The sequence below is a fragment of the Pinus tabuliformis genome, chromosome 7 (assembly GCF_031772625.1).
Source record: "Pinus tabuliformis cultivar Carrire ecotype Pingquan chromosome 7, CPIR1, whole genome shotgun sequence".
Classification (NCBI taxonomy): Eukaryota; Viridiplantae; Streptophyta; class Pinopsida; order Pinales; family Pinaceae; genus Pinus; species Pinus tabuliformis.
In genome coordinates, this window is record NC_142293.1 from 529,808,831 (window position 1) to 529,880,919 (window position 72,089).

General features: G+C 33.1%; 1 protein-coding gene and 1 long non-coding RNA gene across 4 annotated transcripts in view; one reads left to right on the forward strand and one right to left on the reverse strand.

The window, feature by feature from the left end:
* Window positions 1-31,599: 31,599 nt before the first annotated feature.
* Window positions 31,600-32,809, reverse strand: LOC149248381 (uncharacterized). 3 transcript variants are annotated; one of them, XR_016266664.1, is made up of 3 exons: window positions 32,505-32,809; window positions 32,129-32,286; window positions 31,600-31,993 (listed from the first exon to the last, which is right to left on the reverse strand). It is a non-coding gene; the product is annotated as an uncharacterized LOC149248381 (long non-coding RNA). The 3 variants fall into 3 exon arrangements; XR_016266666.1 differs by having other exon boundaries at window positions 31,600-31,932; window positions 32,076-32,286; XR_016266665.1 differs by having other exon boundaries at window positions 31,600-31,932; window positions 32,505-32,806.
* A 38,807-nt stretch (window positions 32,810-71,616) lies between these two features.
* Window positions 71,617-72,089, forward strand: part of LOC149248382 (uncharacterized) — a 783-nt gene continuing 310 nt past the window's right edge. Inside the window, exon 1 of the mRNA XM_089449530.1 lies at window positions 71,617-72,089. This exon is cut by the window's right edge and continues 310 nt beyond it. Coding sequence (XP_089305656.1) covers window positions 71,617-72,089 — 473 coding nt within the window.

Sequence of the window (72,089 nt, forward strand, 5' to 3'; positions counted from 1 at the left end):
TATTTTCCAAAATTAATTAACAGAAAAATATCGACAATCTCCACCTTGAAAACAATTAGCCTGATACCCTGTTTCTTTATTATTTTATCTTTTCTGCAAGCCAAGAGAAGCCAGACACCAACATAGCTTCTCTAACAAAACTGGTTTCGTGAACATGTCTGCACAGTTTTACTTTGTATGCACTTTTTCAAGAGAGACTCCCCTTTCAGTGATAACCTGTCTTACGAAATGGTACTTGAAAGGTATATGCTTTGATTTACTATGATAGGCCAGATTCTTAGCCAAATGAATTGCACATTGACTATCAAAAAATAACTTGATGTTGTCCTATAACCTACCAAACTCACGAAACAAACCTTTCAACCAAATCGCTTCTTTGCAAGCATGTGAAGCAGCTACGTATTCTGCTTCAGTAGTCTATAAAGCAACAATATTTTGTATCTTTGACATCTAGCTAATAGCTCCACTTGCAAGAGTAAAGACATACCCTGATGTTGACCTTCTCTTATCCAAATCACCTGCAAAATCAGAATCAACATATCCACAAACAAATTCACTACTCCTGTTATAAGTGATACAATAATCACTTGTGCCTCTCAAATACTGAAGCACCCATTTCACTGTTGACCAGTGTTCTTTTCCTGGATTTTCCATATACCTACTGACAACCCCAACTGCATGTGAAATATCTGCTCGAGTACAAATCATCGCATACATCAAACAACCTACTACATTGGCATATGGAATTAGAGACATATATTCTTTTTCTTCATTTGTATTAGGACATAAACTAGAAGAAATCTTAAAATGGGAAGCTAAAGGGACTGAAACAAGCTTCACATTGTTCACACCAAACCTCAAGAGTATTTTCTCAATATACTTCTGTTGTGATAGCCACAGCTTACCATTGTTCCTGTCTCTGAAAATTTCCATGCCCAAAATCTGTCTTGCTGCTCCTAGATCTTTCATATCAAATGTCCTAGCCATCTGAGCCTTTAACCTGTTGATCTCTATTATGCTTTTGCTTGCTAAAAGCATATCTTCAACATACAACACTAAGATAATGAACATGCCATTACTTAATTTCTTAAAGTAAAGAGAATGATCATATTCACTTCTTATATAATTTGGACTCATCATGAAAGAATCAAATTTCTTGTACCATTGTCGAGGCGACTGCTTGAGACCATACAATGATTTCTTGAGCCTACAGACAAATTTCTTGTTGCGATTTTGAAGAAACCCTTCCAGTTGTTCCATGTAAATCTCCTCATCTAAATATCCATGTAAAAATGTAGTTTTAACATCTATTTGCTGTAATTCTAAATCAAGTAAAGCAACTAATGCTAATACAATTCAAATTGAAACAATTTTTACAACTGGTGAAAATATCTCATGAAAATCAATGCCTGCTTTCTGAGAAAAACCTTTTCCAGCTAGCCTTGCTTTGTACCTATACTCTGTATCATCAACACCCCTTTTCAATTTGTAAACCCATTTACATCCCACAATTTTTCTATCTTTAGGAAGTTCTACCAAATCCCATGTTCCATTCTTGACTAATGCCATCATCTCGTCCTTCATAGCTTCTTTCCACTCTTCAGTTTTAGAACCTTCTACAGCTTCCTGATAGCATAAAGGTTCATCATCATTAGCAGTTAAAGCAATTGAAGTAACATAATCATCATACCTTTTAGGAAGACGTTTGATTCTTGTGGACCTCCTTAAAGATGTTTCTGGTACTTCCACAATTTGTTGATTATTACTTGTAGGAACTTCTTCATTATCTGCATCTGAAACACGTCCATGATCTGCATCTGAAACTTGTTCATAATCTTCATCTGAAACTTGTTCATCTTGACTATCATCAGTATTTGAACTGGTTTCAAAGTGAATGTGTTGAAGCTTAGATACATTATCCTGTTTCAATTTATCATCTACATCTGGATTTTCAAGTGAAGATTCATTAAATTTAATATCTTTGTTAATGATGATCTTGTGAGTAGTAGGATCCCACAACCGGTACCCCTTAGTCCCATCACCATATCCAACAAAGATATATCTTTTTGATTTAGGATCTAATTTAGAACGTTGATGTTTCAGAACTAGAGCATATGCATCACAACCAAAAACTTTAAGTTTAGAATAATCACAAGGATGACCTTTCCATACCTCTTGAAGAATTTTGCATCCTATTGCAGTTGATAGTGATCGATTTATCAAATAACAAGCTATAGAAACCACTTCTGTCCACAATTCCTTCTGCAAATTGGAGTTACTAAGCATACTTCTTGCTCTCTCTAAAAGAGTCCTATTCATGCGCTCATCAACTCCATTTTGCTGCAGAGTATATATTGTGGTTTTATGTCTTTCGATCCCAGCGTCCTTGCAATAATTATCAAATTCCTTTGAAGTAAACTCACCACCATTGTCAGTTCTTAAACATTTAATGGTTCTTCCATAGATGTTTTCAACTAATGCTCTAAACAATTTGAAAACTGTGAATACATCAGACTTCTTCCTTAACATGTAGACCCACACTTTTCTTGAGAAATCATCAATAAAAGATACAAAATATGATGATCCTCCATATGAGGTTGTAGGAGATGGACCCCAAACATCAGAATGGATATAATCAAGGATTCCCTTATTAGTATGTTTTCCAGTTTTAAACTTCTGCTTGCTCTGTTTCCAAAATAGACAATGTTTGCAGAAATCTAACTTAACAGACTTTAAATTAGGAAGTAACTTATGATCAGATAAAATCTTTAAACCTCTTTCAATCATATGGCCCAACCTTTGATGCCATAAACGAACCGTCATTTTCAGACACTGTAGAAACATGATCTAACTTTGTTCTTCCTTCTAACTGAAAAATATTTCCAACTTTCTTTGCTTTCATTACTAGTAAAATTCCTTTATAAACTTTCATTACTCCACCTTGAATAAAAGTTTTATATCCATTAGTGTCTAGTACTCCTAGTGAAATGAGGTTTTTTCTTAGTTTAGGTACATGTCTTACATCAGTTAGAATTTTATTTGTCCCATCAAACATTTTAAGTTGGATGCTTCCAATTCCCACAATGTTACATGTGACATCATTTCCCATGTAAACTACTCCATCATTGATTGATTTATAAGTTTTAAACCATTCTCTATGAATGCACATGTGATTTGATGCACCAGAATCTAACAACCAATGTTGATCATGATTAGAAAAACTAAATGACAACACTTCATCACTCATACCTGAAATGGATGCCGAACCTGTATCTGTCGTGTTTGCTTCTTTCTTCTCTGTCGAAGAGTCTTCTTTGGATGTTTGTTGTCTCTTCCAACAGTCCTTCTTCAAATGTCCCGATTTGCCACAAAACCAACACTTTACTTTACTCTTCTTCCCTTTCGATTTTGAACACGAGTTGTTGTGTTTACTGAAGCGTCTTTCTTTAGAATGACCTCTGACCATCATTGCTTTTGATGTAGAGGTTTCTGAATTTGACCTCTTCCTTGTTTCTTCGGACAACAAAGCTCCAAAAGCATCATCAAACTCAAGGGTTTCTGATGAGCTAAGACTTATAGAAGTAACAAAATGATCCCATGACTCAGGCAACGAGCATAATAAAGTTATAGCTTTATCTTCTGATTCAAATTTTACTTCTATACTTTCTAACTGCACCAGGAGAGTATTAAAGGTATTCAAATGATCAGTAATAGATGTACCTTCCTTCAAGCGCAAACTGTATAACTGTCGCTTCAAAAGAATCCTATTAGTTAAGGATTTTGTCATGTACAACTTTTCAAGCTTTGTCCACAAACCAGCAGCAGTTTTCTCTGACACGATGTTAAAAAAAACATCATCCGCCAAACACAGCCGAATGCCACTCAGTGCTCTTTCATCCAAGTCACTCCATTCACCATCTGTCATGGTGTAAGGCTGTTTTGCTTTTCCCAACAATGCCTTCGCCAAGCCTTGTTGCACGAGTAGATCATACATCTTCACTTTCCAGCTCTCGAAGTTCCTTTTGCCATTGAACTTCTCGATCTCAAATCGAGCACTTTGAGTTATTTCCATGTTGTCTCACACAAAATCTCCAGTTGAAACTTTTAATAAATGAGGTTTTTATTTAAAAAAGCCTTTGTCTTATACTAAAATGCCTCTGCCGTATCATGTAATGGCATATTACAATTTCAAAAAACCGTAAAATATGATATAAATATAATATCATATATAACACAAATCTTACAAGTTGTTTCTTTTGTTTTGTAAAACAAAAAGCATTTCATAACACTTTTATAACAACTGCAAATCGACCTGTTGATTTAATTGTTGATTTAATGTACAACGACGCCCGTTTGAAAACGTTTGTGTTTTGAAATATTGCAATTGTGAATAACTCAACCACAAGGAATGCAAAAACTTATCATGCCTACGACAATCTACTCGGATAGTTGTAATTTAAGCAATATTGCTTCCTTTCAAACGATAACTGTGGGATTTTTGTGAAGACTCGTGGCATCACAAACTAAAACAACAACATTTAAAGCGAAACATTCCAAAAACATTTCAGTGTTTTCGCAGCGGTAATTTAATTGGTGTCTAAAGAATGACATTTTAAACAGTTCAACGGTACCTTTCACCGCTTCAAATTTGTTGAAGTTAATAGCGCTTTGCATAGCTTCATTTTGGTATTTGCAGAACCTCCAGCAATTGACAACCTGGCCACACAGTTCAATGCCTATTCAATGTTGCCTGATCTCTGTCACACGCAGCAGTTCAACGCCTATTCAATGTTGCCTAGTCTCTGTCACACGTAACAGTTCAACACATGTTCAATGCTGCCTGATCTCTGTCAGACGCAGCAGACTTGGTTTCTGTCACACGTACCAGCTCAACAACATGCTCTAATACCAATTGTTGGAGCAAACAACGCACAGCTTAAATTAAATAAGCATACACACAAAATCATAAAATAACACAAAGATTTTAACGTGGTTCACCCAACTAATCTGGGCTACATCCACCATACAGAGGCATCGACAATATTATTATTCAACAGGAGATTACAACACATAATTCCTCACACCCTCTTAGCTCAAACATCCTCTACGGGTTTACATTTTATAGCTGGCAGTAGAAAACTGAATCATAAATTCTCTCACAATAAATATAGGAAGCAACAACTCCTCCTCAGGAATAACTGGAGCTAACTTAGCAACAAATCCTATTGTTGTCACATTCATGATATGTTTTCCAAAATTAATTAACAGAAAAATCTCAACATAATATACCTAACACTAGCCCCTAGGTCAACTAAGACAGAGACAAAATGGTTCAAAATAGTAAATTCAATCTCAACCATAGTAGATTGGTGTTCCACTTGTCTACCCTCATACGATGCACTTATCTTTGTGATAGTCCTTGCAATATCATCTATTTTTGTTTATCCATGTATTGCTTGTATGTTTGGAAGATACCTAGGGTTATGTAGACAATCCCTCAAGAAGTGAGGTTCTCTACAACACCATCATTTCAAAGGTTCTCTTTCTTTGACCGCACCTATCTTTTTATTATTTAGATCCATAGGGTTAGACTCAATTTTAGATTATGCAGGCTGGGTTGAATTACCTCTATTTAATTTCTTCCGCTAGTGGTTCCTTCCAAGACTTTTAAGATATGTAGTTTTTTTTTCTTCTTATCCCTAATCCAGATTTTTTACTATCCTTACCTTACCAAGATTTTGAGCCTTCTCCTCTATTTTTAAAATTATGATACCACATTCTTTCTTTCCTCATTGTTTAATCCACTATCTTAGAATTGTCGACCTCAATCCTTTCTTTAAAATAAATTAATAAGAAATTTAAAAACCTTTTCACTTTGGCTTTATGTTCCTTGATCTATGAAACATAATGCATCAGACTGGTGAATTTAGCCACAAACTCATCCATAGTTAGTTGTCCTAGTATTAGCTTATGGAATTACTTTTTCTGATCATCATAGTATCGTTCATTTAATATCAAGACATGAATTGTTTCTTGAAATCTTGCCAAGAAATTGTCTTTTCTTCTAGTGTGTCCACTATTTTGACCTCCTCCCTCTAGAGGGCAGATTTCCCCTGTAACTGATAATTGGCCAATCTGATCTTCAAATTGCTCTCATACTCATAAAATTAAAAATACTTTGTTATATTGATAAGCCCTGCTTCCACATCCTCCTATTTTTCACCATCAAATGTACGGGGTTTTATTTTTTTGAACTCCCTTTGTAACCCCACATTATTCTTCCTTTTTGGGTCTTTGGATACATTTTGTTTGATTCATCCCCACTTTCAGAATTTTTTGTTTATGTCTCAATTTTTTTTTATTTTTAGTGGTTCTATTTTTTCTGGATCTCCCACTGTCTCTATTGGTCTTTGACTAGATTTTTCAGAATGATCTTTTATCATCCTTTCTCATTCTTCACTATTCTTTAACAATCGTTCATGAATAGTTTTGAGGTCAACCAACTCTTGTTACAAAATTCTCACGATCTCCATAAATTGACTTTTTGGTGGGGTATTTCCTCCACCTAAATCCACATAGATTCCTTCTCCTTCTACCGTAGGTAGATTAGAATCATCTGTCATTCTGTCATGTAACATTACTTCACTTCACTACCTTATAGTCAACACAACCCATCATTAGTTTAACATTTTAAACTACATACACAATTCTATTCATATGTATTAAATGTTGAGGTTCTTTGTAGGCCTATTTTTGAAACGGGTGCTCTAATACCATATGTGATGTACCGGATTTGCAACCACGATTATTTTTTTAGAGTCAATTTTCTTATAATGAATATGGTTTGTCAATACATGTTGTGATAAAGGTTTAGGTTTGTAATTCCCCCAGTTCTATGATTTATACATCGAAATGTTGTTATTTCATCTAAATAAGGGGTTATCACACCACCTCAATTTATTAGCAATTGCTCCTATGCTAGTACATCCATACCAAGGAAACACTAATGCATAATCCACTAAGGTGAATATAAGAAAATATATGGTCCCAACAAGGTAACATAGATCAAACTTAGTCTTTCGATTGTTGGCTTGACCCAACTCTTAATATAAAGTGTTGGCTCTTTTCCTTATATATTGCACATTTTTCCACCATGGAGGTTCATGTGGGATTAAAAGAGTGACTATGGGTGAACAACCATTTGAAGGCATGTGGAAATATAGGAATGGTCACACATTCCTCACCCATGTGAAAATCACATGCATATTAGTACCTTATGGATTTCAACAGCGAGGATCTAATTGTCTAATCCATGGGTTATGGATCCTTTCCCCCAAACCTAACTTTCAGCATTGGGGTTAACATTGATTCACTTTTGGTTTTCCTTATATCTAAGTTGTGTCAGATTCACATAACACCACTATGAGAGGGAAATTGTATGTTAGCATTTATGGTTTATTACAGTGGTTCAATGGCATCTGTATCATCTTGCTTGTTCCACGAGGACTTACAAAAGGACAATTGGTAAGTTTTTTTTTTCTTCGCATAGGTAGTTGTTGAAGAATTTATGTTTTAGATAGGAATTAAATAAATTACTTTAGATGTCGCTTTGTAGGTCTTGCCTAAAGCACACCATCATAGGGTCAATTCAACTGATGGTTATGGATTTCATTATAATTTTTTTGGGAAACCCTCCACAATGATTTCCACAGGTAACATATTCCACTTATTCTTAATGTTTTGTTTCCTTCAATTTTTCATTCCATAAAAAAGTTTCCCTGTTGGGATTCTTTCCCCTCGCATTATGGTTCATGCCACTAACTTATAGTGCATATTCTACTAAGGTTTTGGATAAACCTTCACACCTGCAATTGCACAGGTAACCTTTGGGGTTTCAACCTTGTTTGGATTCTACCCATTGTATTCCCCTTCATTTTTTTTATTTGTTGGGTTACAAAATTCTTATGGAATATATAAATCAATATATTATCTCACGAGAATAAGTGTTTACATGTTGGAATGTATAGCAATGGAGTACTCAGTATCTCCCTTGTTAATAGGTATACTTCCAATCCTTTTTGTTGTTATGTCGTTCTCTTTTATTTGTATTTAGCCTAGTATGTGATAGATCTCACCTATTTCCATGAATTTTGTTGTAGGTAATTCTACGCTATTATTGGAATGAGCTCAAGTGATAGAAGATCTATTTCCCAACCCCTAATTCCCACTCACTATGCTACATCTCAATTACCATCATGTTTCCCCTTGGGGATTATTACTGTTAAGTCACGAGGTAGTGAAATTTGGCTTCCAATCCCCTCCTAGATTTTGGCACAAAGTTATTTTCACAAACCCCATTTTATGAGGGTATTTTGATCAAGGGGATCATTATGCTACTTGTGTGAAATTCAGTATTGTGGCCTATGGCCTTATTTGTATATAAATTACTTAGAGAAAATTTTCACTAAATATTTGTGTGGTTTTTGTATTGAAGCACCTTGCCACTTATGCCCTAAACTAGAATCCCTTGGGGTTTTGTGAAATTTGAAATGCAATACTCTTCTATGTGTGGAATGGGGTTATTGACCTAATGGTTGAAAATTATGTTTTTTTTTTTATATTATTAGACTTCTATTTCATTGTATGTGCCATTCTTTTAGTGACTCTACATAGTAATATTTGTAATATACTTATTTCTAAACAAATCAAAGTGTGCCTCAATTGGTAAACTCCCAATAAATGGATTTTCACTTCCACTGATAAGGTATTCCTTTCATTTAAGCTCATAGTCATGTATGAGTATGATTTTATGCTTTTTATTTCCTTTCTCTCGACTATAAAATTTCAATTAAGTTTTTATAAATTTTTCCTATGGTTCATGTATTCTCCCTGCAACTAACCATGCTCAAAATTTCCTAGAGGTTTTCTTCTCAAAATTTAGAGTTACTACTCTGTATATATATACAAAAAAATTTGTCCAATTTTTCCTTCTTTGCTCTTGTGTGTGTGATATGTCCATGTTCATATTTTTTTCTTCTATTTTTTTTGGTCACTTTTCATATACATAAGGCCTGTGGTGAAGTTGTATCTTTTTGGTTACACAAAAATTGATAAGGGTTGTTATATATACATTGCACTACTATTACTTATTCTATATTCATATTTTTTTAATTACTTAGCATTAGGCTACCTTTCTTTCTCATCTTATTTCTAAACTACTTTTATGAACCATCTAAAATTCGTCATTTTATCTTCTACTTGTCCACACTCATTCCTAGGTTAGAGGAACTTCACTACGGCTACAAGATTGGAAAGAGGAAACTTAGTATTTTATTGGTGATATATTCAATGCTCCTCATTCATCACAACAATATTTCTTAAATTGTTTACTTCCTACGCTAGGGAAACTGGTTAATTTCCTTAGAATTATATATATATATATATATATATATATATATATATATATATATATATATATATATATATATATATATATCTCCGAAGATATTGATAGTTACAAGGAGACGAGAGATACACACTCTCACTCTGGGAGTTCATGCCACAAGAGATATACACTTGTGCTATACGAGTTCTAGTCTTCCTCGGTACTATATCATGCATGAAGAATAATATTTTATGTTTTCATTTTTTACCACTACCAATACTCGTTTATTCCTTTCAAAACAAATTCCTATCTGTATTTGATTGTAGGCATGGATAAAATCTCATATACAATACCTCGGTGATAAATTTAAATTCCTTTCTTTTTCTTCTCATGAATACCAGTATGTCCTAATTTATCAGAATAACTATAAGCTATAAAGACATTGTTGGGAATCACGATTTCTGTTAGACCAAAACATGTAGGTGTTAGTCAACGATTGCATCGCCAGAGATAAGGATTCATGAGATGCAGTTATTTCATGTTGTGAAACACACAGGGAGCATTGGTTTGTCCAATGTCCAACAATCTACCCCTAAACGGGATCTAGGTGTGTATCAAACTCGTGACCTACGCTCTGATACCAATTGACATTTAAGATGGGAAATTACTGAGAGGGGGGCTGAATCAATAATTTTAATTCTTTATTTCTACTCCATTTAATATTTTTCTTAAGCAGTCAATGATTTATGTTTGTGCTCACTAGTTATTATATTCATTTTTTCAAATTACAAGGAGAGTGATTTGCTGATATGTTTATCAAGAATTCAAAGCATTCAAATAACATGAAAGAATCAAACACATGAAGACACCATATATAAGTGGAAACCCAGAAGGGAGAAAACCATGAACTTTAGGCTAAAGATGATGTGAAGGCAAGCTGCTACTCCCTTTTACATCAAATTTTTGCAGGCTCCAACCTATAAGAGGCTCCTACGTCAAAGGAAGCTACAAATCCCACTAGTTTTTTGTAGGCTACAACGCACAGGAGGGTCCTACCTCAACGTGCTACAACATGTTCTTTTTCAAGCTACAACATAGAAAAGAACAAAAAATTCTGAAGACACAAATGATGGTGACCTTATATGCAATTCTGTTATCAAGTTTTCTATTGAACTGCTCCTTCTCTTCACTCTTCTTCTCTTCTGCTACTGCGTATTCTCTCTCAAATGCGGACCACTTCCATACATTGAAAGGAACATAGTTTCATTCGATATTTTCTATTTTATAAGCAAGAACTCTTGGCTGTTTGTATTCTTTGGACGAATATGAAATGAAACATAGTCTCTTGGACTTCCAAAACTGCTCACAAGCATATCCCTTCATTTTAACTTCAGAATTCTATTTGTAAAAAAGAATAGAGCTGAATTAACACCTCATTCAGAAATAATTACAAGAGGCAAATCAGATTTGGATTATCTACATTTTCTGTTCAAACAATTATATGTATTCCATCTTTTGTCTCAATGTTTAGCATTCACATTGAGTAGCATAGCCTTTTCACTTCACATCACTTTTAACGTTTTACATTCAACATAAATTATCGTCAATGACCTTAGTAACATAAATAACATTTATCGAAATTAATCAAACAACTTAACTTGACATCAATGCCAATATTTCCAACAATCTCCCCCTTTGGCATTGATGGAAACTCATTTTTCATCCACCTTTTGTTCGGAAAGATGTTTCTCCTTGTTTGCCATAACCTGTACTAGTTTCTCATTGTTGCCCATAAATTCTGCTTACCTCCCCCTTTGACATCAATTGCAAGGGGTTATAGATGTCTTGTAGCATGTAAATTGTAATGTATTTTTCTGTGTAAACAATGTTGACACCATCATTGATTGAATGCTACTCCATAAACATTGCTCCAAATAAGCTTCAGAAATGGTTGAATATAGTAAGGTATTGTTGTGAGAACATTTTGAAAAATGTTACACATATTCTCTTGAGAGAACATTTTGTAAGCCATGGCATACTTTGTCACATATTGATAAATAATAAGTGCATTGCATCATTAAATACATGAGACATTGAATATGTGAGGAAAGTATTTTAGGATGTAACTCTTTAACCTGGTATATAATAGGTAATAAATCTGTAAAAATAAACATTGAACCATTGTAGCAACCTTGAATATCCATTTCATCTGCATCATGTATTTTGAAGCTTCCATAGGGTTTTTTCATTCGAAGCATATATGATTGAACCTAGAGAAGATTGTCTTTTAACAGTTACAAGAGGATTAACATTTTTCTCCAATTTAGAAGGAAGAAATAGTCCCAAAAAAAACTAATCTTTTTTTAAATCTATAGTGCTTCATTAAATCTAAGAAGTTCCCTAGCATGGATAGCCAAAGAACTTGTAATTGGATTCCTCCATAATGTTTTATCCCTTCACTCCCAATAGCATTCAAACTTTCTAAAATAAACCATGGAACCTCTTCCATGTTGTCAGCCTTACACTCCCACATTTATCTGATTACATTATTTTGGAGTAGATTTGTTGCTCAACTTTGTTTTCAGATCTGATGTATGAAATCCTTTTTTTTCTAATATTATGCATAATTTTCTAATTAATTGCATCTTTCATTTATATATGTATTTTGTTTTTGAAAATGATTCATTTTTTGATAAAATTAATGCCATGTGCATGTCAAAAACAACATATCTAGATGCCACAACAGTCTTGCACCAGATTCCCTTTGGGAAATGTTGTGTAACAACCTGATCACATCCCACATGTTTATGCTAAACTGCTGGATTATCCACTTGTTCGTAATCATAATCCCTATCCAATGTAGTGGAGCAACAAAGAGAAGATGTATGCTGCAATAACCCAGTCCCAAAGCATCCTAAGAACATTACAGTTCAAATTGATGTGCTTAACTATTTCTCACTTGTAGAAAACTACATTACATCTATCTGTAAACCTTGTATGATGAAGTTGATCTTTGAATGATGCATGGGCATGAAGATCAAGACAACTATATACTTTCACCCTTGTTCCATAGACCATCTGACATATTAAAACCTTTCTAAGCCAACATTTTTCTTGCAAAGGCGAGAAGTAACCTGAATCGTGCTCTATGAAGTGGAAAATTCTAGATTGAATGAGTATTGAAATTCCAGCCTTGGAAAATAGTCCAATAAATCCTAATGAAACACTTTGGAGGAAAATTATGTGCTTGCCATATCCTCTTAAAAACACAACCAGAAATCTTAAGAGCATTAACAACATCAACCATATCATAGAAACTAAAAGGGCCAGGAGTACAAATTACGTGTATATCATGCTTGATTCGTTGATGCACACAAATTCTCAAAGGTACTTTATCTCTCATTTCCCTAACAACCCATTTAGTAGTTTTCGCAACCCCCTAAGCATGAATGCCTGTCACACCACGTTGTCCATCCTCACTGTGGGAAGTGCATAGATCGTAGGAAATAAATTGTAGGCCCTTGCTCCCTCCATGCTTTTAATCATTTTTATTTGTTGGAACCTTGCAAACCCAATGTAGGAAACCAACAATGAATAAGGGACTCGGTAACATCTTTATGTACTTAGAACAATAGATTGATTAATTGAACTTTGGGATTGTGGCATGATTTCACAAGCCATCCCATCATTTCCTCTCTACAAAACATTTGATCTCTTTTGTGATGCCATCATCGTATTATTTTTATGGGCATAATCTATCACCAGAAACAAAAGCGATGTCACCAAAAACAAAACCGAGTTATGATGTGAATATGAAGGTAGACTCCAAGAAGAAGATTCAAATAAAAAAAATTAACTCATCTGTCAACAATCCTTCAAAGAGAGCTACACGAGGAAAATATATGTAGAGCCTTTCTTATTCGACCGGAGGAAAATAACCTTCAGAGCGTGTTGCATGAGGAACATAACATTCATAACCTTCAGAGCGAGTTGCGCGAGGAACATATACACAAATCCTTTCGTATTTGACTAGAGGAACATATGTATGAAAGATATAAACTAAGCAATATGTTTTCTGGCCGAGAGCACCATATGTTTTGAGCATAGGTTTCTCGTTCTTCACCAGGACCACTATGTATTTCTAGCACCATAGGTTTCAACATTATATGTTAGGGATCTATGCCCACGAAGATGTATCACCAAACACCTTATATACTGCCCCATACCTCTACAAAGCTTCCTGCACTTATATACGCTAAATTTATACTAGGGAATAAAACCTTAATGTCAATAACATATCTCCAACAAAAAGTATAACAGATTAATCATGCATCATCATTACGCTAACATGGAATTCCATGTCATTAACAGGTCACAGGGAAGGTGAGCAGAGCGTTGTCTATCGTGTTTACGATTTCCTCTTGGAAATGTAAGTAGAAACAATCCCTTTCACAAGCCAAGCTCTAGAGATATTAATTTTTGAGTACTTTAATAATAACAAATGCAATTTCCCTGGTTGTTTTGAGAAATAAAATATGGCAGCGTTCTATAGAGACCATTTGCAGCGTTCTGGAGAGAATGTTTCAAGAATTGATGAATCGTGCACCATTGACTGCAGTGTAGTGGCTATGCTCATTTCCAGCATTCTCAGTGTTTTGGAGGTCAGAACCTTTAATATGACACTGCAATATGCTTCAACGGTTAGGTTTTTCAGTGATATCAGATGTGTATTCAAAATATAGCGTTGCCTGCATAAATATAATGCTCCATGCACCAGAAAAATAACATTTCATGCTCTAGAAATATAATGATGCCTGCTGCACAATAATAACGTGCCTCGTTCATAATAATAAACGAAGCCTACTTCAGAATAATAAACATTGCATGCTTCATAATATTAAAGCTCCATGCTCTAGAATAATAATGCTCCTTGTCTTCTCCATATCTTCGGAATGTCCTACATACCTAATACTATATGATGCATTACTCTGTCAATGCCGACCAAACATAATAATTAGGTATAACGCTATCCCATGTGCAATAATTATTGCTTTTTTATTTATTGGTGATTCGTTCCATATTTTTCACCTCAAGTCCGTCAGTATGCCTCTGCATATATGGTCAGAGTTTGTAACTCCTTTGTTCAACTGACCATGCGACAATTATATGAAAATTCTCTTAAGGCTTTATTCATTTCATTATGATTTCAAAAATCATTGCGTTGAGCTCTTTTGTAGTTTCCCCTTTATCTTGAATTTGTTTCACCTTGGGTTTCTTTGAGAAGAACCACCCTTCACTTATTTAAACCTAGGTTTATCATAAGTTCATATTTTTTTATAGTCTTTTTCTATTCTTCTCTTGCTAGGACTGACATTTTATATATATATATATTTTATTTATTTTCTTTTCAATAGGATTCTCATGAGTGTCACTCCAAGATTAGAGCTTCTGGTTTTTATCGGTAGCATGAATATTGTCTAACTTCTTATGACCAGAGTAGTGAAGCTAAATTGCTACAAATAAACGAGGCATAGTGTTTCAATCGCTCATTGCCTTTAGTGAAGCTAAATTGCTACAATTAAACGAGGCATAGTGTTTCAATCACTTATGGCCTTTAGTTGTAGAGTCATTTTTATAAATTTTTCATTTTATTCTGCAATACAATAAGTTTGAATATTGACTTCCCCATTGAGTTCTTCAATGTGTTAATTTGAAATAATTTTTCTCCTATGGTATTTCACATTGCAGAGTCTCATTTTCTTCAACCGTTTGTGGCTGCTTGAAATGATATTGATGAGCCAGAATGATTTCCAAATTTTCCTTTTGGGATGGAAAATTATTTCGCTGCAATTTCTCTACACTTTCATCTTTTGTTGGTAAACACATTTTTCTTCATCGAGCATTCATAGTAGTGATCACAATGACAATGTTGAAGGATTTAAAGAAATCCTAGTGATGCAGTGAAACTAGTACTAAATTTGATTAGCTGCTGGAATAGAAGACTTCTCATGGAGATTGTCAATGACTTGGTTTTGATGTAGATCACATGATGTTTCATGGTGAATTCATCTCTAAACCAAACATAAACATATGTAGTGTCTACTTATCTGCTTGATGAGAATATCTTGAATGGCTCTTAGGATTTTATATACCAAATGTTTAATTAGGATCATCATAATGTACATTGATGCATTTAGACAATGAAGAATTTTTGAGAAAAAATGATGATGTAATTGTACAATATTTTATGCTTAACTTTCAATATGATGTGAACAAATATGCAATTGTCTTAGCATTACTAGTACCATGTTTACTTGTAGAAATCTATTTACATGTTTATGTGTCAGATATATACAAGGGAAAATAAAATTCATTGCAAAGTGGACTTTTGAATGGTGAACCGAATTGATGTTGATAGCTCCTAGCAAACATGACTTGATTTCCCACTTTGATGATGCTTTTGTTCTTTCTTGCTTCAAATTCTTATCATGAACATAAGATTTGTGAACCTCTTCATTACACCTTCTTGCTCCTATAATATCCCCCTTAGATCAAGCTCAATTTCATATACTTTGTAGCCTTGTAGGTTCTTTTTTTGGAAGGAACATTAGTGAAGAGAGTCTGCACGCACTATCCCTAGCTTATTTCTTAGATATTCAAATGGTTCTTTAGCAAGGGGTTTTTTAAATATGTCTGTTATTTGTTCTCTTGTGGGTATGTACTCCATCTTCATTGTTCACTCAACCACTTGTTCTCTAAGAAAGTGGTACTTTACAGGGATATTTTTAGTCTTTGAATGGAGGACATGATTTTTTGAAATGCTTATTGCACTTGTATTGTCACACTTGATAGATATAGGTTCATTAAAATTTACCTTCATGTCTTTCATTGTTTGTTTCATCCACAATACTTGAGTGCAACATGCTACAAATGCTATGTACTCAGATTTTGTGGTATATAGGGACATTGATGTTTGTTTGTTGCTTAGACATTCCACCAGTGATTCTCCTAGATAGAATGCAAAGCCTCTTTTTTTCTGTTATCCACACATCTCACACAATCTGCATCTGTGTATGCTGTCAAAGTAAAATCCTTACCTTTCGAATACCTTAAACCATAACCTGTAGTCCCCTTCAAGTACCTGAATATTATTTTTATGCTAACGAATGACTTTATTTGGGTGCTCATTGATACCTTGCTACTAATCCAATTTCCAACATTATATCCGGTTGACAAGCCATTAGGTATAACAAACTTCCTATAATATATCTATATTTCTTTTGATCCACATTAGTTGACTCATCATCTGCACATAGCTTACATCACATAGTCATGGGGGTTGAGATAGCTTACAATCTTCCATTTGAAAATTTTTCATCATATCTCATAGATATTTCTCTTGAGAAATGAATATGCCTCCAGGATTTTGTAGGATTTGGAGCACTAGGTATAAGGTAAGTTCTCCAATCATAGACATTTCGAACTCGTTCTTCATCTCTTCAGTAAACCATTCTACTAAATGATGCTTATTGCTACCAAACATAAAACCATCCACATATACAACTATAATAACCAATTCATCTCCATCCACCTTAATGTATAGATTACTATCAACTCCTCCTCTCTCGAACCCCTATTTTGGAAGCTACTTGTCTAGTCTAGAGTACCATGCCTGTGGTCCTTGTTTAAGACCATATAGTGCTTTATTTAACATGCAGACATAATTAGTCTTATATGTCAATGAGAAACCTTCAAGTTGCTCAAATAGACTTATTCCTCAAGATCACCAATTAGGAAAGCTGATTTCATGTCCATTTGATACACCTTCAAAACATTGTAGCATGCAAGGGCCAAAACATTCTTATTGCCTCCAATCTCACAACACATGCAAAGCTCTCTTCATAATCAAGTACTTCTAGTTGCGAGTACCCCTTAGACACAAGTCTGCCATTGTTTCTAACAACTTGACCGTTTTCATTCATTTTATTTTTGAATACTCATTTTGTGCCAATGATATTCTTTCTGACAGATCTTGGTGTTAGTTCCCAAGTCTCGTTTTTCTCAATTTTCTCTAATTCCTCATTCATATCATATATAAAAATTTTGTGCTTACTTGCATCCTTAAAGCTCTTTGGCTCTATATGTGACAACATGGCTATATGACCTTGCTCATAATTTTCCACTAGTTTCCTTCTTTTCTCACCTCGTTCACTTTTATCTCCAACAATTTGTTTTTCTGGGTGATTCTTTTGAGTGTATCTCAAAACTCCTTTTGGAGGAGTGAGTACCTTCTACTTATTGATATTGTATTTCATTCTCCTTACTATGATGATGATGGTTTAGAGTATTGATAAAACCTGTGTTCTTGTTCTTATTGGGTAGCTCTTCCTCAACCTTTACATCTATACATTCCACAAAACTATACAGTATTTTATTATAACACTTGTATCCCTTACCTTTTGACGAATATTCCAAGAATATTCCTTCATCATATCATGCATCAAACTTTCCTAGATTTTCATTATTATTTTTTATATAACATTTACTTCTTAACACTTAAAAATGTTTGATTGTTGTTGGCTTCCCGTGCCACAGTTCATAGTGTGTCTTATCACAATTTGGTCTAAGATGTGCCTTATTGAGAATATGTACTGATGTATGCACTGCTTCTGCCCAACAGGTTTGACCAATGTTTCTTTCTTGCATCGTGGCTCTGGCTATTTGGTGAACAAGCCTATTTTGTCTCTCTGCGGCTCCATTCTGTTGTGGTGTGTCTGCAATAGTATATTTTTTCTTTATCCCAAATTCCTTACATAGGTCTGCAAGCTCATATGATATAAATTCACCTCCTCTGTCTAACCTTATGCACTTTATCTTCCACCTTTGTTTTATTTTTTGCCAATGCCTTAAATGTTTTAAATCTGTCAAATGCTTTTGACTTATATCTGAAAAATGCCACCCATGTTAATCTTGAATAGTCATCTATTACTAGCATGAAATATTTTTCTCCTCCTGTTGCTTCTATTTTGGAAGGTCCGCATAGATCCATATGAACTAGGTCTAAGGGCTTACTGCTTGATAGTTTATCTTTGACTTTCAATGATGTTCGTGTTTGTTTTCCCATTTGACATGACTTGCAGATAGTGTTTTGAGGCCTTTTTATTGTTGGTAGATCTGTGACTACTTTCTTCTTGCTAAGTTTGATGATGTGATCAAAGTTGAGATTCCCCAATCTCCTATGTCATGGACAATATTCATCTTGTTTGCCGATGTAGCATTCCTAATTCTCTTCTTTCAAGATATATACATTATTCTCAGTTCAAACTCCTTTAGCCAAAATATTCCTTGTAGATGTTGACCTAATTTCACAGCCTTGAGCTCTAAAAAGAACATCACAACCTTTTTCACACATCTAACTTACAGTCAACAAGTTATGTTTTATACCATCTACAACTAGTACATCTTGAGCCTTTCCTCTTTTGTTGTTCAGACACATTGTACCATTTCCTCTAATTCTACCTGCTTCATCATTACTGAATGTGACATTTCTAGTTTTATTTTCATTGAGGGAAACAAACTTGGTTTTATCTCCTGTCATACATCTAGAGGAACCACTATCCAGATACCATTTATTGTTTTGATCTTGAGCATACAGAACTAAGTCACACTTGTTAGGTTTCTTTTCTTATACCTTATTTCTCGATTGCATGCATCAAAATGTTTTATAAATATTCTGATATGTTAAACTATTTTCTTTAATCTTACATTCATATGCCTTGTGCCCAAAGTTGTGACAGTAGAAACATTTAGTGATGTGAAGGAGTGGAGCAACTGCACTTTTGTTTAGATTCATATTTGTTTTAACATTTGTGAATCCATTCTTTCTCATCTTAAAATTTCCAACATCAATTCTTCTGACATAAGCTCTATAATTTATGGCTTTATGTCCAAAAATTTTACAGCAATAACAATATCCATAAAAAAAATATTTGTATCTAGCAGTGGATGTTGTTTGCGAATCTAACCAACTAGAGATTTGATAAGCCCAACTTCTGAAGAAATGAGGTGTCTGATAGGTTGTTTATTGATTGTCCACTTCGTTTGCTTTCTCTGCTATACCGACAATGTCCCTTTGCAGTTGTTCACTTGAATTCGAAATGTTGTTCAAATTTTTATTCTTAGATTTATGTGAGTTGTCATCATCTCTCCTAGCAACTTTTACAAAGGTGATTGTCCTTTTATCCTCTTCCTTATATTTAATCGATTACCCTTCATAGCCTAACCCTGTCTTTGTGAGTGGAGACCTCTGAGAATTAAATATCACATCCAACTTTTCAGATCCTTTTATCTAATGAATATTTACGTTTAGTTTAGTCTGAAATTTCTCTAGTTTTTTCTTTAGACATACCACCTCTTCCTCTAACTTTTCACACTCCTAGTTTTTCTCTTCTATCTGTTGCAACAAAATGTCTTCCACCTTTTCTTCTTCTTCAAGTTCAACTTTCAATTTGATAACATATTCCGAATTTCATTCTTCCTTTACATATTTTAATAGGATCCCTTTCTGCTTTCTATTATTTAGTTTAAGTCTTTCTATTTCATCTAGGGCATTGATTAATTCCCCCTCAAGATCTACCTCACCTTCCTCTTCTTCTTCATATTCCTGAAAATCCTTTTCATGTTCTTCTAAGGCCATTAGTATAAATTCACTTGTTCCATATTCACTAGAGGATTCATTAGAGCTTTCACGTCCACTGCTATCTTCTTGAGCATATAATTTTTTCTCTTTGAATTGTCTCTCTTTCTGCATTTTGTTAGATTCGTTCTTCTCTTTCCCTTTAAAGTGATTTTCCTCTTTATTAAAAGGCCATTTTGATGCATAGTGTCCCACTCTTCCACAATTAAAACACTTAAATGGAAGATTTCCTTTATACTTACATGTTCCTTTCTTCAACCTTCCGATGAATTTTTCTTCTTCTTCATCAGACCTTGAGCATGACCACTCCTTTTCTTCTATGGGATTTTCTACATTGAAAGTGGCCTCTCTACTGGTTCCCTTTCCTTTTTCAATTCTCATCTCATATGATGTCAAAGAGCCACATAGTTGATCTATGTTCAAGGTATCAAAGTTTATTTTTTCTTCTATAGCTAAAACCTTAGGATTGAATTTAGAAGCTAATGACCTCAAAATTTTCTAAACTATTACACTTTCATTGATCGTTTCACCTAGACCCAACATGATATTCACAACTTCATCAACTCTTAAAAATAATTTAGGTATATTTTCATCTTCATTCATTTTTAACATTTCAAACTTAGTTCTATACACTTGTATTGGCCATCTTCACCTTTTTATCTCCTTCATGAATATTTTCTAATTTATCCTAAATACCTCTAGCTATCTCACAATGCATTACTTTGATAAATTTAGACTCACATAGACCACTGAGAAGTGCATTCATAGCTTTTGCATTAGCTATAAAGTTTAGTTTAGTATCTTTGTCACTAGTAGCATCATTTGGTTCTTCATACCCCATTCACACAGTAGATCATACTTTCATTCCTAGAGACATTAAATATGCCTTCATTCTTACTTTCTAGAAGGCATAGTTTGTACCAAAAAATAAAGGGGCCTTATTTTTTGAGCATCCTTCTTCACTAGCCATTTAACTTACATAGGAACTACTTCTAGTTGTCAGACTAATACTGAAGGAACTTGGATCTGATACCACTTGTTGGGAATCATGATTGTTGTTAGACCATAACCTATAGGTGTTAGCTAATGATTGCATCAATAGATATAAGGGTCCACGAGAGGTGTTTAGTCCATGTCGTGAAATACATGGGGAGCATTGGTTTATCTAATGTCCAACAGACATAGTGATAGATATATTGAATAACCAAAAACAACTCATGCTTAAATGTAACAATAATAGTTAATTATTCTATTTGGCTACAACTACATACTAGTCTCAATTTCAATGTTATAATAAGATAAAACTAAATATCTAACCATAAGTATCTACCTGGAAAATACTTAAGAGTTGAGCACGTTCCTCAAGACCATGAAATTTCTATGCAATTCCCATCGAGCTAAGATCGACTTGCCTCTGGAATCAACAACCGCATTGATTATTGGGTGGTTTTCTTTTTTAAGTTTCCTTCCCAACAAATTTTAGCATTCTCCAACTTCTAGGCCTACCAACCCCTTCGCCTAGGCCATTTATTTATTTTTATTTTTATTTTAAAAAGACTCTTTCCTTTTTATTTAAAGCTTGTTTTTCTCTCCCACAGTGCTATATTTCATGGATACTTAGTATCTTTCTCTAACTATGTGGTTTAATATTATATTTCTCTCCCATCATATTAAATCCAATTTTTTTTTCTCCTAAGGATTTTTAAGAGATTTTTTTCGGAAGATTCATCTTGGATTTAACAACCACTATTAGTTTCCAAACTAGCAAGAATTCTTCTAACTCTAATTCTGTTTTCTTGAGTAATTTACAACATTTTAATTTCTTAATAATAATCAATTTATTAAATCTCAATAATTAAATCATTCACATCATCTCAAAAGTTTAAACATGGCTTCCCTAGCCATCTATTCTAAAAATAATTCATGTCTAAAATAGTTAGCATTAACATAGAAAATCAAGGGGTGTTACACTACCCATATTAATTTGCTTCTTTATAAAAAATGCAATTTATATTAATTGTATTTACCCTACATTATGTAGAGAGTTCGAGGGAACTCGAAGAAATTATAGCTAATCTATGTTGCCATTGTTGATCTATTTGAGTTGTTTTCATGACAATAATTCTTATCCACGGCACTAACTTCTACCCATTGTGGTTTGGGTAGGAGGGTTACCATTTAGAGGTGGGTGTCTAGGAGCTTACCTATAGGTTGAGAAGAGGAGGTAAGCCATCCATGGTCCTTCTTGCTTAAGGTTTACCTGAACCTGATGATGAGAGGATGTATACTCTCTTCTCCTGCTAGTTTTTGCATGCATCTTCTTGCAAGATTATAGTTCACATTGTTTGTATATGGTGTCAATTTCATCTATCTCTAGTTTACATGGTTATGGATGTCTTCTGAATTTTTTTGGTGTGTAATATAATGTATGGGAGAGAATTAACACCGTAGGACCCCCGTTCTTCAAAATTGTAAACTTATTTGACAATTCCCTTGGGGAAATTGAAAGACAATTTCTTCTTTCAACAATTTCCTATGACTATTTATTAATGGAATTATTTTGTGTGTTTTTCCAGTAGTGGATAGGGTAAGGGCATCATAACCTACCTCATGATTTTTCCATGATAAAATATTGGCTTTTTTATAGTGCTTAAATATATAGATCTTCTAATACAAATGTATGTATTGTTTGTTAATGTCAACACTTACGAAATTTTGGCTCTTGTTTGGGCTTCGATTTTCCTTGTTCTTTCCACAAGAGATTGGTAATAATAGTAAAGGTCGAATTGTATTAAAAGGACCCTTGTCATAGTTTTTCTCGTTATGGCTAGAATTCTAGGTATATATCAATTGTAATTTCTTTTGTGTGGAAATTAGTTACGTAATGCTTTTACCCTTGCCACCTTTCCTTCTTGATAATCAACGAAACATACTTTAAATGAAATTGGCCATTTGGGAAATTTTTTGTTTCGAGGTTGCGACTTTCTCATCACGATATATACTCAGATATTTTCTCGATTCTTGAATCCTATAGGAAATATAAAAAATTTTGTTTATGTTAAGTTTTTCATATCCAAGCTATAGTAAACTCTCTATCCTATAATCTTGTTTTGACATCTACCGTCCCCAATAATCTTGTTGATTGATATGCCACCTCACATTTTTGTTGGGATTGCCTATATTTTCTCTAATTGTAGTGTTTTCTTTATTTGTGATAGGTAGCAGTACCTCCCTTTGTCTTTCTTATTATTTTAGAGGGAAGATGAGACATAAGGGAAAGAGAAACAATCTAGGACTAGAAAGAAGAGGATTCAACATCCTCGAACCCTTGTTGTTCCCTCATAGCCAAGGGCTTCCACTAAGATGATAATTAATCTATGAATGATTCCTTGAAGTGATGGAAAAGTGCATTGTAATACATTCTCTGGCCTTCTCTCGTAATGTAATGTTTCAGGCCTAGGATATTCTTTCTTGATAAGTAGAGAGGGAAGATTTAGAGGGTTATAGACTTTTAAATAGTTGCTCCTTAAATCTGTCTTTGTATTTCCTATTGTGTAAGAGGTAAATCATCTTCTTGATAGCGTGTGTTCTGTTTGACCTTCCCACCAACAAATTCAAGGGCATTAGGTAGTTTGACATTACATTAGAGAAATATTAACACTTATCCATATTGGTCACCCTAGGAACTGTAAACACTAAGATCGATATATAATTCTTCAATGGAATATTAATCCTTATCTATAATAATTCTAATAATTAAGCCAACAAGATGTTCAATTTTATCGAAGACAATAACATTCTCAAAAGTATATTCTATCTATCTTACATGAAACATCAATGGCCACAAATTAACACTACTCAATAATTTAATACATGATTCGATATATTTTTACATGAAATATTGATAATAACAAATTAACACTAATTCTAAAACACATGACTTAAGGATTGGATGAACCTACAACCATATGGGTGATACAGGTTGATGAGGAATGTTCCAACCATCCATAGTCAATCAATAAACCAAAATATCTCTACCGAAACACCCACAAGCCTAGGTTATGGCTATATAGAAGTGACTTACTCATGGCTTCCTATTATTAGTTATACATATTTCACTTTCAAATAATAGATATTGGAAATCACATATAGAACCCCAACCTAGCACATCTACTTATGCTCCTGGGGCTTGAGACTCCTTCCTTTTCTTAGGTATTTCTACACTCAACCTTGACCCCTCTTAGCTTCATAGCATGCAAAAATTCTTTCTCTAACAATTATTTATTCCCTAGGACTTCTTCTACTCCTTAAAATATGAGGTTTGTCACCCATTCAATTTTCCCTTTATAGAATCAAAGTTCTTTGATTTTCCATTTGTCTTTCATAGATTTCCATTAGTCAAGCAAAGACCTATTCTATAAAATCACAATCCATACTTGTTAATGTCACTCATTAATCTCTATTTGTTTATTTATTATTGCTAAAATAAAATTATCTACAATATTTATTACAATGTCTACCATAAGTTCAGGTGCCTTAATTTAAAATATAGTTCACAATGTTGTTGAAAATATAAATTTTAGTCCATTACACTTACCATTCACCTAATAATTGTTGATAATTAAATTTAAATTCTAAAATCCCTATTCCAAAATTTGATGTATTTAATGAATATAATACAAATATAGAGATATTATTTATTAGCAACCAAATACTAAATTGTGTTTCATAATATTTTGATATCTTCGGCTTGTAGGAAAGATGATTCAATTCTCCTTTATAGGCTTTATGAATAGATAATGTTTTTATTCTTTTAGTTATGTTTAACAAAAAGCATTTATTACTTGTATACTTAGTCATATCAAATGTGAATATTTATTATGTATTTTTCTAACCTCTCCTGGATAGACTAAACTCTCACACAACATTTGTTTTGATACTAAAATCATAATAATTAGTTCTTATCAATTAAATATTTAGTTTTTCTTTTCACAAAGCAGTGATAGAAAGACATTTTTATCATGTTTCTATAGAATAATGAGCTATTTTCAATTACTAACACTTTCTTCCTCTTAATATATGTGTTGGATGATATTGTACCTTTAAGATTACTTATGATATATATTTTATAATAATAATGATTTAATTCTAAGGTTTTATTCAAGTCACACCAAATTGATGTATGAGATCCCTTCTCATAAATATTTAAGTATTGATATCCTAAAATGACACCTCTAACTTCTTCATGTCTTTTAATCAAATTAAGAGGGGAGTAGCGTATGTATACCTAGATAAACTTTTAAAACAAAATCACTACACAAATAAAAATCCTTTGTCTTACAAATAATAGATTCCATACACCAATTTAACATTTAATTTAACAATAAATTTAAAATTATCACCATCAACACACATATATAATTTACTCAATTTTATCTTCTGAATATTTATTAATATTTATGGTAATGCATTAAAAACTTATACCTCTACCTTTAATAAATTTCGGCTTTTGGTTTAAAGGATGATTCTTATTTGTTAATTTTTAATAATGTAATTAATGCATATTATATATGTGATCTCAACTGCAAGGTTTTATTATGTACCTGTCATCCGACCACCAAGAAAGGACATCTATTTTTCTCGAGAGATAGACACCCTAACATTATGTACTTTCCATCCAACAACCAAAATGTGATGTTTCTGGACATCGATTTTTCTACAGAGATAGACACTCTAACAACTCAACTCAATTCAGAAAATTCTTTGCCGTAAACAATTCAGCCGACTACCGACCTAAAATAAATAATCATGGCATCATTTTATTTCCAATCAATTTGACTTATAAGTACTAGAGCATTATTGAATTACAAAAGAATAAATATGGCATTAAAATATCTTGACGGAATATAAACATAGCAATAGATATATCATTTGTTTCCAACATTCATATAAAACATGAATTATTTAGAAATATAAGATATTTTCTAAAGTATTTTAAATTGGTAAGGGTCAAATTTAAATAATGAAATACTTGGATGAGTATTTTAAATAGTAAAAAGCAAACTTATATCATAAAAAATAAAATGGTTTACCTTTACCGATACAACTTCACAATCAAAATAATATATTTATGAATTCTTAAGAGGAAAGAAAACTCAAAACCTACAATGGTCATATCATTTTAAAAATATCAATCATGCACATAACTTAACTTTCTATAAATATCATATTATAACTAATTGTGTCCCATATAATTTTTTTCAATGGAATATCATTATGGTGGTTCTATAATTATTGAGAAAATTCAAAGTCACTAAAAGGTAAATTTTCATTATCACTTTATATTATATATTTCTCTAATAAAATCTCACAGAAATAGTTTTTTTTAAGAAAGAAAAAACAGTGATAATATTAAGATTTCTCTAATAAAATCTCAGAGATAGTTTTTTTAAGAAAGAAAAAACAGTAATAATATTAAGAAAAAGACAGAAATAATTACTCAATTGTTCGTGCTTCCATCACTGAAAGGTAGGGTGTCGGTGTTAATAGTTGAGAAAGCTATGAGAATATTTTTTATTCAAAGTCAATAGATTTAATATCATATCATTTAATTTTTAAATTAATTAATTAATATATATATATATATATATATATATATATATATATATATATATATATTATTTTATTTTATTTTATTTTATTTTATTTAGTTAATTGAATAAAAGCTCTGAGGATTAGCTTGGTCAAATTAGTGCTTCCCTAATCCGGAGGCTACAGTGTCAATTCTCTCAGAAAGTCTTTGGGGTCAGGTCTAGATATATGCAAAGAGGCTTGATTTCCTTCGGGTCGATCTGTCCAATTTTTACAGTGGATGTAACAATGACCTAGTGATGATGGGTATGAGTGAACCACAAAGAAAAAGAAAAAGTTAATTTAATAATAAAATTAAAAATTAAAAAAAAAAAAATGACTTTTAAATTAGGTATAATAGTTATAATTATACTAAACATTGTTATTTTAATAGAGGTGAAGAATAGTGGATTATTTAAGCAAACATAGTGTTTTTTTAATGTTGACGTCTCTATAGTAGATCAATAGAGAAGAGTGGTAATCCCACATCAAAAACATAGGGAGTTAAAACTTATTTGAATTTATAATAATAAATAATAAATAAATAAAATATTTGGAAAGAAATAGTAAATACTATGTTTATAGAACCATTTAGAGATTATTTTATGTTATATTTTTCCACATGTTTGTGGATTTGCTTAATATATCTTTGATATATGTCATTGATTTCATTTATTATTGGTTTTAAAATTTCATAAACATGATATATCTCATTGATTTTATGTATAGTTGGTTTTTAAATTTCATAGATTTAATATGTATTATTGATATTAATGTTTTAGTTATTCAAACCCATATTCCATAAAGATTAATCTATTTTTTTTTAAATATAACTTATTATAAGTGTTTTTATTTTTAAATATTATTTTGTTGAGATTAAATATTAATATATTATAAACACATGATACATACATAATAGTTGTTTATTATGTTTTTTTTTTTATTTTAGGAAGAAATAATTATTTTCAAAACATTATTATATCTTGAGAAAAGAAGAAAAACATATATATAAATTGAATGTATTTTAATAAATGTTGCTAAAGAATTTAGAATCTTTAGCTATGTTACAATGAAAGGTGTTCATATATAGGTAATTGTATAATTATTTTTAATCACTATTTTTCAAATTTTGAAATTCAATATTTTATTATAAATTTATGTTTTGCAAAAATGTTTTAATAAAAAAATTCATAAATTACAATTTAATAGGAAAAAAAGAAAAGAATTTTGTAAAATATTTATTTCGTTCATTCTCTTTTCAAACAAATTATAAATACAAATTAATATAGAGAATTTTGGTAGAAAATATATTTATTCATTTCCTTTTTAAACAAATTATAAATTATAATTAATCTAATTCTTTAATTATGTAAAATAAATATTGCATAGTCTAATTCTTTAATTATATAAAATTTATAAATTATAATTAATCTAATTCTTTAATTATATAAAATTTATAAATTATAATTAATCTAATTCTTTAATTATATAAAATAAATATGGCATAATCTAATTCTTTAATTATATAAAATAAATATTGCATGTAGTTTTGAGTAAAAAAAATATTTCAGTGTTATTATATAGCTTCTAAAATGATATTTTTCTCATACTATATATAAAAGAATAAGAATAAAAATAATAATAAACTAAAATTTAAATTCTTAATTAACAATAAAAATAATCATTATTAACTTTTATCTATTAAAAAAATATAAATGTAATTTTCAAATTTAAATTCAATCAAGAATAAATAAAATCTTTATTAACTACTATTTATCAGCTTATCATTATTATTGTTATAGGAAAATGATTTAAAAACTATAGATGTTTTAGTTACAAGCCCAATGAAATCTCAACCAACCAAAATATCATCCAGGAAGCCGCTCTTGGCAGTAATACTCTTTAACCAGATTATATATATTCCTGACAGAGATTTTCATAAAATATAAAGAAAGAAATTCATCTGAGCTGCAAAACACATTTACACAAAATAAATAATTTAAATACCATCCAATATCCAATTACATTGCAAGTATGGCAATGACAACTGAGTGTGTTTTCATGATAGGTTACAGACAGTTTTCAAAACATCCTCCACTTACACCAATATCCCATCAATTAAAACAGAATGGTAATGATAACTGGGTCTGTTTTCATAACATCCTCCACCTGACAACATTACTCTATCAATTAAAACTGCAATTCATGCTGACAGCTGGCACCATGTCCTTGCCACAGTCCGGAGATGGCCACAAATATTAATAATTAACGTTAATGGGTGTCTCACATTAATCATTTACAATTGATTTATCCTTTTCTTCAAGCTGGAAAAATTGATATAGAAATGTTTGCTTGGGGCCTTTCTGCCGGAAAAGATTCGGTCAACCGCAAGCTTGTCAAATTCTCCAAACAGTAGCCTAAGAATACCATATATTTCAGCACCACATATCAAGATGATATATATATATATACGTTCATAATCAAGACAACTACTATGTAGGGTACATATTAATCTAGCCATGACAGCTACAAATCTGTGAATTAAATTACTTGCGTGTTTTTCTTGGTCCATCGATTTACTGATTGGGAGACTGATTGCTGCAGCTGCTTAAAAATTCAGATGTCGTTTCTGCCAGCGATGCCAGACTTTGGCCTTGCGTGACCTTTTTTTCACGGCGTTCAGCGCAAAAATAGCACAACGTCGCATTTTGCATTTTGGTTCGTGCATTGGTGTCGGGATGTGGCTATTGCGTTGAACCAGTCCAGAGGCTTTCTCCTTTCTCCTCCTCCTCTACAATGCGCGTATGCGAAACTTGCAAGTAAAACCCTCCGCCGTGGCCTGAGAGGCATAATCAAAAATATCATTATTAATTATTATAAGAAAAGTATTATTATTAATTTTAATTTTATTTAACATTTAAGAGTTTCAGAGTTTGATTAAAATTTCTAGGAAATTGGTAGGCTGGCATATATCTGGCAGGATTCTTGCTCCTTCAAATGGTAAAAGTCAACCCAATCTAATAAACTCTCTAATACGGTGATTGATAAATTTAAAAAATCAACAAATTTTTATTCACCTTAAATTAAATAGAAAACCTTCCGTTAATTATTTACAAACACAGTATGCCAAGGAAATAATAAATAAACAAGGGCAGCTGCGACGCAGCGAGTCCCTGCATCAAGTTGACTTAGCGTGGCGCACGAATGCAGAGATCATTTGCAGCGTCTCAAGGCATCGTTAACAGTGTGAATGGCCAAGGAAACTTGAAAGATGATTAACTGCACTGCGCTTGTAAATAGTATGATGGATAGGTTAGTAAAAATACCCTAAAGAACTAAGGAAACAGAATTGCATATAAGAACAACATTTAGTGCTTACCTCTGGAGAACAACTGATAAAAAAACCCAACGTCACTGGCCATAAAACACACCCTAGATCCAAATCTTTTAAATTCAACGATTTCTTCTTGACAATGAAGAACTATGGAAAATACAAGGAGGAATACTTCAAATTTATGAACGCTGAAAAATGACAAATTGAACTTTTAATAGAAATATTAAAGGCATACCTAGCGATTCCAAGCAACAAATAAAACCTTGCTTGCTACATGCATTAGTTGAAGTTGTAAGGCTGAGAAATAGGCCGCAAACTTATGATACTAGAAAAATAACAGTGGCCCTATGGTTGTGTGTAATGGGATCAATGTGAACCAAATGAGGTGTGGGAGGTAGGTTTAGTCATTTATATCAACCCTAACCATTCCCTACAATTAGATCTAAATAGAAAATCTTAACCGTAGAAACTGAACCTGCCAAAGCAGGCACGTTACATCACGTTGATCGATCTCGCCTGGCAGAAGGCAGTAGCAAAAAAGTAATCTATAAAGTCCGTTTTGGTGATTTTTTTTTATATCGCATGTAAACGAATTGAATACATAGGTTGAACTGTAAATAAAAGAGAACGAAGTAGTTCATAATACAAATAGATATTATATCCATGAGCCAAGGTTGTTATGGAGAGAGTATGGGTATAGTAATGATATTCAATACATTATAAGGAAATAACATATAAAGATCATTGTTAAGAACTAACTATGTTGAACTTAGGAGGGGTAATGATGATAATATATATGTAAGGATAAAGGTTGGTTTCTGACAAGCTAACTAGAGTTTACGGCACGTAAGGTGAAGAAATGACAGTCAAACTAGGCTAACTAGAGTTTTAGCATTCAGATTATATTACTTTTAGTTGTTTTCGTTTTCCTTTATGTAATTATTTTTTAAATAATTATGATTTTGCATTTTTAAAATTGAAATAGTACATATTTCAATATCCTAACTTGAACTCGGTCATAAACTTACCCACTGCAAACTGTGCCTCTTTCAGGTTATTAATGAGCGAGCTTGGAAAATAAACACCAAAGCTGTAGAGATTGCTCAGTGATTTGGATAGGACAGAGTTCTAATCGCATTGAACTCTATAAAAATATCATTATAATTACATCCACTTAGAACGAAAAAATAAAAATTCAACGCAAATGCCGACTCGTTGTTTCTTTTAGATATATCAACAGAAGGCAGGAAGCACATCCCATAGAGAAAATATTTTTTTTATTGAATTAAAGTAAAATCACCAAAGGTGATAACTTATTAAAGAAACTATGACACAACTGCACGCATTAAATATAACAAGGCGACATATCGTTAAAATTACGAAACTATGAAACTACAAATTGATGTGAATTAATACAAGAGCATAGTTTAAAGGGTCAATATTTTAGCTATATTTTAAAAGCGACAGCGACAAATGTTACTCGAGGCTTGCATGCAAACCACGTGCCCATCAAATCTAGAACCCTCTACTTCGTGCACGCAGGATCTTCCAAGCTGCAACAGCAGATGAATGCCGTTGGTCCAATGGGCCAACCGGTGCCGGGAAGCAGAGGTTATTATAACCCCTCGCAGAGGATGACTCGACCCGTGCAGGTTTGCAGTCTTGAAGTGGCGGGGCCGTTATCAAATACCATGGCCATCATTGAGAAAGGTTCAGACGCCACAGAGCCACAGAGGACGAGGACTAAAATTCCTGCCTTTAAGAAAGGTTCAGACCCCACAGAACCACAGAGGACGAGGGTTAAAATTCCTGCTCCTGTTTCCAAGGTGCCATGGGAGCCCATAGCCATCGATAAAAGAATTGTTTACAAACCCACTGCGCCCGTTCCTGTTGCAGATACAGAGCCATACTCGTATCAGAATTACCACACGGCATTTGCTTCAAAGCTCTGAGGTAAGAGAACATCACGTTGAATCATAAATTATATTTTGATTTGGATCTTCGAAAATAACCAGTACTGTAGTTTTTACAGTGCAATTTTGATGAAAGAGACCCTAAATTTCGTACACAAACCATTACAGACCTCCCTTCGTGCACTTTTGTAAAATTCCAGCGCCATTCGTGACCTCCCCACAGTGGGTCGTCTGGATCTGCAGAGACGTAGCCATCCCGGTGGAAGTATAGCCGCATAGGATGAAGCCCGCGCCAATATGCCGTCTCCACTGATCTTCACGCACGACCCTGCAGCAGTTTAGAGATAAGGCTCAAAAGGATGGACAGAAGAAAACTGATCAGATAATCAAAGGGTAACACAAAGTGTACTTCGGCAAATTTCCTTACTATATTGGCAAATTTTGATTTCCGAGAATTTTTATTATTAGTTCTTTTACTGAAAAAACGTCTAATTTGAAAGCAGTAGTAAAAACGTTTAATCTGAACGCAGTGTAGTTTATCCTCACCTTTACATATCAATGGTTTTTTCAGCTCTTCTTGATAAGCTGACTCCCCTTGCCGTCTCCACTGATCTTCACGCACGACCCTGCAGCAGTTTAGAGATAAGGCTCAAAAGGATAGAGATAAGGCTCAAAAGGATGGACAGAAGAAAACTGAGCAGATAATCAAAGGGTAACACAAAGTGAAGGCGGATATGGGTAAACAAGCGTTGCCATGGACGCTTGCGGGCTTCGCCTCTTCTTTTGGATTGCGCTGCTATTGCGCAGATGCCGCTGCTGCCAGAGAATTACGTTTCTGCAATCTGGTATTATGCAGGGAATGCTCCTTCAAATAGGAATGAGGCGGTGAAGGCCACCGAACAATCTGCATGGCATGACAGCTGCCTCCATGCAAACCTTCAGCATACGGCCGACACCTGCAAAAGAACAAGCAACTTAGCATAATTAGCATATGTATCCCATTCGCACTTAACATTAAACATTAAGGAATTAATGTCAGCATTAAAACGAAACCGCACACGGTGAGGGCCACTTGATTGTGGGTAAGTACCAGTTTAAGCTATGGTCAGGCCTCTTCCGCCTCTGGAAGAGGCCAAATAAGATGGCCAACAGAAGTTCAACTGCAAACTTTAGAATATAACTAATAATACCACCCAAAAACCCTGCAAACTAATGTTATCTGCCCTCCGAACGGTTACTATAGTCCCTGCCGGATGCCAGATGGCAGGGACTAATAAAAGATAAACCAGCAGTGAAAAGCTGGGCAAAAATGAAAGTAAACCAACAGTGTGGATTAAATGGGGAAAAAGAATTAAAAATTACAGTAAACAACAGTATCAGTTGACCACAACAACCCTCGCGAATGTTGGGAGCCTGGTTTCTATGTTAATGAAAGCTTCTTGAGTTGCCATATCTATCGATGTTGATCACAAGGAAAAAAAGTGTACTGTTAATTTTTTATTAGTTTGCATGGTTACCTATATTACATAACAATTATACAAGCCAATTCTATTGAGCAAGATTTTGCAGCGATGTTACGCAAGCCATTCATGTATGGAATGATAATACATGTGCACATAGAGATTCATGTATGCGCTGATAATAATATCATGTGCACAAAGAGATTCTATTATGTTTACAGAGAAAGATTTATCTTATAAACAAAGGATTGAATAAAGTTGTGAATCAAAATAGAATGGAAATACATTACATAAATGATAATGTAAAAATTAGATTCTTCCACACCCGTGTTTTCAAATTTCTCGGGCATATATATAATGTTATAATTTTATGTTTATGTTTAATGTGAGGTGATTTCTTAATGATAAAATAAAGATATTTTTTTTAAACATATTTTTTTTAAAGAATATGTTAAAATAATCTAACTTAATAGGGTTAGGTAAGTAATTAGTGTTTTAAGATAATAAAAAATAACACAATTATTTATTTATTACATAGTTTGTTATTTATTTATTGGTAAAGAAAAATTAAATCATATTATGTATTAATTATTAATCTTGTTTTTTGTCAAAGGTTATATATACATATATATATTTTGGATAAAATTGTGAGTTTTTTAAAAGATAAATAACGGTAGTATAATTTTTAGACTTTCAATATTATTAAGAAGAGAGCTGGTTGATTGTATTTGTCAAAGTTTAACGATTTGAGTAACATGTACTATATATTATAGGGTTATAAAGAATTTTTTTTTTGGTATATACACACTATGTTTTAAAAAAATATTTAGAAAATAATATATATATATATATATATATATTTGAATTTATTAGGTTTTTTTCATATTTTCCTATGCATTTTTTAATGTAAAAAATATTATTTTCTTATAAGAATTCAAATTTTTAAGCCAGAAAATGATAAAACTAAAATTTTAATATATATTTATAGTTAGAGGATAACTAATGGAAAGATAATAATTAAAGGATTGTTATGTGTGTGATTAATAATATTGATATTGATATTAACTAAAAGAAAAAAGGATGTGAAATTTGTAATAGGAAAGTTACAACAAAAATCCAATATATTACAATGGATTCATTGTGAAAGCTTTCTAGGCAAGAAAGGATTGCCCTTTCTTTCTATGTTTGGAAAAGATATTGTCTTGTATTAGTGAATAGTAAGTGAAGGAAAATATTATACCATGATGGTCCACCTTGCCAATGTTTAAGTTTCCTTGCCATTTATTTATTGTCCACCACTATGCCGTATAATACTCCATGCCATATAATACCTCCTTCTTAAGAATGGGATTGGCACATAGTTTAAATTAACAATAATTTTTGGTGGGTCTTTGTAGTGGGCTAAGTAAAAACAACAAGAAATGGTAAATTAAGGGGTTTAAAATCTATCCCAAAGAAAATGGTAGTAGCTTCTCGAAGAGCTATGTTAGCAAGGCTGGTTTATGCATACGTTGCTAATAAGAATAACCTAATTCTTAGTGTGTAGTTGTAACAAACCTTCCCATACCCTTCAACTATCTCACGTTGTAGATGGTGTTACTAATGTCTTAACCCATTGTAGATGGTGTTACTAATGTCTTAAGCCAAACTTTATAGCTTGTCGAGAAAATGGTGTTATAATTTTTTTTTTTATCTTTCTAAAAGATTTATGTAATTTAAAACCATCATTGTCATCACATTCATCTCGATGATATAATCTTTTTCATTGAGAGCTAGGTGGTTGGGTCCACCACCCAGTCTGTTGCCCCATTACTCTTAGAATTCTTTTGCTCCATTTTATTTTCGTATGTGAGTGTGATTTCATATAAATTTGCAATTTCATTTCACAATTCAGCTTCATGCTTTCTTCTTTATGCTTTGATCATTCGATTGGTGATTTTATCTACAGCTCTTTCTCATAGGTTTCATCATTTTAGTTCAATTAATAATATTTTTATGTATATTTATAAAGACCAAGGCAGAGGATAAGCATCAAATGTTTTATTGCATCTCTTATTTCCACTAGAAGTTAAGTGTGATACTTGCCCTGGTCTCATTATTTGATAATGAGGTTTTCTTTCAAGATATAATGGTGAATGAAACAATTGTTGATTAAGAATTCTGATTAATTTAACTTAACATGTATTCATGATTGCCTTTGAATTATTATATGAGATTGATCTGTACTTTGCAGAAAAACATTTATTCCTGCACTCTTAATAAGCAAATGCAAGGTTCAGCATAAGTAAAGATTATCATATTGTTTTATTGGCAAGTGAATTTCTCACAAGAACTCTTGGAATGATTTAAGGTTAAAAAGTTATATCCCTTCATCATAATTGACTACTACTTCAGGATGATATACTCAGTGCAGGATCAGGACATACTTCCGGTGTAGGCACATCGTTTCAGTATAGACACATTGTTCCAATGCAGGCACGATGTTCCAGTGTAGGAATGGTGATTCAGGCCATGAAGGATATAAATGCACACTTTTTATTGAATCATTTCGAGAGAAACAGTATAATTTAGATCTCTTTTAGAATCTTTCAATGGTTTCATTAAATTAGTTGGAATGAAGTTGCTAGTTTTATTTCATGCTTTTCATCTTTGCAAGATAGCAGTAATATTTTAAGAGGTTTTTGCATTCTTTATTTCTTAAATCACTTTCTTTTGAATGGGGCCTACATTCCCTTGTCCCCTAGACAGCTAAGGAAGACTTACTGCAGGAGTCAACTCAACCCAGAAGAGGAGCCAAAAGTAGATTCTCGGAGTGTGTTGACTTTTCTTTGAAGAGTCTTGTTCCTTTTTCTTGGATGATGCCTTTTTGAATTTCTTGCAAGAGCTTAGTTTTTATTCGACAGATCCCTGAGGTCATATTCTGACATATATTGTGCTAGCCTCTATGTTTACTTACTTGGATTGACAAATTAAATGTTGGTGTAAATCTTGCATTTATACCGCCAAACACTACTCTCTTCTCCTGCTAGTTTTTGCATGCATCTTCTTGCAAGATTGTAGTTCGCATTGTTTGTATATGGTGTAAATTTCATCTATCTCTAGTTTACATGGTTATGGATGTGTGCTGAATTTTTTTGGTGTGTAATGTAATGTATATGAGAGAGTTAACACCCTAGTAGCCCCATTCTTAAACTGGGAACTTGTTTGACAATTCCCTCAGGGAAATTGAAACACAATTGTTTCTTTCAACAATTTCCTATGACTATTTATTAACGGAATTATTTTGTGTGTTTTTCCAGCATTGGATAGGGTAACGGTATCATACCCTACCTCATGATTTTTCCATGATATAATATTGATTTTCTTATAGTGCTTAAATATATAGAGCTTCTAATACAAATGTATGTATCTTCTGTTAATGTCAACACTTGTGAGATTTTGGCTCTTATTTGGGTTTTGATTTTCCTTGTTCTTTCCACAAGAGATTGGTAATAATAGTAATGGTAGAATTGTCTTAAAAAGACCCTCATCATAGCTTTTGTCATTATGGCTAGAATTATAGGTATAGATCAAATGTATTTTCTTTTGTGTGGGAAATAGTTACATACTGGTTTTACCCTCACCACCTTTCCTTCTTGGTAATCAACACACCATACTTTAAAAGAAGTTGGCCTTTTTGGGAAATATTTTGTTTCAGGGTTGTGGATTTCCCATGTGTACTCAAATATTTTCTCAATCCTTGGATCCTATAGGAAATATCAATTTTTTTTGTTTATGTTCAGTTTCTGATATTCAAGCTATAGAAGACTCTTTATCCTATGTTGTTGTTTGACATCTACTGTCCCCAATAATCTTGTTGATTGATCTGATATCTCACATTTTTGTTGGGCTTACCTATATTTTCTCTAGTCGTAGTGTTTTCTTTACTCATGGTAGGTAGGAGTACCTCCCTTTGTCTTTCTTATTATTTCAGAGGGGAGACAAGACATGAGGGAAGGAGAAACAATATAGGACTCGGAAGAAGAGGATTCAACATCCTTGAACCCTTGTTGTTCCCTCATAGCTAAGGGCTTCCACTAAGATGATAATTAAACTATGAATGATTCCTTGAAGTGATGGAAAAGGGCATTGTAATACATTCTCTTACCCTCTCTCATAACGTAATATATTGGGCCTAGGATATTCTTTCATGATAAGTAGAGAGGGAAGATTTAGAGGGTTATAGACTTTTAAATAATTGCTCCTTAAATTTGTCTTTGTATTTCCTATTGTGTAAGAGGTAAATCATATTTTTGATAGTGTGTGTTCTGTTTGACCTTCACACCAACAAATTCGAGGGCATGAGGTAGATTGACATTACATTAGAGAAATATTAACACTTATCCATAGTGTTTAACCTGGGAATTGTAAACACTAAGATTGATATGCAATTCTTAGATGGAATATTAATCCTTATCTATAGCAATTCCAATAATTAAGGCAACAAGATGTTCAATTTTATCGAAGATAATAACATTCTCAAAAGTATATCCTAGCTATCTTACATGAAACATTGATGGAAACAAATTGACACTACTTAATAATTTGATACATGATTCCATATATTTTTACCTGAAATATTGATAATAACGAATTAACACTACTTCTAAAACACATGCCTTAATGATTGGATGAACCTACAATCAGATGGGTGATACAAGTTGACGAGGAATGTTCCAACCATCTATAGTCAATCGATAAACCAAAATAGCTTTGCCGAAACACCCACAAGCCTAGGTTATGACTATATAGAAGTGACTTCCTCATGGATTCCTATTATTAGTTCTACATATTTCAATTTCAAATAATAGATATTGGAAATCACAAATAGAACCCCAACCTAGCACATCTACTTTTGGTCCTGGGGCTTGAGACTCCTTCCTTTTCTCAGGTATTTCTGCACTCAACCTTGACCCCTCCTAGCTTCATAGCATGCAAAAAATCTTGCTCTAACAATTATTTATTCGCTAGGACTTCTTCAACTCCTTAAAATATGATTTTTTTCACCCATTCAAATATCCCTTTACAAAATCACATTCCTTTGATTTTCCATTTGTCTTTCATAGTTTTCCATTAGTCAAGCAAAGTCCTCTTCTATAAAATCACAATCCACACTCGTTAATGTCACTCATTAATCTCTATTTATTTATTATTACTAAAATCAAATTATCTACAATATTTATTATAATGTCTACCATCACGTGCCTTAATTTGAAATATAGTTCACAATATTGTTGAAAATATAAATTTTAGCCCATTACACTTACCATTCACTTAATACTTGCTGATAATTAAATTTAAATTCTAAAATCCCTATTCCAAAATTTGATGTATTTAATGCATATATTACAAATATAGAGATATTATTTATTAGCAACCAAAAACCAAATTGTGTTTCATAATATTTTGATATCTTTTTCTTTTAGGAAAGATGATTCAATTCTCCTTTATAGGCTTTATGAATAGATAATGTTTTTATTCTTTTAGTTGTGTTTAACAAAAAGCATTTCTTACTTGTATGCTTAGTCATATGAACTGTGACTATTTATTATGTATTTTTCTAACCTTTCTTGGAAAGACTAAACTCTCACACAACATTTGTTTTAATACTAAAATCATAATAATTAGTTCTTATCATTAAAATATTTAGTTTTTCTTTTTAGAGAACAATAATAGAAAGATAGTTGTATCATGTTACTATACAATAATGAGTTATTTGTAATTACTAACTTTTTCTTCGTGTTAATTTATGTGTTGGACGATGTTGTATCTTTAAGATTACATATGAAATATTTTTTATAATAATAATAATTTAATTTTAAGGTTTTATTCAAGTCACACGAAATTAATGTATAAGGCCCCATCTCATAAATATTTAAGTATTAAATATTAATATCCTAAAATGACAACTCTAACTTCCTCATGTCTTTTAATCAAATTAAGAAGGGAGTAGAGTAGAAAGTAGAGTATGTATAGATAGATAAACTTTAAGAACAAAATTACTACACAAATAGAAATCCTTTATTTTACAAATAATATATTTCATACACCAATTTAATAATTAATTTACCTATAACATTAAATTAGATAATTGTCACCACATATATATATATATATATATATATATATATATATATATATATATATAAATATATATATATAAATATATAAATAATTTACTCAATTTTACCTTTTAAATATTCATTAACATTTAAAATAATCATATTAAAAGGATTATTATTGTAATGCATTAAAAACTTATACCTCTACCTTTAATAAATTTCGGCTTTTGGTTTAAGGGATGATTCTTATTTGTTAATTTTTAATAATTTAATTAATGCATATTATATATGTGATCTCAACTGCAAGGTTTCATTATGTACTTGTCATCCGACCACCAAAAAATGTTTCTGGACATCGATTTTTCTGGAGAGATAGACACCCTAACATTATGTACTTGCCATTCAACAACCAAAATATGATGCTTCTGGACATCGTGTTTTCTAGAGAGATTGACACTCTAATAACTCAACTCAATTCAGAAAATGCTTTGCTGTGAACAATTCACCCGACCACCGACCTAAAATAAATAATCATGGCATCACTTTACTTCCAATCAATTTGACTTATAAGTATTACAGCATTATTGAATTAGAAAAGAATAAAGTTGGCATTAAAATATCTTGACGGAGTGTAAACATAGCAATAGATATATCATTTGTTTCAAACATTCATATAAAAACATGAATCATTTAGAAATATAAGATATTCTCTAAAGTATTTTTAAATTGGTAAAGGTCAAATTTAAATAATGAAATACTTGGATGAGTATTTTAAATGGTAAAAATCAAACTTATATCATAAAAAATAAATCCGTTTACCTTTACCAATACAACGTAACAATCAAAATAAAATATTTATGAATTCCAAAAAGGAAAGAAAACCTAAAACCTACATTGCATGACGTTCATATCATTTTAAAAATATCATTCATGCACATAACTTTCTATAAATATCATATTCTAACTGATTGTGTCCCGTATAATTTTTTAATTGAAATTGAATATCGTTATGCTGGTTCTATAATTCTTTAAAAAATGAAATTCAGTCGTTAAAAGGTAAATTTTCATTATAACTTTATATTATAGATCCCTCTAATAAAATAACACAGAGATAGTTTTTTTTAAAGAAAGAAAAAACAGTGATAATATTAAGAAAAACACAGAAATAATTACTAAATTGGGTATCGTGGTTATAATTATATTAAGTACTGTTATTCTAGTTAGGGTGAAGAATAGTGGATTATTTAAGAAAATATAGTGTTTTTTAAATGTTTCCTATAAAATAAAATTTATTTAGATTTACAATTTAATAAATAAAAAATAAAATAAAAATATTTCTAAAAAATACAGTAAATACTATGTTTATAAAATAATATAGAGGATCACTTTCTCTTATATTTTTCCACATGTTTAGGGAATGCTTAATAAATGTTTGATACATGTTGATTTTATTGATTATTGGTTTGAAAATTTCATAAACATGATACATCTCATTGATTTGATGTATAGTTGGTTTTAAAATTTTATATACCTAACACGTATTATTGGTATTCAAGTTTTAGTTATTCAAACCTATATCTTAAAATCTATATATCTATATATATATATATATATAAATATCTCATTATAAGTGTTTTTTTTAAATATTATTTTGTTGAAATTTGATATTAATATAGGATAAACATATCATACATAATAGTTATTTATTATGTTTTTAATTTTATCAAAAATAATTATTTTCAAAACATTATTATATGAAAAGAAGAAAAAGGTATATATAAATAGAATGCATTTTAATAAATGTGGCTAAAGAATTTAGAGTCTTTGGCTAATGTTACAATGAAACATGTTCATAAATAGTTAATTGTATAATTACTTTTAATGACTATTTCTCAATTTTTGAAATTCAATATTTTATTATAGATTTATGTTTTACAAAAATATTTTAATAAAAAAATCAACAAATTACAATTTATTATGAAAAGAAAGAATTTCAGTAAAATATGTATTTTTTCATTTTCTTTTCTAACCAATTATAAATTCAAAGTAGTATACAGAATTTTGATAGAGAAAATATTTCTTCATTTCCTTTTTAAACAAATTATAAATTATAAATTAATCTAATTCTCTAATTATATAAAATAAATATTGGATGTAGTTTTGAGTAAATAATTTTTTTTTTAAGAAATTAGTATTATTTTATAGCTTATAAAATGATATTTGTCTCACAAAATACATATATATATAGAGAGAGAATAATGTAAAATTTAAATTCCTAATTAACAATAAAAAATAATCTTTATTAACAGTTATCTATTAAAAAGAATATAAATGTAAATTTGCATATTTTAATTTAATCAAAAATAAAAGAAATTATTAACTACTATTTATCAGCTTAAAGAATATAACTAGCAATTGTCCCAAAAGATACAAAGAGAGGCTGAGAGGATTATTAAATTGGAATTAATGAATTTTTCTAAAAGAGTTAATTAGTTTGTGGAAAACCTTGTTTTCTTGGACTCGATCACTTTGCAATTACCTTTTAGGAACACATTGAATGTCTTATTTCATTTTAGAGTAAGTTAATTACCCAAAATCAAGAGGTTAAGTTAATTATCCAAAATCAAGAAACCTCTATAGATGGCCAAGCATATATGAAGAATACATCTCATTCATATGCAATACCAAATCCATCTTTTATTTTCTCTGAGTAAAACTTCAAAAGCATGGACACATGCCATTTCATACGCACAATAAACCCAACTTCTGAAATTTCAATGCTTGGATGTATCCCATTCATATGCTACAGTATACCCATATTTTCCTTAAATTTCAATTCATAAACACATCCATTCATGAGCCTTAATAGAACCACAAAAAACAAAACCCAGCCCTACAATGCTAGAGAATTATCCCCATTCAAAAGCAAAGAAGTAGAAAATATAAACACCAGTGTTCCACAGTCTTGACCATGCAAACCAATCATTGCCATCTAAAAAATCAAGAAAATAAAGATGATGACCAGTTAATAAGGCTTGTTTATGCATACGTTGGTAATAAGAATAGCCTAATTCTTAGTGAATAGTTGTAATAGACCCTCCCATCCCCTTGAACTTTCTAAGGTTGTAGATGGTGTTACTGATGTCTTAAACCTAACTTCATATCTTTTCAAGAAAATGGTGTTATAAAAAATGTTATCTTTCTAAAATATTTATGTAATTGAAAATTTACATTGTCATCACATTCATCTCGATGGGAGCTTTATGATGATATAACTATTTTTATGAGTCGAGTCTCAAATAAAAACTTATGCATGAAGACTTTAGTCCTATTATTGTTGGCCACATCATCAATGGAACACCACATGGTGTCTACATGGACTTGGGTTTGACCTTAGTCGAACTACCATATGGACCAAGAAATTCACTACTCTGAGGTACAATTTAAGTCGGCACGCACTATTGTTACATTACATATATGTATACATATAAAACTATATTGGTTGTAGACTTATAATTTGAGTCCATTACACACACTCATAACTATATTGATTTTTATTTTACAATCTAGGTCCATACCGGAGCCCACCCTAGATAGTGTGTTCAACACATTGTGTGACCCATGTCTCTCTCAACATATCACCCCTTGTGATGGAAGGTCTTAACCATCCATCACACTCAAAAATTGGATCTTGATAGCCTATGAAACATAACAAGAAGTGTTGATCTCATAGTCTTCACCCCCAAGTCTCCCCTTGAGTGAGAAGGCTCATTAACCAAAATGACCTACCTCGACATCTCATCAGGGGTTAGAGATTTTTGCAACATAATAACTAGTGTTTCCCTAAGCCTAAAGGTCGAGTGACCAGCTTGACATACATCATCACCTTATTGAGGGTTGGGGGTTTGTGTAACACAGCAAAGATAATTTCCTTGAGCCTGACAACCCACTGATAGGTTGGACCTAACTCAGTGCCTCATCAGGGTTTGAGGGTTTATGCAACATAACAAACAACATCGACCCAAGCCCAAAGGATCAATGACAGGTAAGGCCTACCTCATCGCCTCATCGAGGATTGGGGGTTAGTGAAAGATAAAAAATAAATTCAAGTATCCCGATCTTGACATTCGAGTCTCGACAAATTTTACCCATATTCATTCTAAACTAGGGTAGAAGTAATGGCCACCAATGTTTAAGGAATTATTATGGAAATTTAACCTGGCATAAAGGTGAGTAGTGTAACCTAACATGATTATATGGAAAACAAGAGTATGGGCCATTTAAATGGTTTAATGAGGATTAAAGGTTGCATGTTGACACTATGCCATGCATAACAATGTGAGACTTTGCTGAAGCATGGCCTATAAAAAACCTCAACCAAATGAGACCACATGTTTGGTAATTTAAAAAACAAGATTAGTTGAGTGAATATTTATTCATCCTGGCATATTTATGTATTGAGTAGTTACATCAAATCTTCATAAAACACTGAATTACATAAGATCATGAATATATGGTAAATATCATTTTCGAGTCATTAATATTAAGGCAAGAAGAAGGAATGACCCAACAAATTATTAATAACTCATATGTATGTGTGTGTTTAAGGCGTAATTGAGAATGCCAAACTTGGCGATATGATTTTATGGGTTGATGTACTCATTAAACAACGTAGTTTTGTCCCAAAATATAAAAGGTGTACATCGCAATCCATTTTCAATGCACACACGCATACGCATATTTTTTTTTATGAAATATAGTTTATTGCAATGATAACTTATATGTAATGACCAAAATTCGTATACACAACTGAAATATTTAAAATACTTCGTAGACAAATACATCCATTGTAGGATAGTAAGTGTAAATTATATATTATATAAATAATTGATGTAGGATGAGTACAAAAGAAAATGAGGGTCCTATATATATAGGCAGGTAAGTACCCTTCCGTGAACAAGCATGTCTCTAAGACATGCCTTTTCATTATTAACTAACTAACCATTAGTTAATTTACTTATTACTTATTGTTATATTTATATTATTATGATTATTATTTATTATCTATTTTTATTTATTTTTACATAATTTATGTTCATAACATTGCCTTCTCCTTCAAAAAGCTTTGTCCTCAAAGCTTGTTGAAGAAAGGGCTTTATCTCTTTTCTGCTACGAATGTTTTCTGCTTGATCTCTTTTTCTGCTACGAATGCCTTCTTGTCTTGGAACAATCATCTTTGTCGATACAAGTTGATATGATCCTTGGAGAGATATATAAAATTGTCTTACTGAGAATGGATCAAACCATCCTAGATTAACCTTCTGTGGAATCTTCTGATTACTAGAATTTTGTAACAAATTGTTATCAATAGACTGAATTAAGCTCACTTTAGTATTCTTTGTAACATAAGTTTGTTGTTTATGTTCTGAGTGATACAGTTTTGTAGATTGCTTAAGGTGTCTACTCTTGTGATTCGGATGTAGATAAGGAGTTTTTCTTGTTTGAACTTCCTTTAATGTTTTTATGATAGTTTCCTATTGCCACTAGTCATTGTTGTTGTTGAATTAACTACTGAATCTTTATTTGGGGTGTTCTTTGTTTGAACGACAACCTATGATACCAATGTAATGACCAAAAGTCGTATACCCAGCGGAAATATTTAAAATACTTCGTAGACAAATACATCAATCGTAGGATAGTAAGTGTGAATTGTATATTATATAAATAATTGATGTAGGATGAGTACAAATGACAATGAGGGTCATATATATATAGCCAGGTAAGTACCATTTCATGAAAAGGCATGTCTCTAAGACATGCCTTTTAATTATTAACTAACTAGCCATTAGTTAATTTACTTATTATTTATTATTATATTTATATTGTTATGATTATTATTTATTATCTATTATCTATTTTTATTTATTTTTACATAATTTATGTTCATAACACATACCACTTGAAATTTAACTAAGATTGAAACATGCTAACTCTCAGAAGTTAGATGCATGTCCATTATCCATGAATCATCTTCAAGTTATTTAAGAATGATATACACTACAAAATGACAGAGGAATAACTACAACATACTACATCTACATGTATGATTTTATAAACCATGACAAAGGAAATTTGAGAATTTATAAGGATTGTCTTCGATACATCAATTGTCGTAATAAATAAAATATCAACCATGTCATAATTAAAGTATCAACTCTAGGCCATCCAACCAATTCTTAACTGAAGTGTTGGTATTGTGGCCCAATTACAGAGAGTATGAGTGGTTGTTTTTTAGTATTTTCTCATTAGAAAATTTAAATATTATTCATGAAACTAGAAGGCATTACCTATGTACAATTGAGTAACCACAATAGTTATAGTTGAATTACTATATATATATATATATATATATAAACACAATCATGAGAATAGATAGTAAAATGTTGATAAATTCATCAGCCAATTGTTCATCAAGTATATAGCTAGATATAACAAATGTTCAAGTATAGTTTAAATAAAAATGTATACGTATGAATTGTAACTCAACGTTAATAATTAACATGCATAGACCAAGTTACCAATCTACACAAGAAAATTTCCATTGGTTATTGGAGAAAGAATTCTTTCCATCCTCCCAATCGCAGGTTGATTGCATCATTATGTTTGAGAACTTACCACCCATATGCCAGGTCTAGAGCCTAAGGACTAAATTCACAGGGGTAATATACTAATTGAGCTAGAATATTTATCCCATGTGCAGGTGGTTTGTTAGTGGTATAACTTCAGTGGGCCTAATGGTTAAGAGCATGTGTTTCCTCCTAAGAGGTCATAGGTTAAAAACCAAGGGGGTAGAGTAAGTATGCCTCAATAGACTTACCAGTCAAATCGTTGTGTGGAGGTGGGTCCCTTGTCCCAGAAACAACGGGTTCTCATACACAAATTTGGTGTCTGGCTTGGTCGTGACCATAAAATTGGATAATAATAATAATAGAAATCACTCGTGGTTTTGGATATGTAACAAGCACCAGTAGTTTCATAGTCTCAACCATAGACCAATATTTTTAATTCAATTTCCTTCTGCTCCCAAACTAGAAAGACCAAGTAAAACCAAACATTGAAAAATGGTCAGTGCGAGTCTAACGCTCTAGGTAAGCTTCACACCGGCTCTATCTCTCCACGAAATTATCTATAGTCAAGTAAAACCCATTCTTTGCATTGTTCTAGCCTTTTATTAACCACGGTATTGTACCTATAGTATGCTTGAGAGTGCACCACTTCCCATCATGCCACCTTAATTCATACATTACCCTTTCAACTTGTGAGAAAGGGAGGTCATGATAGTGCCACCCAATCACATTAATAACTAAATTGGATCAAAATGTATTTTCGCAATAATAAATGTTTCAACATTAAATTCAAAGGTATGCACATGGTGGATCATGTCAAGTGGGTAAAACTAAAGACCCCTCAGAGACTCTAGCTCATTGTCTTTCTCTAGTAGGTTTTAGTTTTATTTACAACTAATAAAAAATTAAATCAATAATTTTTATTAATTATTAAAGAACCTATATATTTAATAGTTTTTAAATATAATTAAAGCAATAACCCATGGCTAATAATTTTTAAAATTCAATAAAGTAATCAAACAACTCAGTGTCATTGTGAGGGTATAAATGAATTTCAACATAAATAATTCTATTATTTTTAAATGGAGCTTTATACAACCACAATTATCATAGTGGAGTGCACAATTTTACAAAATGTTTACAAATTTCACTGTCAACATATGGGATGTCATAAACTCCACAGCCTTAAAAGAACAATAAAATCTACGATTTACAGATACATTTTTTTACATTTGCGATGTATTGAACAAAAATTGATAGAATGCTTTTATTTGATTTGCATGCTCCAAAGTTTCGTTTTTGGGTCGAAGCTACTTCAATTACACCTTAACTTACCATATTACTTAGTTAGTGATCATTGTCTTCCTCTAGTCCATGATGCATAAAGGCTCGGGTTGGAACTCTCCCTAAGATGTCCCCTATATCATAGCTCAATAGATCACATGATTAGATTCATGGACATACCTTTTGAGTAAGGATATGTAAAATATATCATGAGCCTTTATGGTGGGGGATAAGGCTAGTCTCTAAGCCACTAACCTCACTCTCCACAAAATATAAAAGTATTCACAAAACATAGGTGTCGTCTTAGCATTGGATCCCACCTTTACTGAACTTATTCTCAGTTTAATGTAGAGATACATGTGATCCATATTATCACCTAAACTTTAATCACATATATATTTTCACTAGGTTGATTGAAATACATGATGTAGTATGGGTTTTTGAGCCAAGAGGCTCATTCAACAACCCATTGTGAAGGCAATGTGTAAGTATGTACATCACTCTAAAAAAAAAAAAAAATTATTCGCTAAATAGAAAAAAATGTTGGCTGGAATAAAAAAGAAAAAAAAATGTTGTACATATTTAATTAGTTGTCCATATGACCTAATATAATTTCATGTAAAATAATTGGAAGTAAAAAAATATGTGACTAAGATGTTTAAACTTTATACTTTTCAAAAATATTTTAACATGTGATATAAACTTCATATATATCTATATATAGAAAAAAAATGTTAAAATAAAATATTTTAATGTCGTATAGAATAAAATATCCAATATGAGTTATGGATAAAATATTTTAATATGAATTAATATTTGAGTATACTTAAAAATATATTAATATCAAAAACCACAATATAATGTGCACTTATAAAACAACTCAATACACATGTTATGTAATCTCTATAACATTCAAAAATACAAACTAAACAATAAAAAATTACACATTGTTTTTTGCACTTTAAAAGAAGTTTGCATGTAAAGAAATTTGGTCTCTCTCTGCTCATGTTAGATTCGTGATTAAGATTGATATATGTACATATTAAAACCCAATTAAACCATCATAATTAATTTAGTGAATGACTTTTCCTAACTTCTTTTGATTAAATTAATTGACCCCTATGAGAATAACCTAAAAATTTATTTTGTTTCATATTATTGTCATTTATTTTACCCAAATAAAAATAGGCTATAAATTCATTTAATTTCATGTTATTTCCATATTTACTCATTCATGTGAAAATAATTAAAAATATTTTCAGCCACATTTGCGGTTTTCTTTGGAATAATTAAATAAATAATTATTTATTTGTTATTCTTAATTACTTCAATTTTCTCTTAGTTAATAATTATTAAACCATTATTTAATAATTATATATAACTAATTTGACCACATCGCTCATAAATAATTAATAAAATCATTTTTATTTATTAATCATTTCAGCCACTCTTCTTAATTAACTCAATTAATCATTAGTTTTAGAGTTAGTTAAATAAATAGATATTGTCAACTATTTATTTAGTCCTTTGCTCTCTCAAAACTAATAAAATACTCATAACGGTTAGATCTTGATTTGGTCTATCAAATATTTTATTATTTGACCATGTAAAAAATAATCTAGGATTTTATTATCAATAGAGAGGTTTATATCCACCATTTTACTACGACCAATTTTCTTTGTCAAAAATCTTAGCTCAAACCATACAAACTCTCCACTTCGATTTAGTTCCACCTCTTTTCCCATTGCATACTAGAAAAATAGAAATCCACCATATTCAGTAGAAAAGGGATACAAATAACTTTTCGAGGGAGGAGGACATAACAACCCAAGTCATTGTTTCTCTTCTACAAGTGTTTCCATTTCTAATAAAAATTTCTTATCCATTTAGGTTACGTTTTGGTTTATGATATCATTTAAGATCCCAAATATATAAAAAAAGTAACAGAGTTGGTACACTATAGTGTTCAAATTAAAATCATTTCTAATCATAAACATAGAGCAGAAGGGGATCTGAAAATGTAGCCTCTTATTTATATTAGTGGTTGAGAACAAAGATACATTCCCATAAAAATAATATTAGAGCCCTTGCAAATGGCATGCACAGTTTCTCATTAAAACATTGATCTAAAAGACTGAAGCACCTATATGAATCTTGACTAGATCCATCATACAAGTTTACCATGGGTTTTTCATCCCAGGATCAAAGTGGAACTGGTGATGCAAAGCTCTCAAAAAACAAAATAAATTAGACAACTCATGATGCTCTAAAGGAATAGCTCCTATACCATTTTATAGGTTTGATGTGCCTTATTTTATTTTTCTCCCTTGGAAGGAGAAGACAAATACCATGGGCCAATACCATGGGAAAAAAACACTGTAAATACCATGGGTAGATTCTATCCACTTTGACCATATTAAGAAAATGAAATATTACAAATCCTCTCTCCCAAAGTTTTTTTTCAATCAAGCAATCCACTTCTATCAAAATCATATGTATATTGATAACAAGATCCCATACAAATCAACATGTTATCCCATGCCTCCATGTTCAATGATCTAGAATGGATCCTTTGATACCTATATCCCAAAAAGTTGTTCGGCCAATCCTGTCATTAATAGGTTCACCTTAATACCAATGCAACCTAAATCTTGTGACCTGCTGGTTATGATACAATCTCATCCATCCATCACTATCCATGCCAAAGAGCTCAAGGTGCAAGATTCCCTTGGATAAGAGTATTATCCTAGGATTCATCCCATCAATAGAGTTCCAAATCATAATCTCTGACTAATCTATCAAGTGGGAAGGATCTAATGCATCAATGCCATCACATGGAATAAATCTACTATGTTGACATTGCCTGATGCTCAACTCATCCCCCTTGGGTTCATTATTCCCTTGGGTTTATATTATTAGTCCCTTTTGTTTAATAATATTTCCTTAGGTTCATAATCCCTTGGGGTTTTAGTATTAATCCGTTGGTTTTATAATATAAATCTCTTGGGTTTATTATTTCCAAGTCAAACATGGTTTATTATAATTTCAACCATGGTTCAACATGGAATTATGATAGGAATTGTCTCAATATGTAAATCAACGATGGTTGATCATGTTTATTTTAAGGTTTATAATATTTTTCTTAGGGTTTATATATGTTGGGTTTATAATATTAGTCCCTTGAATTTAATATTATTCCCTTGGGTTCATAATCCCTTGGGGTCTTAGTATTAATCCCTTCGTTTTATTGTTCCTTTTGGTTTCTCATATTAATCCCTTGGGTTTATTATTCCCTTAGGTTTATAATATCGATCATGGTAAACCATTGTGAATCATAGCCAACCATGCTTGAATATCACATTGTGACAAGGATTCACTCACCATGTGAAATGCATCAGCCCATTTGTCCCAAGTATTTTAACTCTCTAAGGAGTCAAAACCTCTAACCTCCAATGGTCAATGCCCTATTAATCAACATAGGCTAACCAAAATACAATATTCACTTATCGGGACTTTAAGCAACCCTTAACCTTCAAATAAGACTTTATTAAAGCCTTTCCTTTAAATCCTTCCTATTAGACTAAAACCCTCTCATTAATCTTTATATATGTTAATATTGGGACTTTCTTTACCCTTCTAAACCTTTGTTACCCTTAACAACATATATATATAACCATTCCCTCTTTAAACCTTGGTTATATATGTTTAAATGCTTAAACCTTCCATCGGTGCTATTTTCCTTTATAAACCTTTTACAAAGGAAATGCCCACAAAACATACCTTTCCACTTTATATGGCCTCTGCATGAATTTTGAGGTTCCACCTTTATCACTAATCACAATTGCCATAGTCTGTAGTCACACTAACATGTGGTTCCCATCTCCTCCAATTTGCGATTAAACTCAAACCTCAAAACATATTAACTACACCATATAATACCATTGGGTCCGCTGCTTTGTATGTTGCGTTACTTCTCTCTCGTTGATCTTCTCCTGAAAGATCCAACAGTTCACAATAGATTTTGGGTTGATAAGACACATGGGAGTTAACCACCTGATAAAGCGATTTCCCCACACTCCTTCATTGCTACGTGTCCTTTGATTTGTGGACTCAGAGCCAAAACTCTCGATACCACTTACCACTACTTTGCCACCTGAAATACCACTTAGGGTTATAAACCCACCTTTTTACTATGTTAACTGGTGCACTCTTCCATATGCGATGAATGTCGATCTACTCCATTGGATAAATTTCGAGGTTCCATCTTTATCACTAATCGTAATTGCCATAGTCTATGGTCACATTAACATGTGGTTCCCATCTCCTCCGATATGCGATTAACCTCAGAACTCAAAACATAGTAACTACACCATATAATAGCTTCGGGTCTGCTCCTTTGTATGTTGCATTACTTGTCTACCGTTGATCTTCTCCTGAAATATCTAATGGTTCATGGCAGATTTTGGGTTGATAAGGAACACAGGGGTTAACCGCCTGATAAAGCGATTTCCCCACACTACATGTCATCCGATTTGTGGAATCGGAGCCAAAATTCTCAATACCACTTACCACTGCTTTGGCACCCAAAATACCACTATAGGTTATAAACCTACCTTTTTACTGTGCTAACTCCAATGCTCTTCCACATGTGATGACCGTCGATCTACTCCATTAGACGGTTCCGATAGTTCCTTTAAGTTACTCTGTTGTTTAATCTGGATCATTGATCACTGAGATCCAAAGTTACTATGCCGCAACGCCTCACTTCTTCACTCGTCCCTTTTTTTACTTTGACTTTACGCTATTTTAATTGTTTCCTTTGTGGGTTTGGGGTTTTATTCAGGGTTTACGTTTATAATATATTGTTGGGATTTCATGTTCTATGTGTTTATATCAATATTCTTGAGATTTATACTATTAATACATTCATGTATTGATATCAATGTATTTATGGCTTAAATTATATTTATTGTTTATAATGTAGTGATATAAATGTGTTATTATTAATGTAATGATGATTTATCAGGTTTTAGTGCTTTATGGTTTGCAATGTGCTTCTTATATTGGTTTTTGTTTATGTTTTTTATTATTTTTTTGTGTTATAATAGTATTTATGTTTATATATTGATGCCATGGATTTAGAGGTTAGGCTCGGTTTACTATTTCCTTGGGTTTATAATATTAAATGATTAGGTTTATTTTCTCTTTAAGTTTGTAATATTAATAATTCCTTTGGTTTATCATTTATTTCGTTTGTTTTATTAATCCCCAATATTAAGGTTTAAATAATAGTCCTAGGGTTTAATATTAATCCCTTACATTTACAATGTTTATTCCTTCAATTTATTGACATGCTACTTTCATAATATTGACAATCCCTAGGGTTTATTGATCCATTAGGTTAATAATATTCATAGTCACGTGGGTTGATCAATCTATTAGGTTTAAAAAATTAATTCCTATTACTCCCTTGCCATTTTTTATCCCTTCGGTTTCTAATATTTTTCCCTTAGCTTTATTAATTCCCAATGGTTTATAATATCAAATTATTGGTTTTCTTCATTATTCAACTTTTTAATATTAATAATTCCTTGGGTTCATAATCCCTTGAGTTTTAGTGTTAATCCCTTGGTTTTATTATTCCTTTGGGTTTATTATATCAATCCCTTGGGTTCATTACTCCCTTGGGTTTATATTATTAGTCCCTTTTGTTTAATAATATTGCCTTAGGTCATAATCCCTTGGGGTTTTGGTATTAATCCCTTGGGCTTATAATATCAATCGCTTGGGTTTATTACTCTCGAGTCAAACATGGTTTATTATAATGTCGACCATGGCCCAACATGGAATTGTGATAGGAATTTTATCAATATGTAAATCAATGATGGTCGATCATGCTTATCTTAATGTTTATAATATTAGTCCCTTGATTTTAATATTATTCCCTTGGGTTCATAATCCCTTGGGGTATTATTATTTATCCTTTCCTTTTATTATTCCTTTGGATTTCCAATATTAATCCCTTGGGTTTGTTATTTCATTAGGTTTATAACATCGATCATGGTAAACCATTTTCAATCATAGCCAAGCATGCTTGAATGTAACATTGTGACAAGGATTGTCTCACCATGAAAATAAATAATAATCCCTTGGTTTTATTATTCCTTTGGGTTTATTATATCAATCCCTTGGGTTCATTATTTCCTTGGGTTTATATTATTCGTCCCTTTTGTTTAATAGTATTCCCTTTGTTTCATAATCCATTGGGGTTTTAGTATTAATCCCTTCAATTTATAATATCAATCACTTGGGTTTATTATTCCTGAGCCAAACATAGTTTATTATGATGTTGACCATGGTCCAACATGGAAATGTCATAAGGATTGTCTCAATTGAAAATCAATGATGATCCATCATGTTTATTTCAATGTTTATAATATTTTTCTTAGGGTTTATATATGTTGTCTTTATAATATTGGTCCGTTGGGTTTAATATTATTTCCTTGGGTTCATAACCCCTTGGGGTTTTAGTACTAATCCCTTCGTTTTATTATTCCTTTCGGTTTCTCATATTAATCCCTTGGGTTTATTGTTCCCTTAGGTTTACAATATTGATCATGGTAAACCATTGTCAATCATAGCCAACCTTGGTCAACCATGCTTGAATGTCACATTGTCACAAGGATTTTCTAACCATAAAAATAAATGATGTTTATTTTAGTGTTTGTAATATTTATATCTGGGTTTACGAATATTGGGTTTATAATATTAGTCCCTTGGGTTTAATATTATTCCCTTGGGTTCATAATCCCTTGAGGTTTTAGTGTTAATCCCTGGGGTTTATTATTCCTTTGGGTTTATTATATCAATCCCTTGGGTTCATTATTCCCTTGGGTTTATATTATTAGTCCCTTTTGTTTAATAATATTGCCTTAGGTTCATAATCCCTTGGGCTTATAATATCAATCGCTTGGGTTTATTATTATCGAGTCAAACATGGTTTATTATAATGTCGACCATGGCCCAACATGGAATTGTGATAGGAATTGTCTCACTAAGTAAATCAATGATGGTCAATCATGTTTATTTTAATGTCTATGATTGTTAGGCCCCTATACTACTAGTGTAACCCCTTATTGTTATTAGTATAACCCACTTATTATATTGATGTACCCATGTAGTGCCCATATTGTTACTATTGTGCCACATAGAAGCCCACTATTGTTATTATTGTGCCCTTACATTATTATTGTTATGTCAGCTCTGATTATGTTATAACCCGTTAGACTCCTATATATAGAAAGGAGGTCTTTTCATTTGTATCATCCAAGAATTGTTCATTTATGTAATGTAAAGGAGGTTTCCCCCTCGAAGAGGCTGAATTCTAAGGCGTGGATCTCTCTTTTCTATCTTTTTGTGAGCTGGTTTCATAACATTTGGTATCAGAGCTTTAGATTCTAGGGTTTCGCTTCTCCAAACAGGTCATCGTGGAATTTTCGCTATAACTTTTTTTTTGTGACATTTCAGAAGTCGCAAAAAAACCCATTTGAGAAGCAATCGCGCTGAACCTTGGGTCCGAATTTCAGAGCTTTTCGCGTGATATTTACGGAGATATGATCTGAGGAAGTTGGTCTTTTTGCAGACTCCTGAATTACATTCAAAACGGGTGACCTGGGGAAAATCATCATAACTTTCTCTCTGAGCATCGGATTGAAATTTCGTAAGAAGGTACAGAAAGAGGACGGACTCTAGCTTTCTTGTATATATTTTTTAGAGTCAAAGGTCAAAAAATTGACACGTGGCACTTCATACAAGTTCGCTCTTCTGGAAAGGTCTATAATCAGGTCATCCTGGGAGATTGTGAATAACTCTTTTTTTGAGAATCCAATTTGGATCAGACTAGTGGCATTGGAAAGAGGACACAAAGGGCTACTACAGTTAGCAATTTCAAAACTTAAATATCCACAAGTACAGAGTTACAGTCGTTTCAAGATCGAGGTCCTAAACTCAAGAAAAAGCAAGATGAGGAAGTTTGATGGCAAGGATCCGGTAAATTGGATACTTCAGATGGAGCAATATTTTGATCTACATGGTGTACAACGGTTACAAAAGGTATGTATTGCATCTTCATATTTAGAACCAGATCAATTTTTATGGTATAAAGGGCTTTGCTCTTGTAAAAAACTTGTTACGTGGTCAATTTTCACGGAGGAAATGATAGCACATTATGAGGATACAAAGAGCAACACCTTCTTTAGAGCAACACCACAACAATTGGAAAGAGTAAAAGGGCTTTGTGACATAATGGAAAGAAAAATTATGGAAACCAGGAAGCATACCCCTCACAACTATAAAGATGGAAGTGTTGTTTCTCCCAGCCTTCCACAACCTGCAAGGGTTACACCACAAAAATTGGAAGAAAAAAGAGAAAAAGGGCTTTGTTACAATTGTGATAGCAAATGCACTAAAGGTCATAGGTGTGCTGAGAAGAAATTATTTTACATAGAATATGAAGAGGAGGAAGAAAAGGATCCAGAAACATCAAAAGAAGAGGATATACGCGAGGACACCACCCCAGAGAAAGAAGAAATGAATCAGACCATATCTTGTAAAGCATTGGCAAGAATTACCACTCCTCAAACTCTCAAGATAGAAGGACATATCAAGAAGAAAAAGGTGCAAGAAGTGAAAGATCACATCGGGAAAGAAGAAATGAATCCAACCATATCTTGTAATTCATTGTTCGAAATTACCACTCCTCAAACTATGAAGATAGAAGGACATATCAAGAAGAAAAATGTTCAAGAAGTGAAAGATCACATCGAGCATCAAGAAATAAATCCGACCATATCTTGTAAAGGATTGGAAGAAGTTACCACTCCTCAAACTCTAGAGATAGAAGGACATATCAAGAAGAAAAAGGTTCAAGAAGTGAAAGATCACATCGAGCATCAACAACAAGTTCTCCAACTTTTAAAGGATAACGCCACTTCGGTGCAAAATCAAACGAAACAACAGGTAGATCAACATCGTAGTGAAAAATGTTTTGATGTAGGTGATTGGGTATTTTTACTGCTACATCTCAAGCAAGCTATTTATGAGAAGGAAATGTTGGCAATACTACATGCACTTAAAAAATGGCGACCTTACCGAATGGGAAGACTCTTCAAGGATGAGGATGTGGAAGCATTGTTTTGTGCTATTTATATTATCCAACCAGATTGGATAAATGAAGCAAGGGATGAATGGAAGAAGGACGAAGAAGTATGGTCACTTATTCAAAAGTTGCAAAAGATCCCAATTCAAATAATATTGCCAGAAATTGAAGAGGAAGGAAAAATCATATTGGAAGCTGGGGCAGTCACAGAAACAAGAAGCTGACAGCTACGAAATCGATCAATTTCAGATTATCTCATCAAGTGGAAGAACTTACCCGCTAAATATTCCACATGGGAGGACAAGAATTTTATACAGAAGCATCAAGAACTACTCAAGTGTTGAGGACAACGCTTTTTGAAGGAGAGGGGCATGTTAGGCCCCTATACTACTAGTGTAACCCCTTATTGTTATTAGTATAACCCACTTATTATATTGATGTACCCATGTAGTGCCCATATTGTTACTATTGTGCCCCATAGAAGCCCACTATTGTTATTATTGTGCCCTTACATTATTATTGTTATGTCGGCTCTGATTATGTTATAACCCCTTAGACTCCTATATATAGAAAGGAGGTATTTTCATTTGTATCATCCAAGAATTGTTCATTTATGTAATGTAAATGAGGTTTCCCCCTCGAAGAGGCTGAATTCTAAGGCGTGGATCTCTCTTTTCTACCTTTTTGTGAGCTGGTTTCATAACAATGATATTAGTCCCTTGTATTTAATATTATTCCCTTAGGTTCATAATCCCTTGGGGTCTTAGTATTAATCCCTTCATTTTATTATTCCTTTGGGTTTCTCATATTAATCGCTTGGGTTTATTATTCCCCTAGGTTTATAATATCGATCATGGTAAACCATTTCCAATCATAGCCAACCATACTTGAATGTCACATTGTGAAAAGGGTTGTCTCACCATGAAAATAAATAATAATCCCTTGGGTTTATTATTCCTTTGGGTTTATTATATCAATCCCTTGGGTTTATTATTCTCTTGGGTTTATATTATTAGTCGCTTTTGTCTAATAGTATTCCCTTTCATTCATAATCCCTTGGGGTTTTAGAATCAATCCCTTGGGTTTATAATATCAATTGCTTGGGTTTATTATTCCTGAGTTAAACATGGTTTATTATGATGTCGATGCTCTAATGTCATATTGTCACAAGGATTTTCTAACCATGAAAATAAATAATGTTTATTTTCGTGTTTGTAATATTTATATTTGGGTTTACGAATGTTTGGTTTATAATATTAGTCCCTTGGGTTTAATATTATTCCCTTGGGTTCATAATCCCTTAAGTTTTTAGTGTTAATCCCTTGGGTTTATTATTCGTTTGGGTTTATTATATCAATCCCTTAGGTTCACTATTCCCTTGGGTTTATATTATTAGTCCCTTTTGCTTAATAATATTGCCTTAGGTTCATAATCCCTTGGGGTTTTAGTATTAATCCCTTGGGTTTATAATATCAATCGCTTGGGTTTATTATTCCCAAGTGAAACATGGTTTATCATAATGTTGACCATGGCCCATCATGGAATTGTGATAGGAATTGTATCAATATGTAAATCAATGGTGGTCAATCATGTTTATTTTAATGTTTATAATATTAGTCCCTTGGATTTAATATTATTCCCTTGGGTTCATAATCCCTTGGGATCTTATTTTTAATCCCTTCATGTTATTATTCCTTTAGGTTTCTCATATTAATCCCTTAGGTTTATAATATAGATCATGGTAAACCAATTTCAATCATAGCCAACCATGCTTCAATGTCACATTGTGACAACGATTTTCTCACCATGAAAATAAATAATAATCCCTCGGGTTTATTATTACTTTGGGTTTATTATATCAACCCCTTGGGTTTATTATTCCCTTAGGTTTATATTATTAGTCCCTTTTGTTTAATAGTATTCCCTTTGGTTCATAATCCCTTGGAGTTTTAATATTAATCCCTTGGGTTTATAATATCAATCAATTGGGTTTATATTCCTGAGTCAAACATGGTTTATTATGATGTCGACCATGGTCCAACATGGAATTGTCATAAGGATTGTCTCAATATCAAAATCAATGATCGTCAATCATGTTTATTTCAATAAAACATCAAGATAAATCTCACCATCAAAATAAGCCATGTTTATTTTAGTGTCTATAGTATTTATATTTGGGTTTACCAATGTTGGGTTTATAATATTAGTCCCATGCTTGAATGTCACATTTTGACAAAGATTGCCTCACCATGAAAATAAAACATGTTTAGTTTAGTGTTTGTAATATTTACATTTGGGTTTATGAATATTGAGTTTATAATATTAGTCCCTTGGCCTTAATATTGTTCCCTTGGGTTCATATTCCCTTTGGGTTTTAGTATTACTCCCTTTAGTTTATTATTCATTTGGGTTTATAATTAGTGTTTGTAGTATTGACATTTTCCTTTACTCGATGTGAAGTTTATAATATTAGTCCCATGGGTTTAATATTATTCCCTTGGCTTCATAATCCCTTAGGTTTTAGTAATTATCCCTTGGGTTTATTATTCATTTGGGTTTATAATATCAATCCCTTAGGTTTATTATTCCCTTCGGTTGATAATATAAATCATGGTAAACCATTATCAATCATAGCCAAACATCGTCAACCATGGTTGAATGTCGCATTGTGACAAGAATTGTCTCAGTGTGAAAATAAACCATGTTTATTTTAGTATTTGTAGTATTTATATTTGGGTTTAGCAATGTTGGTTTTATAATATTAGTCCCTTGGTTGAATGTCGCATTTTGACAAAGATTGACTCACCATAAAAAAAACCCTTGTTTATTTTAGTGTTTGTAGTGTTTATATTTGGGTTTAACAATTTTGGGTTTATAATATTAGTCCCATGGGTTTAATATTATTCCCTTGGGTTCATAATCCCTTGGGGTTTTCGTATTAACACCTTAGTTTTATTTTTCCTTAAGGTTTATAATATCAATGCCTTGGGTTTATTATTCACTTAGGTTTATAATATCGATCATGTTCAACCATTTTCAATTATAGGAAACCATGGCCAATCATGGTTGAATGTGACATTATGACAAGGATTCTCCTACCATGAAAATAAACCACGTGTATTTTTGTTTTTCTAATATTTATATTAGAGTTTACGAATGTTGGGTTTATAATACTAGTCCCTTGGGTTTAAAATTATTTTCTTTGGTTCATAATCCCTTGGGGTTTTGATGGCAAGTTTACCCCTGTTTACACCCACAGTATGCATGTAAAATGCATGGACACTTTTTTTCCCAGGTATTTAACTCTCTAATGAGTCAAATCTTCAACCATGAATGGTTAAGTCACTATTCGTGAGTTCCTTTATATCGGAACTCAATCACCCCACTTAAACCTCCTATCGAGACTTTATACCTCCTCATAACCTTCATTATCTCTTTACCTACATCATGTATCGGTTCCTCCATGGTTCACAATAATACACACCTCCTCCATAGCAGATATGCAATTAACTATCGGACTTCACAAACGTGCCCATATAAACCTGTCGGAGCCTTTTACACTATTGGGAGCATTAATCTTTCGGTTTTCCTTTAAAAACCCTCCGAGGCAACAAAATATCGAAAGTACACAGAAATACAAGAAATTCAAAGGAAAACTTCATCGGAACAGAAAGTCAGATCTTAAATATTATGAACCCAAATCTATGAATCGTCAGGTCAATAGCTTTTTCCACAGCACCCCAACCTCTGAAACCTTCGATCCTCGATCAACGATAGCTCCAATTGCTATCGGCATATCGATATGTCATATATTAGCCATCGGAGTATCAGGCCATCGACAATCAGAGTATCGGGCCATCAACAATCAGATGTATCGGGCCATCAGAGTATCGAGCCATCAGGCCATCGGAGTATCGGGTCATCGGAGTATTCATCATCAGAGTATCAGGCCATCGACAATCGACACTTCCTTCAGCCAGACCCCTTTCGGGTCCAGCTACCAAATCACATATTGCTCTTTCTTTTGGCCAAGGTTCATTCCTCCCTTTGGATGATTGCGATGCGACATTCAATAATAATATTGATTATAATAATAATAGTTATATTTGTATATTATTATATTAATATAATAATATAATATTTTTATAATATTATAATCAAATATTATTAATAACTGTATAAATGTTAACAACTAGATTATTTCTATATATTATTATATAAATGTTATAATAAAACAATGTAAACTTTGAAACGTGAACTATAAACTCAAAACGGGAACTCTAGCCCAAAAACCCCAAAAAAAACCACAAAAACAGTGCTAAAAACGAAAAGTGTGTATATTGGAACGATGTTTTTTTTTTTTAGGTGTCAATTTTGCGGCTGTTTTAAAAATGGCAGTGACTACGAAATTTTCTACGAAATTTTCCTGCAAAATATAGCTTCAGAACGAAAGTGTTGATACTGGAATAATGATTTATTTTTTTAGGTGTCAATTTTGCGGCTGTTTTAAAAATGGCAGTGACTACGAAATTTTCTACGAAATTTTCCTGCAAAATATAGCTTCAGAATGAAAGTGTTGATACTGGAATCGACCCGCCGCCGGTCCGGTGGGGCGGGGCGGCCCGGGGGTGCCGCCGCGTGGAATTGGTAATGTGGATCGTCATTTGATGCGTGGAATTGGTAAAACCCAAGCTGCCCGTCAATGGAGAATGTCTGCGTCTTTTCACTTTGCCGAGTCTCTCTGTCGCGTATTGTCTCTCTGTCCGTTGTATCGCACATACAAGCTGACGTCCACCCTCGAAACATGTAGTCGGGGATGCGAAGGCAACCTAACGTCACCTTAAAATTTTCATCAAAACTATAATGCTAACTATATATAATTGGAGTACAGACAAAATAATAGAGCTCGACCAAATATAGATATCGTTGCTCAAACATTCACATAATAAATAACAAATTTAATATATACAATTAATTTTTCAAAAACATGCTACTTGGACCATTGCTGACCTAAGAGGCATCCTTCATAGTATCATATAATAAAATACAATATATTACAATAGTCTTTAAGAGTCCATGAAGTGTAATATGGTCTTGAAATACACTATACATGTGAGGACTTCCAACCAAAGGGCGTATGCATCACTAAAGAACTTATCCAATCCTAATATTTGTATTGTTCCAAAGCATAAGGGTTCAATGAATATGCACGGTTGTTTTTTAACTAAGCGCAATCATATCTATGAGAATCCTCCTATTTGAATTCTCTCATGCATCCCCCTAGCAACTTCCCCTGAATCTTTCTTCTTATTCCAAGAATGGAGGTGAGACACCTCTTTAGTCTTCCTAGTCAGAATTTGCCTCCAAAATTTCTTAGGAGCTAGCTTAGAGAGGTGTAAGAGATTCCCTTGTCTTTGACGAATGTATTGCCTCTTTTTCCTTTTAGTTAGGGCTTTATATATTTTTATCTTGTCCATTTTAAGAGATTCATCAACAGCTTCCTTAATTGCTCTCCTCGCACTTTTACACTCTTGGTCATACCATGGATTGGTTTTGCTATTTCTTTTATTATTTGATATAGGAAAAATTAGGGTAGATCGAATGGCCACAAGACAAGGGTAGATCGAGTAGTTTATAATCGTTTCCACGTTTTTATTGTTACTGCCAGAGAATGGCTGCAATTTAATAGCTTAATGCTATTAATATTGATTTTCCACTTCTCCTTTCGAAAATTGGCCGTGGGAGCGCTTCCTAAACCTTCTATATCAATACTAAACCTTCTATATCAATACATAAGGTTCTGTAACTCTAGATTGATAAATAAGTTTTGATTGTTATTGTCAGAGGATGGCTGCAATTTAATAGCTTAAAGCTATTAATATTGATTTTCCACTTCTCCTTATGGAAATGGGCCGTTGTTATAATAAAAAATATATAAAAATAATATAACTTTTCCACATTCTTATAGCTGCATAGATTAATACTACTCAACTTTCAAACATTATTGTAGAGTAAATTTATATTTACATTTATAGATTTAAATTTAAAACTGTATAGTAGCAAATTTTCTCTTCCCATCTGTTTAGCAGAAGTGCCAACGTACTTTGATTTAGTTCATAATCAGTTAAGTTTATTAGGAAGAATTTCATGATTTATATATTACTTTATAACAGGGAATAGTGAATTAAGTTACCATAGATTAACTATCATAAAATTTATTCAGAAGTATTTTTTTGGATTCGAACATTGATTCAAATCCTTAGGAAAGAGATCCGTTGGGTAGATCGAATGGCCACAAGACAAGGGTAGATCGAGTCAGATTTGACAAGATTATAGTTCAAAACGAAGTTATGAACATAATTTTATTGAAGAAACATTGTGCAATTAAAATAAGCATGATTTAGTCAAGCCACCACGTTTAAAACCACATGTGCCACATGACCGCAAATGCAAACTAAAATTTCTGAAGAATTGCATGCCCGTGGCACTACGTATGCGTAAAACGAAAATCTTTATAGCTTGACTCATGCTGTAAGTCAACGCATTCGGTGGTAGAAAGCATTCGCTTGAAGAATACGGATGTACTGTAACGTGAGGGCGAACTTTTTAATACTATTATTATTATTATGATGCTAATTAAGCATGCCTTGCCCTTGTCTTGTGGCCATTCAAATTACAACTGGCATATCAAATGCCACAAGCATTTAATATGTCAAACGAGTTTCCACATCTAATTTTATGGCAAGTTGACAAAAAGAAACTTTGACACGGCAAAATTTAAACGTTATACGTTTTGTGTTTTGGTTTTTTATAATGAACATTCGATTATGCAATTTTTGTTAATATAATAGTTTTTAGTTATTTAAATTGAATTTCTCAACATATATTCTACACGACTCCACAGAGGACATCAGCCACGGAATCTTCTTGTTATCACCACGCTCTGCTCGCCCATAATCATAAAATAACAAATCAATGCAATTTTTCCATGCAATTTTTTGTAAAAATACCCTGTAAGTTATGGAATCAAGGGATAAACTAAATTATAATGAGAGCGCTGTCGCAGAGTACCGGAGTCTGAAAATTTTGGTGAAATGGAAAGAACAAAGGAGGTGGGATTTGGTAGGATGAGAGCTCACAAGCTCCGAAGCCGGTACAGGTCGATTCCTGGAATCGACCCGCCGCTAAGTGATTTACAGCACAGGTGGAATATTTCATGCGTCGTCGAGTATATTATGATCATCTGTACACTATACATAATTTTTTGTTTTACTTATTTGTTTTATTGAAAATATTATATTGAAAACCATTGGAGATTAGGAACAACTCCAAGTCTCCAACTACTTTATTGTTTTCTACTTTAGCGGTCGGACGGTAGCAACTGTTTGAACGTGGAGTTTGGCATGCACGCATTTCATCCTTGGATTTCTGCATTTGATTTATTGGACTGCAGAAGTCCAAGAATTGATATAATTTTCTTCAAAGTCTCTTTAAATGCTCTGGCACGTCAGGTTGCTCTCTAGAAACCGCTATCAATATTTCTGGAACTATTTATTTATTAATACACACGTATATATTTTTTTCTTCCATACAAATTTTAATTTTTTTATTTAATAAAAAGTTACATGCTATAAATACCAGTAACATATGTTATATATTCAAACGAACCATATAAATTACTCATTAAATTTAAATAAATACAAAATCCAATACTACCTTGTGCATTAATAAATAAATAACTACATATATTGTTGGCCACGAGAAACTAATGCCCACTAAATTAAATGGTCGTCATTTACTTTTTATCTCTCGAAACTCAAAAATTATGGAATTTGAGAGGCATATGAAGCGCCAGATTTGAAAGCCACGTTGTTGTCACAGATCAAAGAATCACTTAGCTATATTTATGCCAGTCGCCAATCATCTGAGGTTAACTTGATCACACATTTTGAGGTTAATTTGATTACAGATTTTTTGAAATTCTATATGTATGAGTAAATTCAAATAGATATTTTTGTCAGGTTAATCACATTACCAAAAGTAGTCCTGTAATTGTTTTATATTTGTGAGTTTTTCTGGGTATATTTTCCTATCAAATTTATGTGGAATGCGATAAAAATTTGTTAAAAACTGAAATTTAAGTTGTACCCTATACATACACTCTCGCTACAATTCCATAAAAATAACCGTCCTTATTAATACGCCAACGGAAAAAGAATCCCAATCCCATAGATTGTCGATTTGGCCATCCTCTACGTTGCCATGGCTATGTAGAACACAGGCTTGGATTTTGTCATGTTCTGTGGTTTCGAAAGGAAGTCATGTGGATTGCTGTGCCTCCCATACGTCACGTATGATAGTGAAAACCTCTTGCCGTTTATTTAGCATTCAAACATCTCATCGAAGTGTAATATTAAACTGATGGCCATTGTGGACTCCTCATCTTGCATAGGTGTTAGTTTTGATTAACTTGCTCATTTCATAACACAATAAAACCAATATCATCAATTAATAGAATTTGTGAACTAGAGCTCACAAGCTCCGAAGCCGGTACGGGTCGATTCCCGGAATCGACCCGCCGCCGGTCAGCCGCCCGACCGGCGGCGGGTCGATTCCGGGAATCGACCCGTACCGGCTTCGGAGCTTGTGAGCTCTCATCCTACCAGATCCCACCTCCTTTGTTCTTTCCATTTCACCAAAATTTTCAGACTCCGGTACTCTGCGACAGCGCTCTCATTATAATTTAGTTTATCCCTTGATTCCATAACTTACAGTGTATTTTTACAAAAAATTGCATGGAAAAATTGCATTGATTTGTTATTTTATGATTATGGGCGAGCAGAGCGTGGTGATAACAAGAAGATTCCGTGGCTGATGTCCTCTGCGGAGTCGTGTAGAATATATGTTGAGAAATTCAATTTAAATAACTAAAAACTATTATATTAACAAAAATTGCATAATCGAATGTTCATTATAAAAAACCAAAACACAAAACGTATAACGTTTAAATTTTGCCGTGTCAAAGTTTCTTTTTGTCAACTTGCCATAAAATTAGATGTGGAAACTCGTTTGACGTACTAAATGCTTGTGGCATTTGATATGCCAGTTGTAATTTGAATGGCCACAAGACAAGGGCAAGGCATGCTTAATTAGCATCATAATAATAATAATAGTATTAAAAAGTTCGCCCTCACGTTACAGTACATCCGTATTCTTCAAGCGAATGCTTTCTACCACCGAATGCGTTGACTTACAGCATGAGTCAAGCTATAAAGATTTTCGTTTTACGCATACGTAGTGCCACGGGCATGCAATTCTTCAGAAATTTTAGTTTGCATTTGCGGTCATGTGGCACATGTGGTTTTAAACGTGGTGGCTTGACTAAATCATGCTTATTTTAATTGCACAATGTTTCTTCAATAAAATTATGTTCATAACTTCGTTTTGAACTATAATCTTGTCAAATCTGACTCGATCTACCCTTGTCTTGTGGCCATTCGATCTACCCAACGGATCTCTTTCCTAAGGATTTGTATCAAAGTTCGAATCCAAAAAAATACTTCTGAATAAATTTTATGATAGTTAATCTATGGTAACTTAATTCACTATTCCCTGTTATAAAGTAATATATAAATCATGAAATTCTTCCTAATAAACTTAACTGATTATGAACTAAATCAAAGTACGTTGGCACTTCTGCTAAACAGACGGGAAGAGAAAATTTGCTACTATACAGTTTTAAATTTAAATCTATAAATGTAAATATAAATTTACTCTACAATAATGTTTGAAAGTTGAGTAGTATTAATCTATGCAGCTATAAGAATGTGGAAAAGTTATATTATTTTTATATATTTTTTATTATAACAACGGCCCATTTCCATAAGGAGAAGTGGAAAATCAATATTAATAGCTTTAAGCTATTAAATTGCAGCCATCCTCTGACAATGACAATCAAAACTTATTTATCAATCTAGAGTTACAGAACCTTATGTATTGATATAGAAGGTTTAGTATTGATATAGAAGGTTTAGGAAGCGCTCCCACGGCCAATTTTCGAAAGGAGAAGTGGAAAATCAATATTAATAGCATTAAGCTATTAAATTGCAACCATTCTCTCGCAGTAACAATAAAAACGTGGAAACGATTATAAACTACTCGATCTACCCTTGTCTTGTGGCCATTCGATCTACCCTAATTTTTCCTATATCAAATAATAAAAGAAATAGCAAAACCAATCCATGGTATGACCAAGAGTGTAAAAGTGCGAGGAGAGCAATTAAGGAAGCTGTTGATGAATCTCTTAAAATGGACAAGATAAAAATATATAAAGCCCTAACTAAAAGGAAAAAGAGGCAATACATTCGTCAAATACAAGGGAATCTCTTACACCTCTCTAAGCTAGCTCCTAAGAAATTTTGGAGGCAAATTCTGACTAGAAAGACTAAAGAGGTGTCTCACCTCCATTCTTGGAATAAGAAGAAGGATTCAGGGAAGCTGCTAGGGGGATGCATGAGAGAATTCAAATAGGAGGAAACAAACTAGAAAAAAAGGAATGAAAAGAGAAGTTTAAGAGAAGAGAATGGGATAAAATGAAGTGCGACGAGTATATAGACTAGATCAACTCTTAAAAAAGGTGGATCCATTTTCAACATTGTCCCTCCTAACGTGCGTCTAGAAATAAAACAATTGTGTGTGAAGGTGGGAGAATAAAGTATTCATTGTTTGATTCGAAATTACTTGAAGATTTGGGTAGATGTGTTCTAGATCCGCGCAGCGCCACCCCCGGGCCACCCCGCCCCGCCCGACCGGCGGCGGGTCGATTCCCGGCGCCGGTCGGGCGGGGCGAGGCGGCCCGGGGGTGCTGCTGCCGCGGAGGGGGCGGGGTAGGGGGAGAGGGAGGGGTGGCCGAGGAGGGGGCGGTGGCGGTGGAGGGGTGGGCAGGGGGGCCGGGAGGGGGCGGTGGTGGGGGATGGGTGGGCGGGGGGGCCGGGGAGGGTGCGGTGGCGGGGGATGGGTGGGCGGGTAGGGGGCGGTGGCGGTGGGCGGGGAGGGGGCGGTGGCGGTGGGCGGGGTGGGCGGGGGGACCGGGGAGGGGGCGGTGGCGGGGGAGGGGTGGGCGGTGGCGGTGGAGGGGGGGCGGGGAGGGATTCCCGGCGCCGGTCGGGCGGGGCGAGGCGGCCCGGGGGTGCTGCTGCCGCGGAGGGGGCGGGGGAGGGGGAGAGGGAGGGGTGGCCGAGGAGGGGGCGGTGGCGGTGGAGGGGTGGGCAGGGGGGCCGGGAGGGGGCGGTGGTGGGGGATGGGTGGGCGGGGGGGCCGGGGAGGGTGTGGTGGCGGGGGATGGGTGGTCGGGTAGGGGGCGGTGGCGGTGGGCGGGGAGGGGGCGGTGGCGGTGGGTGGGGTGGGCGGCGGGACCGGGGAGGGGGCGGTGGCGGGGGAGGGGTGGGCGGTGGCGGTGGAGGGGGGGCGGGGAGGGTGTGGGCAGGGTGGGCGAGGGGGCAGTGGCGGTGGCGGTGGCGGGGGATGGGTGGGCGGGGTGGGCGGGGAGGGGGCGGTGGCGGGGGATGGGTGGGCGGGGTGGGCGGGGAGGGGGCGGTGGCGGTGGAGGGGTGGGCGGGGGCGGTGGCGGTGGAGGGGTGGGCGGGGGAGAGCACAACTGTGATTTTCGCATTGATTTTTAAGTTAATTATTATTTTTTGAAAAAAAAATTGTTATTATTATTTTTTTGACATGAAATTCATAAAAAAAACTATTATTTGACCATTTTTAGTTAATATTTTTGTATAAAAATTGTGATTTTGACATGTTAATTCTAGCAAAAAATTATCAAAACGTTTAGTTTTTTTGTTATATTTATGTTAAAAATGGTTATTTTTATGTCCATTGTTAAAAAATGTTGTTTTTTAGAAACAATTATTTCATGTGGATTGAAAAATTAATTAAGGATGTATAAATATGTAGATTATCTAAAATTCAAACTATTGACTTTCTAATTTAAAAACGCAAAACAATAAAAACCCCACTAAAAAAAAAAAAAAATTAAGATAGAGAACAAGAAAATATGAATAAAATGACCACTTCAAAAACTATCAAATTTAGAAAATAATTTTTTACATTTCACACACTAGAAAATTTAAAGTCAAAAAATAGGTCTTTTAAAAAAAGGGTGTGATGCAGAATACTCACTTTTTAAAATCAGGATGAAAATCACTACCATTCACTACCATTCTAAAACTTAATGCACATGAAAAAATTAAAGTTCCAAAAATCATGTTCTAAAAAAAACATGTGTATTCTGCATCACCACTTTTGAAAATCGGGTCATTTTTTTGCCACCTCTACAAAACGGGTAACAGTATCAGTTCCCGTTTCAAAGTTTACATTGTTATAATAATATAAACTCCCAATAATATAATAATAATATAATCAAATATTATTAATAACTGTATAAATATTAACAACTATATTATTTCTATATATTATTATATAAATGTTATAATAATAATATAAACTCCTAATAATGTTATAATAATATTGATTATTATTATTATTATTATTATTATTATTATTATTATACAATATAATTGTTTTTATTTTTTTATAATTTTATATTATTAGATTATTTAAATAATATAATGATAATCTAATATTATTATGAGTTATTCTTATTATTAATTAATATATATCACGGGTTTATATAATTATTATAATATTAATACAATATTTATAAAGTAATATATAATAATCCTAAATCTATTTGACAATATTTATATAGTTATTAATAATCCTAAATAATGATAATATTTAATCCTATTTATACAAACCGTAAGATAAATATTAAAAATACTAAAGCCTAAGAATAATAATAATAATATGAGTTTATATTATTGTAATAATACTAATATAATAATCATAAATATATAATTATATAAGAATATAGTTGCTATTATTTGTATAGTTGCTAATTATTGTAAATCTATTTGATAAAATTAATATAGTTATTAATAATCCTAAATACTGATAATAATTAACCCTATGTATACAAACCCTAAGATAAATATTAAAAATACTAAAGCCTAATAATAATAATAATAATAAGTTTGGTCTACAATTTGAATACTGTCATAAACTCTAGCGGAGAACTGTGCCTTGTTTGCAGAGCTTCAAAGATGTGGGCTTGTCCTGACCCAACAGATAAGGCGTGCGGGGACCAATTGGGCTCCTTCATACAAATAAGCAATGATGGATAAAAGAAAGGCCCCACTGGAAGGGTGCAGACCTTTGGATCTGAAAATGCAAGGAAAATATGAGCTAAGCAAGAAGAAAAAGGCTGGTGGGCAAACCAAGGAAACCCAAAGTCAAAAATGGACATATGGAATAGAGATTTTGGAGGGAAAAGACAACGAGAACCCCAGTCCCGAGCAGGAACCACAAGAAGCACAAGGAAAAAAAAACTGTGGGAACCAAGGCCCTACCCCAGCACGGCCCAGATCTTGAGGGATCTGCCATAACGTCAAGAAAACATGAGGACCTAGGGCACTGCAAGCCCAAAACGATTGAAATTTTGTGGGCTGTATTATCAACAACCCCAAAATACAAGCTCAGAGAGACCATATGTCAATACATGTGGTAATCTATAAGTTCATGGGCTTCTAGCCTACGGGAAAGACCCTCTATCTCTGGATCAAGCAACAATGGAAGCCTAAGGGAGATGTTAGGTTACACCTGGGAGATAAAGGGTTCTTTACTGTTTTCTTTGCAAACCCGGAAGATAGGGATCACATTTTTAATGGAGGACCATATTTCTATGCCTCAACAGGCCTCTATATGAGACCCTGGAAACCAAACTTTGCACCAGAACAGGAAACATTCATGCATGTACCTATTTGGATTCGCCTATTCTCTCTCCCCATTGATTACTAGAGACCTGCAACATTGGAACAAATAGGAAACAAACTAGGAACCTTCATCCAAGCCTCGGAGGCCACCCTGCAAAAAAGGTACACCTCTTGTGCAAGAATATGTGTTGAAATGGATGTTGCAGGTGCACTACATGAAGGTCTATGGCTAGAATTTAGAGATGAAGTCTTCTTTCAAGCCATAGATTATGAAAAAATCCCCTTTCAGTGTTGGAAGTGCCACGAACATGGACACATGTTTAGGGAATGCCCAATGAATAAGCCAACTGAGAAAGCCAAGGAAAACACAGGCAAGGATCAGGAAGGTTTTTCCCATCCAAATGGGAGACAACGGGCCAATCGGAAAAACCAACGCAAAACAGGCACCTCCATCAAAGGAACTATCAATGCCTTTGAATTTCTTGGGTTTGTAACAACTTCAATCAAAAATCCCCAAGTACCAGACCTAACACAGGAAATCCAGGATTTTCCTTCACAAGAAACCCAAGATCCCAATCCAGATCCGACAAATGAGATCCTACAAGGTCCTAAGTTTGCAAAATACTGAGAAGGAGATGCGGAAATGACCACCAGTGAAATAGGAATAGAGGACATGGAACTCAGTGACATATTAGAGAGGGAAGGCATGGATCTCAATAGCATGGTAGAGAAATGGAAGCAGAAAGGAATGGAACATATCCCAGAGGAGGAAGTAGATAGAGTCAATTTTCTCTTCCTAACAAGGAAAGATGCACAACTAAAAGGGTAGAAAAGAGGCTTTGGTGCCACAAAGGGTCTGGGTGTCAAGGTCCAAGGTTTACACCAAATAGACCATAATGCCAAAAATAGGAAAAAGAGAAGCTGGCGAACAAACAATGAAGCACTCCACAAGCTAGGTCAGATGCTCCTCAACTCAGGTAAGATGAAAGCCCTCGAGGCTTTCACGTTCTCTTCTTAAACCTTATTAATTATGAAAAAAATTTCATGGAATGCTAGAGGGCTAAATAGCTAAATAAAACAAAGATTCCTAAGGAATAAAGTCAAAAATGAAAATCCTGGCATGATCTTCTTACAAGAAACCAAGTCCTCCAGCCAAAAAATGAAAGGAATATGCAGAAATTTAGGAAAAAGTATGGAATACACGAAAGTGGAAGGGAATGGAATGGAGGGAGGCCTAGACACTTTCTGGAATCCCCACTCCCTCCATCTTATAAGTGCAGAGGCTTCTAGATCATACATTTCCCTGGAAATGCAAATCATAATGGAATCCAACACATACCTGTGCACTAATATCTACAGCCCCCAAAGACTAGAGGATAAACTGTTGATGCTAGATCACCTCTCCAAGATGAAACGTAGACACTTCACTGCTAAAGCCATCTATGGAGGAGATTTCAACATGATTACCTCGCTGGCAGAAAAGAAAGGACGGGTAAGAACTCTGAACAGAGATGCAAAGGCATTCAATAGCTTCATCAGAGTAGCAAATCTTGTTGATATCCTCCCCAAAAATAGGTTATACACTTGGAATAACAAAAGAGGAGGAGAAAGGCAGATCGCCTGTAGAATTGATCATTTTCTTATGGTAGAAGCCATCCTCCTTGA